The 72,089-nt window shown below is 41.1% G+C and overlaps 3 protein-coding genes and 1 long non-coding RNA gene across 9 annotated transcripts in view; 3 read left to right on the plus strand and 1 right to left on the minus strand.

The window, feature by feature from the left end:
- The window catches only part of LOC121862477, a 69,232-nt gene extending 59,071 nt beyond the window's left edge, over nucleotides 1–10,161 (plus strand). The window contains exons 3-10 of one of the 2 annotated variants that reach the window (XM_042360779.1): nucleotides 164–357; nucleotides 838–1,063; nucleotides 1,498–1,646; nucleotides 3,414–4,590; nucleotides 5,468–7,062; nucleotides 8,390–8,723; nucleotides 9,421–9,656; nucleotides 9,819–10,161. In XM_042360779.1, coding sequence (XP_042216713.1) covers nucleotides 164–357; nucleotides 838–1,063; nucleotides 1,498–1,646; nucleotides 3,414–4,590; nucleotides 5,468–7,062; nucleotides 8,390–8,723; nucleotides 9,421–9,656; nucleotides 9,819–9,987 — 4,080 coding nt within the window. In that variant the 3' untranslated portion in view covers nucleotides 9,988–10,161. The remainder of the gene's footprint in view (nucleotides 1–163; nucleotides 358–837; nucleotides 1,064–1,497; nucleotides 1,647–3,413; nucleotides 4,591–5,467; nucleotides 7,063–8,389; nucleotides 8,724–9,420; nucleotides 9,657–9,818) is intronic. The other variant, XM_042360780.1, reaches the window with a different exon arrangement.
- Nucleotides 10,162–15,319: 5,158 nt separating this feature from the next.
- LOC121862478 lies at nucleotides 15,320–18,790 on the plus strand. Of its 5 annotated transcripts, none has more exons than XR_006088244.1 (4): nucleotides 15,320–15,529; nucleotides 17,599–17,673; nucleotides 17,742–17,790; nucleotides 18,033–18,063. It is a non-coding gene; the product is annotated as an uncharacterized LOC121862478 (long non-coding RNA). The 5 variants fall into 5 exon arrangements; XR_006088242.1 differs by lacking the exon at nucleotides 18,033–18,063 and adding an exon at nucleotides 17,937–17,965; XR_006088243.1 differs by lacking the exons at nucleotides 17,742–17,790; nucleotides 18,033–18,063 and adding an exon at nucleotides 18,728–18,790.
- Nucleotides 18,791–30,874: 12,084 nt separating this feature from the next.
- On the minus strand, nucleotides 30,875–38,198 carry LOC121862479. The gene is made up of 3 exons (XM_042360782.1): nucleotides 38,046–38,198; nucleotides 35,859–36,023; nucleotides 30,875–35,360 (listed from the first exon to the last, which is right to left on the minus strand). The coding sequence occupies exons 2-3, from the start codon at nucleotides 35,985–35,987 to the stop codon at nucleotides 32,943–32,945; spliced, it is 2,547 nt and encodes an 848-aa protein (XP_042216716.1). The 5' UTR covers nucleotides 35,988–36,023; nucleotides 38,046–38,198; the 3' UTR covers nucleotides 30,875–32,942.
- Nucleotides 38,199–38,497: 299 nt separating this feature from the next.
- LOC121862679 (GTPase-activating protein and VPS9 domain-containing protein 1-like) lies at nucleotides 38,498–58,338 on the plus strand. The gene is given in 27 exon segments (XM_042361001.1): nucleotides 38,498–38,649; nucleotides 39,335–39,451; nucleotides 42,489–42,679; nucleotides 42,871–43,053; nucleotides 43,446–43,500; nucleotides 43,503–43,559; nucleotides 43,828–44,039; nucleotides 44,317–44,551; nucleotides 44,932–45,021; nucleotides 45,201–45,261; nucleotides 47,192–47,449; nucleotides 47,830–48,032; nucleotides 48,408–48,466; nucleotides 48,468–48,572; nucleotides 48,574–49,203; nucleotides 49,612–49,871; nucleotides 50,399–50,573; nucleotides 50,927–50,977; nucleotides 51,276–51,292; nucleotides 54,122–54,356; nucleotides 54,738–54,946; nucleotides 55,246–55,360; nucleotides 55,834–55,866; nucleotides 55,868–55,904; nucleotides 56,621–56,818; nucleotides 57,363–57,520; nucleotides 58,033–58,338. Coding segments are annotated over 25 exon segments (3,915 nt in total). The 5' UTR covers nucleotides 38,498–38,649; nucleotides 39,335–39,346; the 3' UTR covers nucleotides 57,504–57,520; nucleotides 58,033–58,338.
- Nucleotides 58,339–72,089: the final 13,751 nt, after the last annotated feature.

The following is a 72,089-nucleotide window of genomic DNA, read 5'->3' on the forward strand; positions in this document are numbered from 1 at the left end:
TTTATAGTTATTTATATCACCCAGAACATTATACAGTAATTTATAGTTATTTATATCACCCAGAACATTATACAGTAATTTATAGTTATTTATATCACCCAGAACATTATACAGTAATTTATATCGTTATTTACGCCACCCTAAAGGTTATTCTTACTTCCAGTGCATGCAAGCCGGGGCCCTGGTGCGGCAGTTGCGGGTAATGTGGGGGGTCGGTGTGAGTGTCAGCCTGGAGGTGTTAGTCGCACCAGAGTGCCACCATGGAGCAGCACTTGCCACCACGCTCGACACCACCACCGCCCCCTCCCAGAACCTGCGCCTCATTGAACAGTGGAACTTCACCATCTATGACCGCAGGTGACGTAATGTGAGGTTACGTTCGAGCCTTGGAACATTGAACATTTGAGGTACAAGTAACTTAAACTTATTCGACGCCTGGAGGGGAATGAGGAGAATGTAACACCTGGTAATGTTGAATGAGATACAGCTGGGATTGCTGTACAGATGCCGCAGCTACTTCACTCCTGAGCATTTGCATCAAGTATATAAGGGATTCATTGGTCCTAACTTTGAGTACTGCTCTCATATATGGGGCAGCTCTTCAACTGTTAGATAGGGTGGAATCAAAGGCTTATTAACTCTCCTCCTTTAGTTGATAATCTATCTTCTCTTCACCACAATGTTGCTTCACTCTCCCTCATTTACAGGTACTTTAATGGTCACACTATAATAACCCGTTATAGTACAGGTAAACCCCGGGTAAACTTCAGGTAAACCCCAGGTAAACTTCAGGTCATTTACAGGTAAACTCTCTCTCACGCAGTACCATTTTTCCAGGCTCCCAGACGCAGCAGCTACTGGTTGGTCCCTGATGGCAGCTGTGCGTTCCTTCCTCCACTTCTCGCAGCTGTCCGCCTGGCTGAGCGTCTCCAGGGGGCGGCGGCCACCCAACGTACTCTGCCGCCTCACGGTCACGTCGCCCGTCTTCTGTTCCAAGTTCACCGAGGAAGCGGAGGAGCATGTGTTTCCCATCGCTTATATGGGGCAGGAGACTTCTATTAAGGTGAGCTGTTGACTGGTTTATTTCCTATTTTTTCTACTTTTTTATATATTTTTTTTTATATTTTTCCTATTTTTGTCCTATTTTCTATTTTGTTCTATTTTTCTCCTCCTCTCTATCTTAATAGAACTAGTTAGTCTTATTTATTGTTAGTCTATTAATTAAAGTTCCTATTACAACATAAGTCTCATCCAAGTTTATTGTGTTTTTTAAGTTTTGTATCACGTTTTTTGTCATAATTTTACTGTGGAAGATTTTAGCATTGGTGTTTGTTTGGGAGGGGGGTTACCATACTATACTGTCATTACCTTTACTTGAGTAGCACTTAGGAAGACACTTAAGATCTGAGGGTATTATTACAAGACACTCGAGATCATTCTACACCTACCGTACTTAACATCTGGACAATAACATCGGTAAAAATCTTTTCATCGCAGGTGGCCGTACGTTCACTCCCTCGCAGCGACAAGGTACCAGTGGTGGTGTGTCCCGAGCCCCACGATGAGGAGGAGGTGGAGGTGGTCGACGAGTCACCGGCAGACAGCTGTACTTCTGGGTACTCTTCGAACAAGACCGACATGACCAGGTGATTTGATTTTGCTGTCGTTAATGTTTAAAATTTATTATATGGTGATTATCTAAAGTGTAATTATTTGTCTCTAATGAACAATAATTTGATTTGCTTGGGTCTATAATTTATTCTATGGTGATTATAATAGTCTAATATTGTTCCTATAATGACCAGATGATTTGATTTTACTGTCCATAGGTCTAAAATTTATTATATGGTGATTATCTAAGGTCTAATGATTTATCTCTAATGAACAGTAATCTACAGTAAATGGAAATAATTATTCTCTAATGAGCGGTTAATGATAGAATTTTCTTATAATTACCCAATATCCACCAATGTTTACACTAGCCATCAACTCTATAGGGCTAAACTCAGACAGATTCTCGAACATTATATACCCTTTCTACGCTAACCTGTCCCATAAGCCACGCCCCTCATCTATACCTATCACCTGATTGGTTCCCTTGAGTGTCTCCCCACACCCTCCCCCGACTGAGTGTATTTATATCGATCTTTTATAATAAATATTTAACATCTTCTCTCAAGTGTTAATGTCTTGAAATAATTAAAATTTTTGCTATTCTAGTTATTTAACATTATTTTAGCTAACAACAGGTCTACTGGCCAATGGTAAACACTGTTCGAACTTTTCTATGAACCAATCAGAAGGGGGGGGGGGCGTGGTTTATGGACCAGGTTACCGTGGAAATACCATAGTAACTTAACTAAGGTAATTTAAGGTTGAACGACGCGGCATTAGTTTGTTTGAATTGTCTACGAACCAATCAGCTATTAATATAGAAGTAGGGGGCGTGGCTTATGGGCCAGACTACCGTGGAAATACCGTAGTAGCTGTTTGTAATGACCACAGGGAAATTAATATCATGATTACAACAGTTAACACTTAGGGTTGAGAGGTCGTTAGGAGTCTTGTAGTCACAAAATAGTCGGCCAGGTTGATTTAGGGTTCCAGGACTATTTTTAGGGTTCCAGGACTATTTATAGGGTTCCAGAATTATTTTTAGGGTTCCAGGACTATTTTTAGGGTTCCAGGAATATTTTTAGGGTTCCAGGAATATTTTTAGGGTTCCAGGATTATTTTTAGGGCTCCAGGTTGACTATTTTAGGGTTCCAGGAATATTTCAGAGCTCCAGGTCCTGTGGTGATGTTAACTTTGCAATTAATAAGTTAACTTTATATTTAATACTAGTAATTAATATGTAGATCAAACTAGACAATTAATTAAGGTCTGGTAATATTATTGGCATCACAGGATTAGTCGTCTATTTAATTAAGGTCTTTAATGATTAGTTAATGAAATATATCTGGAAAATAATCAACGGTTTTAAAGAGTTTTGGCAAGATGATGAAATATATTTAGTGTGATACATAAGGTTGTTAGTTTTTATACAGAGTTAAGATAGTCTCTAAAGCACAGGGGATGGTAATGATTGGAATGCTGTATGTATTAAATAGCAGAGATAATAAGCTATTTTAGATGCTATTAGTAGGGATCTTTAGTGCCCTCTGATGTACTATTGCAGTATATAAATTACAGCTCATTTTTTCACTTTGGGTTGAGGAATGAGGGTTATTTTACATGGGATATATTAAAGTCTTGATAATTTCCTGTTTGGGGAGATTTTTGATCGATGGATAAATTTCCCGTGTTTACTTTACAGATGCGATGATTATTTATGGATATGTTAAACTCTTGAATATTTTCCTGTTTGGGGAGATTTTTGATCGGTGGATAAATATTCCGTGTTTAATTTACAGATGCGACGACGACTTGAGGAGAAGCGTGATGAAGGCGAGACTGGCAGAGAACACCCGCATCAGTCGCAGCGAATCCCCGGACACCCAACTCGGGGAATCCCTCTTGGATCCGCCAAACTCCCTCACCCGTTTCCCCCGTCGCTACCAGTCGCCGTCGCGGTCTGGCTCCCCGTCTCTGGAAACTCCCGAACACCTCATATGCCGACACAGACCCCCGGCCCCGCAGAACGCCAGGCCCCCCGACATTGGCATGGTTTTGGGACCGACTCCGCCCTCCCATCCGTTCTCTTGGACCCAGGCGAGGTATCCGATGACTCCGGTTGTCCATCAGGCCTCTGCGGATTCGCTCTGCCCGCCCGACGCCGAAGCATTACATCATCACCACCAACAACATCACCAACATCACCACCAACAGCAGCTTCACCACCAACATCAACATCCCTACAGGTTCGACTACTCGGGTCCCTCCTATCAACAGTATCAACGGCCGCAGCTCGTCTATAATCGTCCGCATATGTGCTGGCCGCAGGTCGAGCCGGCGATGCAGCACAATCCGCAGCACGTCGCCCCACATCCCTTACGGAACCATCTCTCGGCCAGCCCCCGCAGCTACGACAAACCTCGGGGCCAGGTGTCCCCGAGAGGCGGGAAATACCAGCATTATCCCGAGTACCAGATGCCAGAACAACAGGAATATCCTCTACCCACAGGAGAGTACCCAGACCCTTCACCAACCAGACCTGTGGGGGAGTACCAGAAGACCGATCCGTATACGAGGCTGATGTCGACGAGGGGACAGTACCCGGACGTTAGAGCGGCGAAGACCAGGGATTATACCCCGTGCCGAGACCAGGGGCTCAAACGTCGAGGAGAGTGCTCTAGCGAATGGGAATGCCAGACCGACCATCAACACGGCAAGAGGGAATACTTCAAACAGTTCTCGTCCGAAAGCGAACCCTGTAGCTCTAGAGTAGCAGGCGGGAGCACAAGGGTCAAACAGAGCCTCGACAAGCCTGGCGGGCCGACGAAAGAAGCTCGACAAGACCTTCCCGAGATAATGGACGATCAACTCAGACCCAGTTGTTCGCACACGGGGAAGCATTTATGTTCCAGTATAGAGGACCTGACTGAAGTAGGCAGGAAAGAGGAACTCAGACCAACACAGCCTCATCCTAAAGTGAGTTTATTGTAGTACAGTATTTATAATAAGTCTTCAGGGTCCACACTCCTGTAGTGAATATCTCCACAATACTCTTTCCACGGTAACCTGGCCCCATTAAACCACGCCCCCTGCTTCTATACTAATAGCTGATTGGTTCATAGATAATTCAAACAGTGTTCACCATTGGCCAGTAGACCTGTTGTTAGCTAAAATAATGTTCAATATCTGGACTATCAAAATGTAAATTATTTCAAGACATTAACACTTGAGAGACGATGTTAGAAAATGTTAGATATTTATCATAAAAGATCAATATAAATACACTCAGCCCGGGGGGGGGGACACTCGGGGGAACCAATCGGGTATTAGCTATAGACGAGGGGCGGGGTAAGACACTCGGGGGAACCAATCAGGTATTAGCTATAGACGAGGGGCATGGCTTATTGGACAGGTAAGTGTAGAAAGGGTACAGTGTAATTCCCCCACTTGATGTTACTGAAGCACATAAATCAATCAATAGAGATCTTACAATATAGATTTTATTAACTTTTAAAACTTAGTAATAATGTCTTGTGTAACTCTATTAATGGCTTCTCAACAAGTAGTTAAGTGTCATATAACTATTAATGGCTTCTGAACAAGTAGTTAAGTGTCATATAACTATTGATGGCTTCTGAACAAGTAGTTAAGTGTCATATAACTATTGATGGCTTCTCAACAAGTAGTTAAGTGTCATATAACTATTGATGGCTTCTGAACAAGTAGTTAAGTGTCATATAACTATTGATGGCTTCTCAACAAGTAGTTAAGTGTCATATAACTATTAATGGCTTCTGAACAAGTAGTTAAGTCATTCAAATATTAATTAATTTATGATTTTGTTTTCTTTAAGGAACTAAAACAAGAATTGAAAAACAGAGGAGACGTCGTCAGCCCGGGCCACTTGTTCCGCAACAAGTTCAACTTTGAGCTGACACCCAGGGAGACCATGGAGATACTCAGCGTTCTACGGCAGCCGACTCCCGTCCCGCCTCTACGGATCGACCGGCACAGGAACAAATCCGCCACGGAATCTCCTGGAGGCTCGTGCGAGTCCAAGACCCTGTCGCGCTATCGGGGCGGAGGCGGCGACGTCGGCAGTAAATCTTGGGACGAGGAGGAAATGAGTGTGAATTTTTTCGAGTCCAGAGAAAAGAAAATTGAAGGGAGGTGTTGGGAGGAAGGGAAGGTCGAGACTCTACGGTGGAAGGAACGGGAGGGTAAGAACGGATGCAGAACGGACGGGAGCGGCGAGAAGACCAGAGAAGTGTCCTGGAATGACTGGAGAGGAAAATCCGGGCCAGGAAACTCCTCCGTCGAGCGTCGAGGACGGGACGGCGAGAAGTGCCATAGGGAGAACTGGGGGAGAGCAACGAAGAGCGGCGTCCGGGAGTTCAACCCAACTCCGGAGAACCTGTTTCTGGAGGCCATAGCTCGGACCGGGGAGAAACATTGTGATATTTCTAGTTGTAAGACATTAGTCGATAGTAGGGAGTCGTATCGGACCAGAGTGTGCACAGATAACAAGACCGGTGAGAAGGTGAACTGCGATGTTAAAGATTTGTGTGGGGGGAAAAGTGCGAGGTCATTTATATCCCAGAGTCAGTCGAGGTGTATTGAGGCGAAGAAGGTCACCCATAAGACTAATTCTTTTACCGCCAACAGCGAACCGACCCGGCCGGTTACCTCGCAGCCGCAGAAACAGACGTCGCAGACTTTGGTCAAGAGCCCGTTCGGTGCGGTTTTATCGAGCATTAAGAGAGAATACGGCCGGGTCTTGGAAGACGAACTCGACCGAGATTCGGCGAAATTAAAACCGTCGAAGGAAAAGGACGCCGTCAAGAGGGCATTGAATTTCGACGACAAGAGATCCGTCGATTCGTTCGCCGAAAAGACCTCGGAGGAGAAAAACACATCCAACGGCAAACTTTTCGGCGGCGAAAAGTTCCACCAGTTGGAACCGGTCGCCCAGACGGTCAACAGAGACGCTAGAGGCGTACGGGACGCTCGTGAAGGTTTTCTAAAGAGTACAAGTTTACTCAAACACCTGATGACTAAAACACACCAACCACCTCGGGGCGCCTCTCAGGACAACGATGGAATGGACTGGAATGAACTGGTGAAGAAAGAAGAAGAGGAACAAGAAGAAGAAGAAGAAGAAGAGGAGGAAGAAGAAGATGATGATAAGATTGAAACACAGGAGATGGAGGTACAGGAAGGAGAAATGGAACTCGTGGACAATGAAGTAGAGAAGATCTGCAACGGTAAGGGGGTCCTGATACCGTCTGCTAGCGAGAAGGCCCAGTTCAGGAGGTCTTTGGACTCTGCGACTAATATGGTCTTTCACAGCAAGACCGGGCTGCCTCTTACGTCCTCTCCAGCGCCTCTTAGGAAGGGGAAGAGGTTCGATTACGACTCAAGTCTCAACACCATCGCTGCGATCAAGAGGTGAGTTACGGAAAAGGGGGTTTGTTTTTGTTTAGCGCTGGTTGGTTGATGTCCTTGTTTCACTGGGTTGGGAGTGGCTCTTAGGATCTTAAATGCAATGTAATGTTAGGTGAGGTTAGGTTAAGTTTCCAGAGAGTATCAATGGTAAAGCTCTCAGACAAGCTTTCAGGAGAGTATCAATGGTAAAGCTCACAGACAAGCTTTCAGGAGAGGCTATCAATTGTAATGCTCACAGATAAGCTTTCCAGAGAGTCTATCAATGGTAAAGCTCAGTGAGTGTGTGAGGTCAGTCATTATTGGAATTAATTACAATATATTAGGTATGAAAGTAGAAGTCATATATATATAACATCATTTAATAGAGATTGGCATTAATAATAGCGTAACAAAGTAATCTAGTCTTATCATCAAGGTATAGATTGGATGTTTTGTTCTTAAGTTAACCTAAAGAAGAATTGGAAGACATGATTAATAAAGGTTATGTCTGGTTCTTGATGATAATACAATGTCCTTTGTGGTGTATTTGTATTAATTGATATTATTATAAGATACAGTCAGCCAAAATACATCTTAAACTTCTGGGAATGTTGGATGTGAGAATGAGTAGAATGTAACACCTGGTAATGATGAATGAGGTGAATGTAGACTTGTTATGTGGGAATAGTTTAATTTTGTTCATATTTGGAGTTGTCAGGAATATATTGGTAGACACAACATAACTTCTGGGAATGTTGGATGTAAGAATGAGTAAAATGTAACACCTGATAATGATGAATGAGGTGAATAATGGAGGCTTGTCATCTAGGAATGGTTTCAGATTCAACGTTCATTTTCCAGATTGTTCTTATAGCCTTTGAGAAGTATTTGGTGAGGGTTTACTCGAGTTGGTTTGTTTATCACCTCCATTATCCCTTGGACCGTACGAAGGTTTACAAGGTCGTTCAGTGTTTAGTTAAAGCCACTTTTCAATTGATGTAACTTAGTATAATCCGAGTCTTTTTTAATTATTTCTTTTCAATTGTCACAACTTAATCTGACACTATTTCTTTTAATTATTCATTTAGACATTTTAGTACTGTATATAGTCATTTATCAATAGACCTTTAAAATAAGGAAATATTTCCTATACAGTATTTATTTTATCTCCTAATGTATGATTCCGACAAACTTAGTAACTATAAACTAAATTAATTCTATTTTTAATTTACATGTTAGTGACCAAATAAAAAGCTGGATATTGTATTATTGTTCCCACATCATCCAGCCTGTGGGTGAGTGCGACTGTTCTGTAACTGACTGACCCTTTACCCCCCAAAAAAATGTTTAGATCGACTTCGTTCCACTGCAGCGCGTTGTACACCTGTGATAATGGGGAGGAACACACCTACACCATCGAGGCTCACGACGTCAGCATGGCCACCACCAAGTCCACGATGATGCAGCTCTCGACGTCGGCCCCGGCCACCGTCACCTGTTCGAACCTACTCGGCAGCTTCGAGGAGTGCGTGTTGAACGGACGACTGGAGCCCGTGTCGACCGTCCAGGGGTTCACGGCCGAGATAGCAGCTTCGGGAGCCTTCTGTCCAGGGCGCACCACCAAGCCGGTCACGGTCTTCTTCTACACCCTCTGTGATAATGACCAGATCTCATCCCCGTATATGGTAAATATATACTTGTGTTACTCTGGTCTTTCTTAGTGTTGGGTGTAGTGTTACGGTGTTGGGTGTAGTGTTACGGTGTTGGGTGTAGTGTTACGGTGTTGGGTACAGTGTTACGGTGTTGGGTGTAGTGTTACGGTGTTGGGTACAGTGTTACAGTGTTGTGTACAGTAAGTTAAAGGTAATTTGTTCATAATTTATTTTAATTCGGTTTTAAATGTTGGTCTTGGTATAATGTCTCGTTTGGCTAAATTAAAAACAAATGCCTCACATTTTTTTCCTTAAATTTTTTTTTTTATATGTATTTATTCATTCTTATAATTATAGTTTGTATATAATTTACTTTACTGTTTAAGAATGTATACTGTACTATACTGTAATGTACTGTACTGTAATGCACTGTACTCTACTATACTGTAATGTACTATACTATACTGTATATGCTGCTTAACCTTAAGTAATCATGTACTATACTGTAATAAACTGTACTGTAATACACTATACTGTACCATACACAAATTCATCTGAAATATTATAGATAATTTTTTTTTAACGAATAGATTTTTAAGAGTTTTAAGAACGTACCTAAAATGTTCCTATATGTCGACAGATGACTAAAAAAAATACCTCAAAATTAGTCGACATGAAAAAAAATATGACTTTCAATATGTTCACTTCACTTAGCCATTTTCTTTCATAGGGTCATATTAACTTGGGCAAGAAGGGTTACCATGTGCCAAATAGAGGAACGGTCCAGGTGACGTTATTCAACCCTCACGGTACTGTAGTGAAGATGTTTGTGGTGATGTACGATCTGTCCGATATGCCGCCCAACTCGCGTACATTTGTCCGTCAACGAACGCTCAACATGCCCGTGGGAGCCAGCGATTCCGATCCTAATGCTCATCAATGGCTTCGTTACCTCATCCATCTCAGGTGTGTGTGTGTGATTTTCTTGTTTATTCGTAATTTTTTTAGCTTTTTTTATCACTACTGTATATATAGAATTTCCATAAACAGTTTCAGTAATTAAGGTAATGAATGATACAGGTACCATCTACAGGTAAATCTCGTTAACACTCGGTTTGTTCTTCACAGGTTCGTCAGTTCTAAGTCCAGTAAAATCTACCTCCATACTGATGTCAGAATGTTAATCTTCCGTAAGAGTGACGCTGATGCGGCCACCCTGCACAAGACCAGCGTACCTTATGAGCTGCGTTCGTTCACACACGGCCCCACCAATCCTAAATTCTCGCCCAGGAAGTAAAAGAAAAGATGAAGTTTTCGTGTTAATGACTGCAGATCGCACTATGAGGATCCTGATTAGTAGTAAGTAAATACTGTGGTGTACTATACTGTGGTGTACTGTACTGAGCTGTACTGTATTGTACTGTACTGTACTGTATTGTACTGTACTAAGCTGTACTGTACTGTACTATACTGAGCTGTATTGTACTGACCTGTATTGTATTGTACTGTATTGTACTGTACTGCACTGTATTGTATTGTACTGTACTATAATGTACTGTACTATACTATACTGTACTGTACTTTACTGTATTGTATTATACTGAAATTGTGATTATTTGTGTTTGGTTGATGAAAATAAAGATATTGGATATTTATTAAACCATTGTAGAAAAATATAAAAGAAACAAAAATTGATGTATTTCTAAAATTATATTCTTAACTAGAGACAAACCTACACACACACTACACATTTATTGAAGAAACTACCATGTAACCATATCACAAATTATTCTTTTTTCTTTTCTAACAAGGACTTGAACAGGGGAGGGGGGGGGGGTTCTTATAAAAACAAATTTAATTACTAATATAACTTTCAAAATAATTAATGTTTGTTTTATATAGAAAAGTAACATTAACTTTTTTTTTTGAGATTATAAATACTTCCAGCCAGGATTATAGGTTATATCCCGAGAAATTGCACGAAGTATATCAGATGTTGTATGTATATAAGCATGAATGTATGTACAGTCGGGGTTAAAAAATTTGCTCTCCGCTGTGAGAAGGAATCACGGGAATGAATCTCCGAACTGACTTGACCTTAGCCGTTATGTGTCATTTGGAGTCGATGCTGTATGTATGTATGTATGTATGCATGTATGTATGTATGCATGTATGTATGTCTCTGTGCGTGTGTCTCGGAAGTCTCATCAACTAGTGTCATTGCCCTGAACTTCAGAACGACCGTAGATTTTTGGTAACAAGAATAATAAATAACTTAATTAGGGGTATGTGAAGCATTAATGGTATGTGAAGCATTAATGGTATGTGAAGCACTAATGGGTATGTGAAGCATTAATGGTATGTGAAGCACTAATGGGTATGTGAAGCATTAATGGTATGTGAAGAATTAAGGGTATGTGAAGCAATATGATGAGAGGACACACTAGGTTTGGTAACTATTTTAATAAGTGTCTGGTTCTGTTGTGTTTGGTCTGGTTTATGTGATATAGTTGTGTTGATATTAATGAGTGAAATGTTAGAAGCTGATCTCACTATTGTTATAGATCCTTTTATTTCCTTATTTCTTTCTTTCCTTTTTCTTTCTTTCCTTCCTTCTTTCCTTCTTATATATTCATTCCTTCCTTCCTTCCTTATATTTGAGTTGCATGATAAACTTATGGTTCTGTTAATATATATTGAAGAATCTAGGAAGTGTTTTATTTATTTTATTGACAAAATTCTTGTACTAAAAAAAAATATTTACATTGTTAAAGCTTAAAAAAAAAATATTTATCCTCTTCAAGCTTTAAGATATGTTTGTTTTTTGGGCTTCAGATGTACAGTCGGGGTCAAAAGTCACAAACACTCGACGGTATTTACCATGTAAGTACCCGAAGATCTTGGGTATTAAGGAGGGTTTTATCCCAGTTTGTGGTTCAGACATAATATGTGATGACCAGTAGTGTTATTAGTATATCCCAATCATATAACTCACAAGTAGATGACAGATATTGTTAAGTGTTGTTCAAGACTTCTGACCACGACTGTATGTAAGTTTATTTTGGTCGATTTTTGGAATAGTTCGGATAGCAATATATCACAGGTCTTGTTATTTAGTGCATCATTGTATCGGGGACTTAAAAAAGTTACCCCAAAATTGTCAACTTGTGAGTGTGTGTATGTGTGTAAATTTCTCCCTCACCCCCCTCAAAAAAAAACAAAAACTTGCCTAGAGTCTTTTGGGAAAAATATTGTTACTTGAGACAAAGTTAGTACGTAATGTTACGTCGGCGAGCTTCTTGGATATTCCTTGTACCAAACTGTGATATCTTTAGGGAGGTACCGCAAGTAGGCGTTCACGTTGATAGAGGCTGGTTGACCAATGGCGTCCAGATCGGATTTTTGTTTTGAAAGGAAGTCCAGAGTCGTTCTCTACCCAATACTGTATAGGGTTTAGGTTAGGTCATCCATCTGTTAATAGGGTTTATTAGTCATCCAACTGTTACCCAATACAAGGTTTATTCATCATCCATCTGTCAAAGGATGACTAATAAGCCCTATACTGTATTAGGTAGAGAAAGAGTCATCCATCTGTTACCCAATACAGTAGAAGTCCATAAAGCCGGACTGCTTGGGGATTGGGTCGGTCCGGATTTTCGGATTTTCCGGATTCTCAGGCAGTACTTTTAAAATTCAAATTTAAGGAGGAATAAAGAAGAGATGAACAGGTACATTTTGATAGTTTATTCATTGGCAAATATAGCATGGTTCATTTATCAAAATGAGCAGTTTTAAAGAAAAAGCTGTGAATTCTAGAATTTTATTCTTTGCCTTTTTTCTATAATAAATTGTAGACTTAATAATGTCGTATGTTTCCATAAGAACAGTATTGTTCACACCACGTTCTATTTTCTTAATTATTTCAAGTTTGTCACTCAATTTCAACGTGTTGTTCTTTCTCTTCACACAACCAAGTTTATCTACTTTAGGAGCCATTATTATGGGCTTGTACAGTACTCTGTAAATGGAAAGAGTAGGACTCAAAATTACATACTGTACATTGTCAGAGTTTGACTGCTCGTTTTAAAGTGGCGACCGCGTGGTCGCTGTGACGCTCACGCATACTCATATACACACAAAAGCCCGCTAAAAAAAAAAAAAAAAGTTTGAGTTTTCGAAAAGTCTGGATTCTCGGGTGGTCCAGATTTCTGGCATCCGGATTTTTGGACTTTTACTGTACAAGGTTTATTCGTCATCCATCTGTCAAAGGATGACTCTTAAACCCTATACTGTACTGTATTAGGTTGAGAAAGAGTCTGGTCTTCCTGACAAAACCAGAATCTAATTTGGACGCCATTGGTCGATTCACCACTATGAATGGGGCCGCCTCATTATATATATATATATAACGTATAACTAGAAGGTACCTCATGAGCTTGGTGCAGCGTTGGGAATATCTAATTGGAAGTTTTGCTGTACAGTATTCAGTAATGTGCCTATAATTGTATATTTTTGGATGTTAACTCTCTTCTTTTTTTTTTTGGAAATATTAAACAATATATTGAATGACTTACGCTGCTGCTCATGTAAAAAAAAAAAAAATATTCATATCTCTCAAGACCGGCTTAGAAAACTTCCTCTCTGTAGTGATCAGAATCACTTCCCTTCCTAACTTGAGATTTTAACAACTATAGAAGAAAACTTTTCTTATTTACAAAAGAAGAAGAAATAATTATTAAAAGTTAAGTAATATATATTTTACAAGTCCATCATCTTCTTCTGGGATATATTTAATAATTTCAGAAATATTTGAACTTGTTGAAAAAAAATGTTAAAGAATACAGAAAATAATCTATAACTGGTGGCCTTCATGGAACCTCCCTCCCCCCCCCCTCCTGTCTCCTCTCGATGTAAGCAGTTCCGTAATGTGGCAACTGCAGAGGAAACAACTCTGGCAGAATAATGACTTGGGGGGAACTTTCACTGTATACTGTACTGGACAATGTCAACTGTCAGCAGCTATAACTCTTATCTCAAGATATTTTATTATTTGTTTTTATTCGCATTTGTGTCGTCGTCATGATCGTAGACTCTTTAAAGACGTTTCGTTGTCATTTTTAGATTTGCTTCAAGTATTTAGGATTTTATTAGACAATTGATGTGGGTATAGTATTAAAATGCTCTCTAGTGGGATTCAATTGCCCTCTGGTGGGATTCAAATGCTCTCTAGTGGAAGAAGAACTACTTTTATCATCTATACAAGATTGATTAAATTATTCTTGGGTAATTAGGGTCATCGGTAGTTACTGTTGGCCTTGGAATATCTCTCCTCTTACTGGTGATTGAGGTCAACTAACTGTTCTCTTTTATTGCCAATTTCTTCCCCGATAATTGACTTTTTAAACGTCGTTCTTCTGTAAATTTTGCGTCTTTGTCCTCGACTTTTTTCTGGTTATTATTTACATCTATCTGGGAGGAGTTTTATGGTGACAGTTAGGGTCTGTTATTGACACAGTGTGAGGGTCTGTTATTGACACAGTGAGGGTCTGTTATTGACACAGTGTGAGGGTCTGTTATTGACACAGTGTGAGGGTCTGTTACTGACAGTGTGAGGGAAGTCTGTTATTGGACATGTGTGAGGGTCTGTTATTGACACAGTGTGAGGGTCTATATTGACAATAGAGTGAGGGTTCCTGTTACTGACACACTGTGAGGGTCTGTTATTGACACAGAGTGATGTGGTCTGTTATTGACACAGAGTGAGGGTCTGTTAGCTGACACAGTGTGAGGGTTCAATACACACTGGGTAGGGTCTGTTATTGACACAGTGTGAGGGTCTGTTATTATTGGACACAGTGTGAGGGTCTGTTACTGGATACAGTGTGAGGGTCTGTTATTGACACACACAGTGAGGGTCTTCATATTGGACACAGTGTGAGGGTCTGAGCACACACACAGTGTGAGGGTCTGTTACTGACACAGCGTGAGGGGTCTGCTGGCCACACACAGTGTGAGTGGTCTGCGGTTGGACACAGTGTGAGGGTCTGTTATTGACACAGGAGGGTCTGTTATTGACACACAGTGTGAGGGTCTGTTACTGACACACTGTGAGGTCTGTTATTGACACAGAGTGAGGGTCTGTTATTGACACAGAGTGAGGGTCTGTTATTGACACAGTGAGGGTTCAGTTATTGACACAGTGTGAGGGTCTGTTATTGACATAAGAGTGAGGGGTCTGTTATTGGACACACACAGTGAGGGTCTGTTACCGTGGACACAGTGTGTGAGGGTCTGTTGTTACTGACAAGACTGTGTAGGGTCTGTTATTGACACAGAGTGAGGGTCTGTTATTGACACAGTGTGAGGGTCTGCTATTGACACAGTGTGAGGGTTCGTTATTGACACAGTGTGAGGGTCTGTTACTGACACAGTGTGAGGGTCTGTTATTGACACAGTGTGAGGGTCTTGCTACTGACACAGGAAAGTCTGTTACTGACACAGTGTGAGGGTCTGTTATTGACACAGTAGTCTGTTACTGACAAGCAGTGAGGGTCTGTTATTGGCCACAGTGTGAGGGTCTGTTAGGCTGACACAGTGTGAGGGTCTGTTAAATACACACAGTGTGAGGGTCTGTTGGCTGACACAGTGTGAGGGTCTGTTACTGACACAGAGTGAGGGTCTGTTATTGGACACAGAGTGAGGGTCTGTTATTGACACAGTGTGAGGGTCTGTTATTGACACAGTGTGAGGGTCTGTTATTGACACAGTGTGAGGGTCTGTTACTGACACTGTGAGGTCTGTTATTGACACAGAGTGAGGGTCTGTTATTGACACAGTGTGTGGAGGGTCTGTTATTGACACAGTGTGAGGGTCTGGGAGCTATTGACATAAGTGTGAGGGGTCTGTTATTATTTACACAGTGTGAGGGTCTGTTGACACAGAGTGAGGGTCTGTTATTTTCACAGTGTGTGAGGGTCTGTTACTGACACAGTGTGAGGGTCTGGAGCTGGACACACACTGTGAGGGTCTGTTATTGACACAGAGTGAGGGCTCCTGAGCATACACAGTGTGAGGGTCTGTTATTGACATGAGTGTGAGGGGTCTGTTACTGTGACACAGTGAGGGTTCATACGACACACTGTGAGGGTCTGTTATTGACACAGAGTGAGGGTCTGTTGGGGTTGACACAGAGTGAGGGTCTGTTATTGACACATGTGAGGGTCTGTTGCTGACACAGTGTGAGGGTCTGTTGGCCGACACAGTGTGAGGGTCTGTTACTGACACAGTGTGAGGGTCTGTTAATAGACAGCTGCGTGAGGGTCTGTTATTGACACAGAGTGAGGGTCTGTTATTGACACACAGAGGGAGGGTCTGTTATTACCACAGAGTGAGGGTCTGTTGGCTGACACAGAGAGGGTCTGTTATTGACACAGTGTGAGGGTCTGTTACTGACACAGAGTGAGTGGCCTGTTATTGACACAGTGTGAGTCCTGTTATTACACACAGACACAGTGTGAGGGTCTGTTACTGGATACAGTGAGGTCTGTTATTGACACAGAGTGAGGGTCTGCCAGTTGACACACAGAGTGAGGGTCTGTTATTGACACAGAGTGAGGGTCTGTTATTGACACAGTGTGAGGGTCTGTTATTGACAAAGGCAGAGGGTCTGTTACTGACACAGGAGGGGTCTGTTATTGGGACACAGAGTGAGGGTTCACATGACACACAGAGTGAGGGTCTGTTATTGACACAGAGTGAGGGTCTGAGTATTGACACAGTGTGAGGGTCTGTTACTGACACACTCGTGAGGGTCTGCTTTGGCTGACACAGAGTGAGGGTCTGTTATTGACATACAGTGTGAGGGCTCATATTGACATAAGTGAGGGAAGTCTGTTATTGGATTTCACACTGTGAGGGTCTGTTACCGACACAGAGTGAGGGTTCGTTATTGACACAGTGTGAGGTCTGGGGTTATTGACACAGTGTGAGGGTTCGTTACTGACACACCAACAGAGGGTCTGTTAGCTGACACAGAGTGAGGGCTCACACATTACAGTGGTCTGTTGGCTGATTAGCCAGTGAGGGTTCACACTGACACAGTGTGAGGGTTCATATTGACACAGAGTGAGGGTCTGTTATTGACACAGTGTGAGGGTCTGTTATTGACACAGTGTGAGGGTCTGTTAATATTTTCACAGTGTGAGGGTCTGTTACTGACACACTGTGAGGGTCTGTTATTGACACAGTGTGAGGGTCTGTTATTGACACAGTGTGAGGGTCTGTTACTGACACAGTGTGAGGGTCTGTTGGCTGACACAGAGTGAGGGTCTGTTATTGACACAGAGTGAGGGTCTGTTATTGACACACAGTGTGAGGGTCTGTGAGTGTTAATATACAGAGTGAGGGTCTGTTATTGACACATTACAGTGAGGGCTACACATAGGGAGGGCTTGCATATATAGAGGAGGGCATACATAGAGGTTTGGCATATAGAGTGAGGGCCTATGGAGTATAGGGCCTATGCATATACAGGGAGGGCTTCATGGGCTATATAGGGAGGGCTCTGCATATACAGAGTGAGGGTCTGTTGGCTGACACAGAGGAGGGTCTGCACATTTATTGCGTGAGGGTCTGTTATTGACACAGAGTGAGTGGTCTGTTATTGACACAGAGTGAGGGTCTGTTATTGCTGACACAGGTGAGTGGTCTGTTATTGACACAGTGAGGGTCTGTTATTGACACAGTGTGAGGGTCTGTTAATGACACAGTGTGAGGGTCTGTTATTGACACAGTGAGGGTCTGTTACTGACACAGTGTGAGGGTCTGTTATTGACACAGAGGAGGGTCTGTTATTGACACAGAGGAGGTTCATTGACAGTGTGAAGGGGGGGTTCATATTGACACAGAGGAGGGTCTGTTACTGACACAGTGTGAGGGTCTGTTATTGACACAGAGTGAGGGTCTGTTATTGACACAGTGTGAGGTCTGTTAATGACACAGTGAGGGTCTGGTTGACACAGTGTGAGGGTTCATTATTGGACACAGTGTGAGGGTCTGTTATTGACACAGAGTGAGGGTCTGTTATTGGACACAGTGTGAGGTGGTCTGTTATTGACACATGAAAGAGGGTCTGTTATTGGACACAGTGTGAGGTCTATATTGACACAGGAGTGAGGGTCTGTTACTGACACAGTGTGAGGGTCTACATGACACAGTGTGAGGGTCTGTTTACTGACACACTGTGAGGGTCTGTTATTGACACAGTGTGAGGGAATTGTTGGCTGACACAGGAGTGAGGGCTGTTATTGACACAGTGTGAGGGTCTGTTATTGACAGTGTGAGGGTCTGTTATTGACACAGAGTGAGGGTCTGTTATTGAGCCACAGAGTGAGGGTCTGTTATTGACACAGGAGTGAGGGTCTGTTATTGACACACAGTGTGAGGGTCTGTTATTTTTCGGGACACAGTGCAAGAGGTGGTTCGTTACTGACACACTGTGAGGGTCTGTTATTGACACAGAGTGAGGGTCTGTTACTGGACATTGGTGTGAGGGTCTGTTATTGGACACAGGTGAGGGTCTGTTACTGACACAGAGGGTCTGTTACTGACACAGTGTGAGGGTCTGTTATTGACACAGAGTGAGGGGTCTGTTATTGGGACACAGGAGAGGGTCTGTTACTGACACAGTGTGAGTGGTCTGTTATTGGATTGACAGAGTGAGGGTCTGTTATTGACACAGAGTGAGGGTCTGTTATTGAGCCACAGAGTGAGGTCTGTTATTGGACATTAAGTGTGAGGGTCTGTTACTGACACACTGTGAGGGTCTGTTACTGGACACAGTGTGGAGGGTTCATATTGACACAGTGTGAGGGTCTGTTACTGACACACACCCTGTGAGGTCTGCTATTGATTACAGTGTGAGGTCTGTTATTGACACAGTGTGAGGGTCTGCTACAGGTGGTCTGTTATTGACACAGAGTGAGGGTCTGTTACTGATTACAGAAAGTGTGAGGGTCTGCTATTGGACACAGTGTGAGGGTCTGTTACTGACACACTGTGAGGGTCTGTTATTGACACAGAGTGAGGGTCTGTTATTGGACACAGTGAGGGTCTGTTATTGACACAGAGTGAGGGTCTGTTATTGACAGTGTGAGGGTCTCACTGACACACCGAGGGTCTGTTATTGACACACATGTTATCGACATATGGAAGACTACTACAGTACTACTACTACTACTACTTTGCTATCACTCAGAAACAGTATCACAAACAGCTTGTCAAGTACTGTAGTAAAATAATCGCAGAGTAAAATATCAAGTCATTAGTAAAGAAATACAGAAATATTAGTTAATTTTGTTATAAAATTTAAAAGCATGGAAGATTTTCACTCCTCAAAGATCATTATTATGTGTTTATTATGATTTACGTTAAATATTCCGATGTTTGGAGATGTTTTCTTTGACAAAATTATCATAAAAGTTTAGAAAAATGGTGTTTGGAGGAAGGAAGTTTATGTACAGAACTTTATCAAATAATTGGGGTATTTTTTTTTTTTTTGTTAGGAAGGATAGTTATCACAGTTATCAGCTTGTTATCTCCTATATAACCTAGATGATAACTATGGCTTCATTGTATCTTTATAGTCTTATTCTTTTATTTAATAACAACTTCATTCTTCCTTCATTCCTCACCACTGATATTACTCAGTGCTGAAATATTGCTACAGCTGGAATATTACTACTCACAGTGCTGGGATATTACTCGCAGTGCTGAAATATTGCTACTCACAGTGCTGGGATATTACTCACAGCGCTGCAATATTACTCGGCATAACCAGTTAGCGGATGTCTTAAAGTAAATAGGGTTTCTAAAGTCCTCGGTACCAGGAGTAGAGAGAGATGAGAGCTTATTTGTTTATTAGCCAAAGTGTTTGTTTGGCAAAAGATCCGATACATCACACTGTTTTGATTTGTGGGGAAAAGGCTTCGTGAGTTGGATTGTGGTTGTTTGTGGCAGAATCTTATCCCAGTAGTTTGGTTAGGTTGTTTTGTGTTACTGGGAGTTGTTTAGTAGATTTCTTTTGAAGTTTTATAAATACTTTGGGTATAAAAAGGCCAACTGGGTTTTTTAAAAGGCCAACCAGATTTAGAAAAAAGCCAATGGGTTTTTTAAAAGGCCAATCATATTTTTATAAAGGCCAATCAGGTCTTAAAAAGGCCAACCGGCACAAACTGACACCAGCTTCACTCTCCGCTGACTAACAGTTCACATGTCATTACTACGAAGGTGTAAAGCCCTCCCCCTCCCCCCCCCCCAGTCACTATTTCCTCCCGAATGTGAGGCTTAATTAAATAACCAAGACTAATGGATACGTTCAGAAAATGTTTTTATTTCATTTTATTGGACTAAACAATAAAAAAACCTGATATATATTTTTTAAATTAAACATCATCTTAGTTTAAATATATTGGAATAAAAAAAAAAGGATATTTCTGTAAAAAACAATGTTGCTTTATTCTAAATAGTTATATTAGGTTCATAGACATTTTCTGAAGGTAAGCCATTTGTCGACTACTGCCGTGGATAATGGCCGGTCGGCTACTTCACAAAATAAAAGGCCAAACAGAGGAATAACAAAAACATCAGGTAATAAAGAATTAAACAAAATCTTCCTCTTTGTCTTTCGTTTTTTCTCAGCTTTAAAACTTTATAACTGTAAATAATTGTACAAAGTCAATGTTGAATATGATATAGAGTATATTATTATTATTATTAAGGCCCCATAGTCTCATCAGTAAATTATTTAACCATATCATATCCCAGATTATTATTGTGATAAAAAAAAACACGATTGATGTTTTTTTATAACGTAATTTATTCCCCCCAAAAATTTTGACGATTTTTTTTCTGTAAATTAAGTATTAAATCTGATGAGTCTTTGATAATGTCTCCTAGGGGAAAAAATGTCTTTCGATATAGTTAATAGATGATTATTATTATTATTATTATTCACATGTTCAGACTGACTGACTGACTGACTGACTCATAGACTGAAAGAGTTTTTTAACAAGAGCTGGAGGGAAACAACAAAAAAGAAAGATGTTTGATAGGTTTTTATTACAAAGACTTCTAAAAAATAATAGTTACTAAAAAGTCTACATCTATTTATATTATGGATTCATCCCAACTCTGTATGTATCTCAGAATAAAAATGTAGCTCACTATATTTTTGGATCCTTTATGTACGAAAGAAAATGTAACCTATTTGACACCTATGATTTGTTTTAACCTATTTGAGGTCCATGAATTATTTTACTTATTTAGCACCTATGAATTGGTTTACCTATTTGAGATCTATGAATTAATTGCCTATTTAAGACCTATGAATTGGTTTACCTATGCAGTATAACATCTATGAAGTAGTTTACCTATTTAACACCTATGAATTGGTTTACCTATGCAGCTTCATTCCTCAGAGCTTCCATAGGTTATTGTAGCGAGTAAAGAAAGTAGGCCTCTTCCATGACACCGTTACTTTTACCTATAGACGAGGAAAGTCTTTAATTTTTTTACATGTTTACATTTCTCAGTCTTTACATTTCACTACTATGTAAAAAAAAAATCTGTATACAGTTACTAAAGTGTAAAAAAATATAACTTATTCAATATAAACTTTTACCCATAAATGATGTACGTAGTAATTTGGTCATAATATATAGTACTGTACAATTACTACTGCTACTACTACTACTATTACTACACCTAATTCTGTTTATAATGCACAAAAAAATACATTAATTAGTCGCTGTTGTAAATTATGTAGGATTTATATTAAGATTTCATAAAATTTCAAATGAATTTTTAATATGTAAATTGTAGGCCGTAAACAATACACTGAGGCCATAAACAATACACTGAGGCCATAAACAATACATTGTAGGCCGTAAACAATACACTGAGGCCATAAACAATACACTGAGGCCATAAATAACACACTGAGGCCATAAACGATACATTGTAGGCCGTAAACAATACTGAGGCCACAAACGATACATTGTAGGCCGTAAACAATACACTGAAGCCGTAAACAATACATTGTAGGCTGTAACCAATACACTGGGGCTGTAAACAATGCACTAAGGTCATAATAATACATTGTAGGCCGTAAACAATACACTGAGGCCATAAACACTTATATAACGAGATGTCACATACGGTAGAAAAATATAAAATCCACAAACTTCAAGGCCAAGCTGCCATCACCATCTGTCTGTCTTGCCAATAAACACACTACTGTACTAAAAATTAATTGCCGTATTTTTTTTTGTGTGTATATAAAACTCTCTTTCAGGGGAGATAAAACGAGTCCAGATTTACTACGTTGATTTTTTTTTACAAACACATAAATTTGTCTTTATATGTTATTGTAACTTACAAATTGGTGTTAAAATTTTTACAAGAGAGAGAAGAAAGATAATTTTGAACACAATAGAAAATACTGACCATATATTATACTTGAATTACATTTATGGTATATAAAGAAAGAACTATTGCTGGTCTTTCATCATTATATAAGTTTACCGAGATAAATTACAAACTGGACTTAAATGAAACCTAATCACGAACACCCAAAAAAATAATGTATGATTTTTTTATTGTAAAGATAAGAATTTACAAAACCACCTCCTGTTCAGTATCAAATAACTCTTGTTGCTATTTTTATACTAATATATATAATAATAATATATATTTTCCTATTATAGACATACTGGTATATTATCTTTTAAAACAATATACTGATCAACAGACCAAAGAATAAAAGGCAAGAGAGGAAATGCAATCAGAAACTAGATGGTACTGTACATAACTCCACTGGTGTTTTAACTATGCAAATAATAATTCTGACAGTCTTGCAATACCATGATACTACACCTAAAGGTCATAGAAGGTCAAAGGTTAATGGCCATTTGTGTGTCTTTTTTTTTAAACTGTCACCTCCAGAATATATTAATATGCCATTCTGATGCCTTTTCTCAACTGTCTATAATAAAATAATAAATCTACTAAACATTTACACTGTCATTTTAATCCAACCAAATTTTTTACTGTAAATCACAAAGCTAAACCAGGGAGACTGCCGCTTAAGTCGCACTCACATATTTAAAATCCCAACAACTGCACACAAAAAAAAAGAAAAAAGTTTATCAATCTTGACGTATTTTACTTTTTTTATATCGAGAAGTAAAATCAGAATTAAAAACAATGCCAAAGTTGACTGAAATAGTAATTCAATTCTTAAAAAAAAATAATGAACAGACTAAAATTGAAAACACAGTAAAGCCAGGGAACAAAAATGAAAGCTTTTAATGGTATAATGTTAGTATTATAATATCCTTCTTTCCTTCCTTCTGCCTAATAATAATAATGGTGGCTACTTAAACAAATCTCAGGTCAATATTGTAATAATCCACCATTAATCAGAAAAACAATAATAATAATGATGATAATAATAATAACAAAATAAAGAACACATCATTACATCAACATAAGGTCAACTTAACAATTGCTACTTAAATATAAATGGTTGAAGCTGAATTTAAAACACCCTACAATACTACCCCGATTTACGCAGTCAATTGAACCCATGGGGTACCGCGAAAAGTGAAAACCGGGTAAAGTGAACAACAGAACATGTGGGATTAATTCCAATAGAGACTGGCCCGACCCTGAAACTCCACTTTTTCAGACACAATACCTACGTTGTAGTAAAAATTACATCTTAATTTTATGATGGTATGCACACACAATTAATAATTAAGAGAAATATCAATAATATTTTTTTTTAACACTTACATTAGTAGAAAAGATGGCTGGGCACACGGGGATGGGGGGTTCGTTCCGAGGCAGAGGGCAGATTATTGGCCCTCACCTGTATCACTTGTATCACTGTCCACCACATAGGCTTACAGGGCCTCTTTGTCAAACCCCTCAAAGTCCATATCCTCACTATCACTAACTTGGGCCGGCTGTGGTGGGTGGCGGGTGAAGAACTCGGTAATGTTTTGATGACTGGGCGACCTTGTGCGCACCCTGCCCGCGCCGCTCTCCGCGTTTATGAGTAGGTGCACCGAGTAAAGTGAAAGTCCGGTTCTGGCGAGGTACCATGTAAATGCGAAACCGCATAAAGCGGGGTTTATATATATATATATATATATATATATATATATATATATATATATATATATATATATATATATATACACACGCTGATAACCACAAGGAAAGAAGAAAACACGAAGTTCCCAAGCGCTTTTGTGTAATTCACATCTTCGGGTGAGTACAGACTAAGGAGAAGTACAAAACAAGGTGTATATATATGCAGAGGAGGGTGAGATCAAGTCCACAATGGTCAGGTATTAGGTAATGACTCTACTAATCTTCAAAAAGCACCGCAGCAGTCAGGTCAGAGGGTAAGCTGACCCATACAAGTACAAATTGTTCAACAGGTAAGCTAACTAACTTAATTAGGCTATCTACCTGTAGTTGATGATATTAATCCTCGGGTGGACTAAAGACAGAAATTGAAATATAGACAGGAATTGATCAACTATAGACAAAAATTTATCAATTATAGACAGGAATTGATCAACTATAATCTGTTTCATCAACACAAGACAATACCTGTTGGGGCACATCAAACACGAAACTGAGAAACATTAAAAAAATAAATAAATCCTCTTAATCCGGACAAATAACCTGGGTGGAGGGCGAATCCAATCAAATTAATATTAGGTGGATTTCCATATAAAGCAGTTTCTGAAAAGGGGGGGGGGGGGTATTTAATCCAGAAAAAGCCTGTGGATTAGCCAAGATGGATAAGCTAAGAATAATCCGGCTTTAATATCAAGCACACACGAACACCAGCGAGTCACCACTAGAGACATGCTTTGTATTTACATGTCAGTCATGTTACTACAGACCTGAGACCATGTGTGTGTGGATATCTCAACACCTGTGGATGATTTGTGACTTTGTGGGCTAGGTAATTATCATGATATCCAAAGGTAATACAACTTCATAAGGAAGTCGGAAGAGGGACAGAAAGGTGTGTTTAGCTTGAAGAACAAGTTTAGCAGGTCGACAAGATCAAGAACAAGTTTAGCAGGTCGACAAGATCAAGAACAAGTTTAGCAGGTCGACAAGATCAAGAACAAGTTTAGCAGGTCGACAAGATCAAGAACAAGTTTAGCAGGTCGACAAGATCAAGAACAAGTTTAGCAGGTCGACAAGATCAAGAACAAGTTTAGCTGTTCTACAAGATAAACGTGTGACTGTCTGCCTGGAGGAGAAGTTTTGATGGAGAACAGAAATTTACTTTCATCATCATCATCAACTTTGTGGTACAGTAAATACTTTTTATCCAGTTTGAAAAATAATTATACATATTATACCGTAGATTAGTGATTCATAAATATTTATTAATTTTTTACCACCACCTGGGTTTATCCGGATTTATTTCACGTTACTCCGGACTCAATCTGGATTACGAGATATTAGTCCGGATTAATTGGGTTTTTTACTGTATTTAAACCTAATGTATCTAACAAATGCTATTATTATTATCTATAGTATATAAAGTTACTATATCAAATTGTATATTATAATCATTATTGATATTTTATGCCATTGTTTTGATCATCTGATACCAAGAGCAGTTTTTTCACCTCAGTATATCAGCTTATGATTTTAATTTCTTAGCTAGTCATGAGGTTTTTGGGGACAATGTGTCCAGTGGTCCATACAAGTACAGTCCCCAGCATGTAACCAATACAATACCCCTCTCCTTCCCTCCCTCTCTCCTCTCTTCCCCTTCCCTCTCCTAACCCTACTAGATGTATCCAAACTTTATATATCTGACCCTAAATGACCCCAAATCCAGAAATCCTGACCACTTGACATAAATATTTCTCAAGCCTGATATATATATTACTATAGAGCATAATACAATACTGTGCTGTATATCAAGTGTATTTCTCATCAGTGAGTGACTCTACCTAGATCAGTTTATAAAATATCCTCTTTAAAGATTCACTGATGTAGTTAATAATCAATGGATAAATTAAATATGTGGATGGTGTGGATGATGTGGGTGTAAATCAGGGTGATGATTGGTGATTTTACCAAGAGAAATCATCAAACAAAATCGAAAATCTAAATTATAAATCAAATGGACGATATTAAATACATTATTAAACCTGTAAAAACGTCTGTATACAAAATTGTGATCAAAACAAAACTTACATGACTAAGTAGGAACAGTTCCCACTTAAGTAACACAGATACGGGGGAGACTTAAGGCAAGTAGCTACGGGATTAAGGAACTTTTAGTAGGAACAGTTCCCACTTAAGTAACACAGATATGGGGAGACTTAAGGCAAGTAGCTACGGAATTAAGGAACTTTTAGTAGGATGCCACTCAAGTAACACAGGTACGGAGGAGACTTTAGGCAAGTAGCTGCGGGATTAAGGAACTTTTAATGTTACCGATGAGAGAGTTGAACAGAGACGCATAATTAGGGCCGTAGAGAGACAACCTAACCTAACTTAACCAATGTATAGTACTGTAGAGTCCCCTTCAGTAGTGTGTTTACAGGAGCTCGCCAGGTTATATGTACAGACCCCTTCACTAGTACTACACTACAACACAACACACTACACTATACTGTGCGCCCTCAGCAACATAGAGCATTGGGTGTCCACATAGTGTTTTTTTGCATGTCTGTAGGTATGTGTACCCAAAAACAGCAGTCAGTCTATTGATATGTATGTATGTATGTATGTATGAAATCAACGAAATTAAAGCCATTTATCTTAAAATTATCTAAATTCTTCATCTTTCTGCCAATATGTATGTAGAATAAAGTTACTATTCATGCTAAGTAAAGGAGAGAAAGATAGACAGACAACAGACAGACAGAGACACACACCACAAGCAAACATAAAAAGTAAATACAGTATAATAGATTAACTCAAGTGTCTACTGCAGTGCTCTAGTTGATCCAATCTCCAAGGAAAATCTTACTGAAAACATTGTATATAGAAGTTGCCACCTACCTACGCCACCTACCTACGCCACCTACCTATGCCACCTGCCTATGCCACCTGCCTTTGCCACCTACCTATGCCACCTACCTATGCCACCTGCCTTTGCCACCTACCTCTCTTCAAACAAGTTACAAATTTTCACTTTTCTGTTAGTATTTAATATGTCCCTGAGAATTTGTTATTTATTTTTCTAGAGATCCAAATATTATTCGATGTACAGTAAATTCTTGTCATTCGCAGGGTTTAGGTTCCCAGGAATGGCGTCAAAAGGCAAAAAACGTGAATAGAAAGTTATACTACCTTAGTGAACTACTGTATACCTATACCAAACAACTGACCAGCCAGGGCAGCAGCAGGACTCACCCACCTCTTTTAACTTATCTAATAATACAACTTTCTTTGTCAGGGTCATCACTGACTTGTGCCTTTTACATTTCACTCCACTAGCATCACTAGCACTGACAACAGTCTTTTAGGAGCCAGTTTCACACAGAAACACTAAAGTTTTGAGAATACAACACCAGATGCTGTGTGGGGGTGACTCATTGTACTGTGGTAAAAGGCTCACAAGCTAGCCACCATCTGTTTACTGCAAAGGGTCTACTGTATTGTGAAATATGGGGTTTTACTTTACTTACTCGCTGATAAAAGATTAAAAACCAACCTTGCCGACTTTTCAAGACTACAATAAGCATCAGTAGAGCAGTTTCCATCTTGCTCTTACACTCAAACCAATATAAACACATTAGTCAACAGAACGAGGTGTAAATTACATAAACTAATCGAGTAGACTTTTCACAAATACAATACCCATCATTTGAGAGAGCGTGGATACCATCAAGTGGCAGCCAAGACAAAGAACTCCTCTTGTCTTTACACACACAAGATTCTAAGTTCTTTTTCCCTTATGGCTAATTATGAGGGAACAACAATTCATGCAAATAAAGGCTATATAAAGCAACTGAAAGATACATTGTGTTATAGTTGTATCCATAAAGGCTATATGAAGCAAGTGACTGTTTGTTGCTTCCATGTACAAGTATATATGAACAAATAAAAGCTATGTGAAGCAATTGATTGATTGTTGCTTCCATGTACAAGTATATATGTTTTTTTTTTTATATATACTGTACTGTACTGTATATATATACTTACATATACAGTCCAGTATATATAAAAACAAACCTTCTATACAGTAATCATAAACAGAGATATAACAATCACTTCACATTTTATTCACCAATTAAATGTTGACCAAAGAACACATTAATTATCTCAGCACAGTCTATAATCATCTGAGCACAGTCTATAATCACAGTATAATTATATGATGCACCATTATAGCTTTTGATTATAGCTTTTGATTATTATAGCTTCACTTTGTTTTGTTTGGCTATGTAAGTTCATCATAAGTTATAGTGTCTTGGTATATCTGCGCCCTGGTATAGTGGACCCAGTGTAGTGGCCATGGTATAGTGGCCCTGGTATAATGGTCCTGGTTTAGTGGCCCTGGTATAGTGGCCATAGTATAGTGTCCTTGGTATAGTTGTACTGCGCATATCATTGTCATTCCTAAAAAAACCCATTAATTCATATTACGCTACATAACATTCAAAGCCACCGTGCTTGTAGAATCTCAGAGAACGGGAAACATTGATAAAGGATAACTCAATGTTACTGAATCATGTGTTGTATTGTACCCAGGTACGGTTATATAATATTAATTGTATGTATTCATAGCATTAAGGAGAACTCAAGGTATCTATAAGATGATTGGGGAAGTCCAGTTGAGCCGGACTAGTGTACTGTAGGACTAAGTGTGGATTGTGGTTTGAAGGTCATACTATTTACGTCTGTGAACGTGTAGCGAACATAACTTCCGCAGATATCATATGAAAATACATGAGAACAATGGTCTGGAAAAAGGATAAATGTATCAGAACTATGAGAGGTGTTGGAAGTGACCCAGAAACTATACTTGAAAGGAAATATCTTGTATGCATCGGTGTGAACTTAATACACCTCGTATCCTCGGGTGACGTATACCCACGACATGTACAGTGATCAGAGAACCTTATGTCTGTGTTCAAGTAGTGCAATGTGTGAGGGGAGGATCCCTAATTACAATTTTAAGTGAAGTGGATACCCACGCTCTGAACATACGGCTTTTGCTTCAGGGCAGCGTCCCTTGTACCCGGCCTACAGGTGTGAGTTGTTCATATAGCCCACTTAATTTCCCCAAGAACTGTCAAGTCCGAACCGTATTCTAGTATGTAAATTAGGATTAAAATATGGATTTATAAGACACCAGGTCACGATAAACGGGAAAATGGAGATGTGAGAACCATAAGAAATCAAAGTAAAAATTAAAGATTGGAAACTGTAGGCCTACGCGGTTAGGAGCGGCGGGGCACTGCCCTCAGTATCCTGCGTTCTCCCATCACCTCAGGTCAGTGTCCTCTATCGGGCTACATCCCGCCCTAAAAAAGGCTTATATAGCAGTTACTACAGTTTAAAACCTTGCTTGATGCATAAAGTGAAATAAGGATGTGTTGGGGTGGGTGATAACGGCCCATCAGGCATTATTTCTGAGTATCCTGCGTTCTCCCATCACCTCGGGTCCCACGCGGTCGGAGCACCTTGCTGGGCGTCGGCCATTATCCCTGTGACCGTCCCACCATGTGAGATGATGACTACCAGCTATGCTATTCCACTGTGAACCTGTGGATTCCCAGCATACCACCCCAAATGAGTAGGAATAAATAAGGAAATGTTGAGAAACTCTGTGGTCGTCACTTGGAGCGACCTATAATACCAGGCGTAGACACAGTACTGGTATGTCTCTGGGTGTAGCCCTCGTCTCTGCCCACTGAGGACGGTGTGTGACCGAGGTGCCTGATATGTGTACCTAGAAATTACAAGGAGTCCCATACTTGCAGGTGTGGAGTGTAACAGGTGGGGTGAGCTGGTGCTACAGGGAGGTAAGATGGTGTTACTATATATGATGACCTAATGTGCTATATTCCATACAGGTGGAGCAGTCTGACATGTTGAGTGTGCTTGTAAGAAGGGTAACCAAAACCATCGTTGTTCTTCTGAGGAAGGCCAACTCATTTGTATTTTACCTGAATGCAGTATGTTTTATAAGGAATAATTTAGTTAAGACATGTTGTGGTTTCACCCTTCTTTTCCCTTATCGAGCTGGTCAATGAAAAACCTAACCCAATGCCTAATCCATTCTGCCTGCTACCTAATGATCTACTGCCCAGAGGGGGTCTGGTGGCAGCAACCCTTAGAAATTAAGAATAGAGTTAAGTTATCCCCTTAGACTTAGTGACCCCAGAATACTAATGAATAAAAAAATGGTATTATCTTTTCGGTAATCTTAGGGTGGCTTTGGTTATGTTAGGTTATGTTAGATTACGTTATGTTAGGTTAGGTCAGGTCAGATCCCAAACGCCTCAAAAAACACCGGAAAAACATATTATTTCAACACTTCCAAATAGGTTGACAACCGAAATGACAATTTTACCCATTACAGTACGGTCCCAATTCGGTGGAGTATAACTAGCACAGTCCCAATTAGACCTGGAACATAAAGAACACCATCCCAATTACAGTAGCTGGGATGCAATGAGCACAGTCCCTATTATGTCAAACTTGTTAAATACCCTCCCAATTACACCAGACAAAGCGAACGATCCTTAACTACCGCATAAGTTGTTCAGCCCACATCCTATCAATATCATGCAATTAATATCTATAAGTGACAGAACTCGTTAGCTGGAGGTGGTAGACGAGTGTAACAATGTCAATAACGATCAATTAAAGGTCACTCGACAATGACCCTCGTTGTATTAAAGGGGTCAAAGGTCATCTGGTAGTATTTAATGTATTAATCTAAGCATAGTCCCTCCTTGCCATAAAGATACATCAGTTAGTTTAGTCGTTCATCCTAATACATCTAAATTGAGCTTAAATTCACAACCAAATTATATCATCTCTTAAAAAAAATTGTGCCGTCATTTTAGTCAATATATTTTTTTTATAAGGCAATGAATAGAATTAAAATGGCTGTCTAGATTTTATTTTTTAATCAAAGACAGTTTTATAAATCATGTACAGTACAAAAAAGGGCAATGAACACAATTAAAATGGCTGCCTAGATTATATTGTCAAGCCAAGACAGTTTTAAAAAAATATGTACAAACAAAGTTACATTTATATATACGGTATATATATAGAAATAAAACTAAAAATATTGTATAAAAACGTCAAGAGTCTATTCCGTGGGACGTCTCAACTAGGATAATTGAAAACATTCCTGTGTGGTATTCTCCCTTAGTACACAGCCCCCCCTATTCTCCCTCTGTACACACGCTCCCTAAAATATCTTGACGAGTTTGTGCTACGAGGCGAAAACGACAGTAAATGAAGAATGAATTTGATGTTCCTTCCGACACACCGAGAGTCGAGGCGCTTGTTTTGGAATTCGTCTCACCTTTCCATAGAGATATTTCCCGGAGCGAGTGTGATATATTAGAGACCTATTTCAAGTACTTAAGCATAATGGGAGCACAAATAATACAAAAACAAACCTATTAGCCTTAATTATGCTCTGGCAATAGGTATAACACCACCAGGTTGACCAATTAGACTCCATATATAAGACTCCAAGAGATCCAACAACAAATAAGGCTTCATTATACTTTGTCAATAAGTATAACACCACCAATAAGACTCCATATAATGCAAGAGGTTAAAAAACATACAGTATTGTTCCATTATACTCTCCCAGTTAGACAAATTAGACTCCATTTATAAGATTCCAAGAGGTCAAAAAAAACTATGAGGTATAATTATACTCTGTCAACCGGTATAATTATCACCATAAGAGTAGACTCCAGTTACAAGACTCTATACAATAATAGGTCATCAATTACTCTTGAACAAATGTATTAACTACTACTGACCTATAATCACCTTCCAACTACCTATAACAACGTCCTATAATAAACAATTATAGACTTGATATATATAACTGATAGGACAACTAACTCTTAACAGGTCATTACAGGATCTTTTTATCTCGTGTTAAGGGTCGTTAAGGGTCATTATCAGTACCACTACCTATAACAACGTCCTATAATAAACAATTATAGACTTGATATATATAACTGATAGGACAAATCACTCTTAACAGGTCATTATAGGATCTTTTTATCTTGTGTTAAGGGTCGTATTGAAGACGTTAAGGGTCGCAATGCAGTCGTTAAGGGTCATGAGGTCGTTAAGGATCGTAATGGCGTTAAGGGCCTTAACATCGTTAAGGGTCATAATGTCGTTAAGGGTCGTGATGAATCAGGGAAGATATACAGACATATTAAATCCAGGTAAATGATCTCTATACATCCAAGTAAATACTTGTGAATAAATAAACAGTAAATCAAGTTAATAAAATAATGGCTGTCATTATCAGTCATCATTATCATCTTCACATCATTATTTCATTATCATCATCATATTACCTTTATCATTATTACCATCATCACATCACCATCATTATCATCGTCAATACCAAAGTACTGTAACCCTGTTTTTTCTTCTTATCATTCTGGGTAAAACAATTCAATCACGGTAATTTAGGGAAAAACTTCAATCACGGTAATTTAGGGAAAAAACTTCAATCACGGTAATTTAGGGAAAAAACTTCAATCACGGTAATTTAGGGGAAAACTTCAATCACAATAATATCAGGGGGGTAAACTTCTCCCCCCCCCCAATAAAAGATATGATATATTAGTATAATCATGAATATTTTTATTGGTGGAAAAAATTATTCATATTTTTTTCATTTTTTTTCCTGGCTTCCATTCCTCCTCCCCGTACCAACACCCACAGTCAGTATAGCTTGTGACGTACACTACACCATATACAGTATACATATATATACATAGCTACCACATTGGATGAACTTACTCTTTATTTCGTGTATTTGATTTATTCATTGTGCGAAAAAAAAACCCCCAAAGGAATCAATTAAGTCGATCGGGAGATATATATATATATTTTTTTTTTAGTTTTTAGATCAACTTATTTTTTTATAATTTTCCAAAAATATTCAATTTCTCATATTTTTAAAATCACTCACATAACTACACAGAGTTTTGATACCGTTCTGGAGGGGGGGGCGGAGGGGGGGGCGGAGGCGGCAGCATCATCATCGTCGTTGAGCCTCTGCAGACGATCGTTAACCGAATCGCAGTCTATTTCGGACGTTGCTAGGGGCGACCTGAAGAGCACCTGCGAATCCGCGACGCTCGAACACGTCGGGTCGCTAGACAGGCTACGAGAACTCCCCAAGGGCCTATGTTCCACGATGTTTACGGTCTTCTTGGCTCTCAGACTCTTGGACGTTTTGAGCCCCGAGTTGGACGAGCCTCCGGGAGCGTCCGCCAGGCCTTCCCTCAGGTCGCCCTTCGAGGATATTATTCTTCTCTTCACGGATTCCAGGTTGTTGTTGAGCCTCCGTCCGGTTATGTGGGACTTAACGCTGGAGAAAGCCGTGGAGGTGTTCATCACCGACGAGGTGTTGTTGTTGTTGTTGTTGGACGTCGGGGAGAGCGGGGCTAGGCCGATGGTCTCCGAGTCGTCCGACGGATGGATCACGATGAAGTTGCGCTTGATGGTGCCGTCGATCACCATGCTACGGACGCCGACCCTCTTCCCGGCGGATTCGAACTGGCCGTCGAGTAGTTTATCCCCAACGACGACTGGGTTAACGACGCCCGGGTCTCCGCCGCCGTCGTCGATCTTTACGGAGGACAATCTGTTACCTCTCGCTCTCTTTGGGGTCAATGACGAAGCACTTTTACTCTTTTCCTTCTTGAGGGAAAAGGAAAAAAACCTCGACGTTTCTCCGGACTTGGACGAGGGGGAAGCGGACCTCGTCCCATCGGGGTCGTTCTCTCGAGACTCCTCGTCCGTAGAGAGCGCCGCCGACGACTGCCGCAGTTTGTTCTTGTCCCTGCCGCCCCGGGGTACTCTGGGGGATCTCCTGGGGCTCCTCTTGGGGGGAGTAGGACTCCTTATAGGGAGACCCAGCAGGACGCTGTGGTTCTCGATCTCTAAATACTTACTGAGGTCTTCTACGCTCTCTCCCCTCAGGTGCTGTAGGCTCTCCGTACGCGACCATCTCCCCAACTGTGGCGGAGAAGACTCCCCGAGACTCTTACCTCTGCGTTTTGGCGGCGTAGGCGTAGATATCACCGCCGGCGACGACGGTGTTGGTGTTCTACCGCCGTGGTTCACCTGAGGTAATTCCTGACTCCATTCTAAGGACGGTTGGTATATGATCTTGGTCCTCACCAGCGTGGGGGAGCTGGCGTCGATGAACGTCACGTCTTCGCCGTCGTAGTTCAGGATATCAGTAGTGACGGTCTTTCGTGCACCCGAATCGTTTAAACCTTCGCCGGCCGCATCGACGGCGCGGGAATCGTCGATGGGTTCGACTATTTTCAACTCGACGAGATCGAATCCGTCGGAGGCTCTCTCTTCGTCGACGTGCGGACGACCCGACTTAATCTGCCCGTCGCTCGTTGGTTTGTTTACGCTCGATGACTGTTCGATATAAGCTCTCAAAACAGCCTCGTGATCTAACCCAAGACTATTTGGAGTTTGACTTATCAAGCGAGATTCATTTGCTTGGGAGTCGTCGTTTACCCCAGACGCAGCGTTGTGTTGACCCCCGGTGATAAGAGAGCTGTTGTTGTCGTGGCAGGATGTGGGATTTTCACCGTTATGCTCGGATTTCGGGGATAATACACTCTTCCCTCGCACCTCTTTGTTGTGTCTGTGGTGGTGACCTAACCCTCCAAGCTCTTGCGGGGTTCGCTGGTGACCTGACCTTCCAGGCTCTGACGTTCTCTGATCCGAGTCTTCTGGGGTTCTCTCTTCCTCCTCCTCCTCTTCTTCAGGAGGGTCTTGGTCGAGCCTCTGTATAGGTAGATCATAATGGCTGAAACTCTTCCTGTTGTCATGTTCTCTCGTCTGTATCGCGATGGAACTCGCGTCGTTTTGCCCGGCAGGCGTGGAGTCGGATCTGACGTCACTTTCTCCATTTTTGGTAACTTCCCGTTCGTGATTATGTTTTCCATTTTCATTCGATTTATTGCTTTTATCGTCTATTAAATCATCGGGACTTTTATGCTTCCCATTTTCATTCGGTTTCTTGTTTTTGTCGTCTCTTAAATCACCGGGACTTTCTATCTCTCCAGTGGATTCATTCCCCTCGGCTATGTCCCTAAACTTGTGCGAACTCAAGTCGTCAGCAGTGTCGTTGGAGTCCTCGTCTGAGTCCCTCGTCTTCGCATCCACCAAAGTGTAATCGCTCACAGACGACCGACCCCTCAAGGAAGGCACCTGTTCCACCACGGTTGACAGTTCCCCGTTCGAACTGCGCGACTTGCGTACGACTATGGGGGTGTTACCGTACTGGCTGACGGACGACGATCTGCGCGTACCGAATGTGAGGTAATTCCTGACGTCGTTGTCCTCCACAGATTGCTGGAAATGTAAATAACTTGGTGTTGAAATCTTTCAGATAATTATCATTCCCAGAGCCGGAATTTTAAAAAAAATTCCGGCTCTGGGAATGATAATTATCCGAGGGGCAGATTATCCAAAGAATTATGAGAAAATTTTCCCGATATCCGGAGAATTCCGGGGATGGGGGAGTTCTTTTTTCCCCGGGTTTCAGAGATGGAAATCGGGATTTTTTCCCCGAATTTCCCGACAAAAATCATCTTGAAAACTTTGTGTCAAATATTAATGAAACACCAAATCATTTACTGTACATATTGAACCATTCTTAGGTACATATTCTTGAACCATTCTTAGCTACGAGTTTAAATACAATAAGAACAAAATACAGTAAACTACAGTTAAATAATACAAATACAATACTGTATTTTTGTTATTACTGTATTATCTTTACTAATCTAACACTAACGTAACACTACCATGCCCTCATATCATAAGAGGATAACTACCATGTCCACATACCTTGAAGAGGACATACGCTGTGTCCTTGTACCGTAGCCTGATGCCCGCAGGATCCTCGGGATACGTGCAGCTGCGGGATTCTTCTAAGAGGTCCTTTATCCGGTCTTCAGCTGAGACGCCGTCCACCATGGTTGTTATTGTTCACCTGCGTCATACTGATGTACACTGGGGGGGGGTGGAGAGGGGTTAGGTTAGGGGGGTAAATGAAGTATGTGGTCATTAATACAGAGCTGCATTTATAAAGGAACGATGATGTCGGTATACAACCCTGCTTCATCCCCCTCCTCTCCCTCACCCCCTTCCCCTCTCCTCACCCCCTCCCTCACCCCCTCCCCTCTCCTCACATTACAGTATACACCTACTTACAGTATGTATACAAATAAATCACTGTATGTATGATCCATGTATATACTGATAAATACACAAGGAAATAATAAAATACATAGATCCCAGGTGCTTTTGTGTGTATGTTTAGTAATCTGGGGTCGACAATCTTCAAGTAGATCAACAAATGCAGGAAGGAACACACACACACACACACACACACACACACACACACACACACACTGTTTCGCTATCAAAAACAAGATTACCGACCCAGCCAGACCCTTCCTCACGACACGTACCGACAACCAGCTGATAAAAAATGGTGATGTCGTTTTGGTCATCAAGCGAATTTTTTGGATTTTTAGTTACCGACGTTCGAGAGAGGTTTAAGTTAGGTTGGGTTAGGTTAGGTTAGTGTTTAGGGTTAGATTAGGTTAGGGTAGTGTTACGTTAGTATTGGGTTGGGTCTGGTTAGGTTAGTTTGGATACCTAAATAACAATACTGGAATGACTGAAACTAAACTTGTTTCCTTGTTAAGTTAGATTGGTCAGGTAACTTGGGTTGGTTGCCGTGATATTTGAAATCATTTTTACATTAAATTTCCTCGAAGGAAGTCCTTTTGCCGTTAACAGGTAGTTCACTAAGGTAGTATATAGGTATACAGTAGTTCACTAAGGTAGTATATAGGTATACAGTAGTTCACTAAGGTAGTATATAGGTATACAGTAGTTCACTAAGGTAGTATATAGGTATACAGTAGTTCACTAAGGTAGTATATAGGTATACAGTAGTTCACTAAGGTAGTATATAGGTATACAGTAGTTCACTAAGGTAGTATATAGGTATACAGTAGTTCACTAAGGTAGTATATAGGTATACAGTAGTTCACTAAGGTAGTATATAGGTATACAGTAGTTCACTAAGGTAGTATATAGGTATACAGTAGTTCACTAAGGTAGTATATAGGTATACAGTAGTTCACTAAGGTAGTATATAGGTATACAGTAGTTCACTAAGGTAGTATATAGGTATACAGTAGTTCACTAAGGTAGTATATAGGTATACAGTAGTTCACTAAGGTAGTATATAGGTATACAGTAGTTCACTAAGGTAGTACATAGGTTTACTGTACACCATTAACAACAAGAGAAAAAATCGACAAACTCTACATAAACTACGATTAAAAGTCATCCATCTTCACTATTCATCATTTTATACATATGAGTAAGAAAAATCACAGAATAATACATATTAATATGCATGTATACTATGGGGTAATAGAACAGGTAAGGGAGTAATTAAGGAAGGTAAGGGACTAATTAATGAGACAGGTAAGGGACTAATTAATGACAGGTAAGGGACTAATTAAGGAAGGTAAGGGAGTAATTAAGGAAGGTAAGGGAGTAATTAAGGAAGGTAAGGGACTAATTAATGAGAAAGGTAAGGGACTAATTAAGGAAGGTAAGGGACTAATTAATGAGACAGGTAAGGGACTAATTATGGGCAAACAGACAGGTAAACTGGCCCCCCCAAAAAACTCATTAAGGTGCAATTAGTGCCATGGGTGAATACTCTTACCTGTAATAAGTGACAGAAAGTGAGGAAAGTGAGAGAGAAGTGAGGAAAGTGAGAGAGAAGAAGTGAGGAAAGTGAGAGAGAAGTGAGGAAAGTGAGAGAGAAGTGAGGAAAGTGAGAGAGAAGTGAGGAAAGTGAGAGAGAAGAAGTGAGGAAAGTGAGAGAGAAGTGAGGAAAGTGAGAGAGAAGAAGTGAGGAAAGTGAGAGAAAGGAGGTCCAGATTGTATACATTAATTGAGAGAAGTGAGGAAAGTGAGAGAACATAGAGAAGTGAGATAACTTACACTGAGTAATATTAATCTAAGGCTTCTCTCTCAACAGGTGGTAGAAGACTGTGGTAGAAGACTGTGGTAGCTTCCGGAAGTTACATTTCCTGCCGATCATTTGATGTGACTGTGATCCTTTCCTTACCCCCCCAGCAAGTAAACAATAAATACCATAAACATCATCACCACAAACAATCCTATCTTCTTAAATCCTCTTTAATAAGATCAAAACTTCCTTATAAAACTATTTAATTCTTTATATTGATGCTTTTTTTTTCATATTGTCATAGAGAGAAAGAGGATCATGATCGTAAACACATATAGTTCCTGTAAATAAACACCATAAGTATAACCACCACAAGAGAATCCAATCCTCTTATAACAACAATAACAAACTTAAATCCTCTATATACCACAATTATAAAGAATCTGATTTTATTTATCGATATTATTTTTTTCTAGATCGTAATAGAAGTAGAGAGGTTCATGATCGTAAACAAATATGGTCTCAGTGTCAGTGGTGGGAGGTTAATGGTAACACCCTTGGGTCATCTGCTCTTGGCTCTCTAACCACCATCACATATAGTTAACCTCTACTTCACGAGCTTAATATAGTGTCAAGGTAAAGTAATGTCTCTAGTGTACGAGGCTGTTAATGGTGAGGTGTGATGGTGGGTGTATGGTGGGATGTAAAACTCCTCTATTTAACGGACTATGGGCAGGAAGTTCCGTTATATAGAGGTGTCATTAGTGTATAAAACTCCTCTATTTAACGGATTATGGGCAGGAAGTTCGTTATATAGAGGTGTCATTAGTGTATAAAACATCTCTATTTAACGGACTGTATAGAGAAAAAGTTCCGTTATATAGAGGTGTCATTAGTGTATAAAACATCTCTATTTAACGGACTGTATAGAGAGGGAATCGTTATATAGAGGTGTTTGTTAGTTGTGAAACCTCTATTTAACGAACCCTCGATATAATGGACTTTTATCTCTATATAGTTCATTAAATAGAGGTCTCACTACCTTAACCTAACACTACCTTAACCTAACACTACCTTAACCTAACACTACCTTAACCTAACACTACCTTAACCTAACACTACCTTAACCTAACACTACCTTAACCTAACACTACCTTAACCTAACACTACCTTAACCTAACACTACCTTAACCTAACACTACCTTAACCTAACACTACCTTAACCTAACACTACCTTAACCTAACACTACCTTAACCTAACACTACCTTAACCTAACACTACCTTAACCTAACCCTAACCTAACCTAACCTTTCTGCACAGGGTTGGAGCAGTATGGGTAGTCTACAGGCTGACATAGGCGAGTTGGCTCATCATTTGAAGCAAGAGCGATTATTTCTGGAAGCGGAGAAGCACCAAATACAACTACTCAACGAGAGAGTACGTACTATTGTTTATGTACTATTGTTTACGTACTATTGTTTACATACTATTGTTTGCGTACTATTGTTTCTGCATTCATTGTTTACATATACTATTGTTTACGTACTATTGTTTACGTACTCATTTTAAGTATTCCTTTGACAATTTTCTTGGTGAAATTTTAGTTTGGGTCTATGTATGGTTAGGTTAGGCTAGGCTAGGCTAGGCTAGATATCCAAACAATGTCTCCGATGGTTAGGTTAGAATAGATTGAGGTTAGGTTAGGTTAGGCTAGATATCCAAACAATGTCTTTCCGATGGTTAGGTTAGAATAGATTGAGGTTAGGTTAGGCTAGGCTAGGCTAGATATCCAAACAATGTCTTTCCGATGGTTAGGTTAGAATAGATTGAGGTTAAGCTCATTTCCCTAACTAACTCCTACACTTCATTACAGGTCAGTAAAACTATCGAACGACCTTACCATGTGTCTTGTGTTAGGTTAGGGTTAGACTGGTAGAATTACATACTCCGGTTGGCCGAGGTGACCAAAATATCATAAGGGCGACAAGATTTTACTATTTTGTTGGTCTGGGACAGGCGAGTGGGTAAGACAAACTCAATGTGCATAAGAGCTTCATATAGAGAATAACACTATTAATGGTAGTTATGTTAATTGTATCACCCAAGAGGAAGGGAATAAAATATATTCACTCAATGATATAATGTAGTGTGATAAATCTGGACAAATGAGTTGGTACAATGCCACCTAGAACACCAGGCCGGTTCAGGGATTGTATGACGCCACACACCACCGCCAGTCATGTCGCTGTGTATGAAGACCGCGCATTGTAATGAATAAACTGAGTCTAGTTATGTAGATATGCAATTGTGTGAAATTCATTTCTACTCATAATATATAAAAGCAATGACAGCAAAATTTAATACCTATGAATGTATAATAGGCAAGAATTAAACAATCGATGAGAACTGCCTTTTTCAACAATCACACCATTTATTATCAAAAACAATTTCCAAGCACATATATTCGATTATCACCCGATACAAGCGAGATATCGAAAATAATAACTGCATTGCAGGGAGATTTGACAACCAATTCACACACATTCAAAATCTAATAATGGTGACTATTGTATTATAGAACAAGTGAATTATATAGATATAAAATATTAGAAATTTGGTCAAGGTTAAAGCTTTCACATTTTTATTTTTTTCTTAACATTATCGTTATTTCTTTTGCATAAATTATATATTATTATTATCCAATTGGGAAGCACTGGTGGAGACTACACCCAGGTTTCAGTCTAAGTGATGCTGCATCCGTCCAAGAAATGTGTTTGTTCTGATGAATTCATGCTATGGCTGAAACTTGGAAGCAGAAGCTACGTAGTTGGCATTGGTACAGATGGGCCCAGCGTTATGACTGAGTGTAGAAATGGTTTAATGTAGCTCGGTGAGAAAGAGATCTAGAGAAACAGGGATTTGGAAGGCATCCATTGTACTGCACATAAATTGAACTGGCTTACAAAAAGGATGATGCAGTAAATGATGTTCACTAGCCACAAAGGTTGACTTACTGCTGCTAGACATATACTGTTTGAAAAAGGGGATTCTCTTAACAGGAGCATGTTGAGAAAACTTGCTCATGACCATATGCCAGGTATCATTTATGGTTCCAACTGCGTGTGGGTGGTACAAGGTGGCTCTGGCATATGCTGCAGGCATTGGAGTATCTACTGAAGGTTACCAGGCTATTTTACTCCACATGCAGCAGATGCAGAACCCTGATGATCCCATGTACACAAGGATTCATCCAGAAAACTAGAACTACCTGCTCCTTGTGTTGACGGTCAGTACCTTCACCTCTACTGGGGTCCTCTCAAGAGCTGTTTGGTCAAACAAATATTTCTGCTATTGTGGATGAAATTCAGACTGCAGTTGATGTACTTAACAAATGACTGACTTGGCCAGGACCCAGCCACAAAGGATTATGGAAGGTAACACGATCATGTTCAGGAAAGCAGTGGTAGGAGCAACACTTCCAGGACTGCATGGCTTGACCAATACTTTGACATCACCGATTTCAAGTCTAAACAAAAGATTTATTTACATGGCCAAAATAGAGGTGCCAAAATTCACGGATTCTGAATTTCAAATTGTGGCTTGCAGAGTACAGTGGGAATGAAGACTTCGAGGGGCTAGCGCCCGTGCTAGCGTTGGCCCAGGCTCTTGAGAAACACTGATGGAGGCAGAGGTGAATCTACTTTGGTAGAGGATGAATGGACTGTGTTCAAAAGTTACATTAAAGAGGAAGACATCACTTGTTTCAAGACTCTTGGCAACAAATCAACCAGTCATACGGAGAAAAGGTATGCCTCATTTCTCCATCTGGATTTGACCTACCGTTCTCAGTCCAGCTAGTTAGGCCCGTGCTGAGCGTGGTTTTAACTCCAGGTCAAACACATTAAGACAGATTGGCAGTGGGTCTCACTGATGATGACCACCTGTGGATCACATGGTGGATTTCCGGTTACCAGTGTGTTGGCAACTTCAATCGGACAAAGCCATTTGCCGGAATTCTAACAACTGTGGCCTGCTGTGTGGATGGCTACACTTTCACACTGCCCGGCTGCAGCACGGTGGAAGATCTGGGCGACAACAATAAAGGTTGAGCGAGGGCGTATGCGGAAATGCTTGTTCATCTGTGACAAATCATTGTTCCATGCAATTAATTTAGTTATTCCAGTGTTGGTTTATGATTTAACATGGTTTCTGTTAGTAAATAAATGCATCACACAGTAAATAGAACAATATATAAGCCGGTGGTGCCAATGTTTAATGTTTCTGGACAAATTGTTTAAGGGCTAGTCAAAATTTATAAGGACTAGTAAATTTTCAAATCTACTACAGTACTAGTCCTGCTGGCGACTATGATAAAATGGTGAATTTTACCCTGTTAGATTAGGATAGATTAAGTTAGGTTAGGTTAGATTAGATGAAGCCCATTCCCCTAACTAACCTCTACACATCGTTACAGGTCGGTAAAACTATCGAACGAGCTTACCATGCATCGTGGGTCAGGGGAGAACAGCAAAGGAACTACGATGACCTGGTACTGCGACCACACACCTCACCCCCTGCTTGCTGCCAGAGAACCAACCTGCTGAACCAACTCAAGTTCATCGATGGCTATAAAGTTTTGGGATTTAATGTAAGTTCAGTAATGAGGTTTGTTTTAAGTTCTCAGATGTTCCTTAGCTCTCAGAGGTTCCTTTTGAAGTTACTACAGATACATACTGTAATTATACATAACCTACATATCCATCATAATGTATATATGTATAACCCCTATAGTACATACCCCACTAACCCACCATAATGTATCAAAATATCTATGTATCTATGTATAACCCCTATAGGAATTCTCACGGGGACCTGTTATCAAGTCTGCGTGAAAACCCCCGACTCGTAGCCAGGTGTCTGGTGGTGGGGGAGAACCAGAGTCAAGAGGTGATGCAAGTTACAGCCAGGACAGTCTTCTCATCTATCTACGCCAATTGCCTCCTGCCTAATGATGAGACCTACGTGCTTAATCTGTTGAAGTAAGTAGAGTGTGTGTAGAGTGTGTTGAAGTAAGTGTGTGTGTGGAGTGTGTTGAAGTGTGTAAAGTATGTCATCTACTTCATCGTGTTATGAGAGACTGCTAGTGGCAGTTTTATCAATGTGTGGCCATGATGTGGGCTTTTATTCCATTGTGGCCATGAGAGAGAGATTTTTTATCAATGTGTGGCCACAGTCCAGAGGGGCGGCAAGACGCTCGATGGGAACCAATCAGCTCAGAGTAAAGAAGAGGGGCGGTGCTTATGGGCCATAGGTGGGGGAGGTAAGATGTAAGATGCTCGGGGGAACCAATCAGCTCGTAGTATAGAAGAGTGGGCGGGCTACAGGCCACATAGTCCAATCACGATCCCTTACGCCGTTTATATCACCCCAGACACATGATGGAACTCCAGTTGGCACGTCAGAGACCCCAAGGGGTGCCCTGCCACGCTCCGCGCCGCTCAGTCAGGTTTACCGAGCCTACGTCGATACTCTACCCCAGGCCAAGGTAGGTGGAGAACGTGTCTTATTTTTGGGGGCGTTTTTCACTGCGTAGATTTTATTTTTTTTCCCGTGGTGATAGATAATTTTGTATGTACTGGTGTAACAACCTTCTTTCCTCACACAGCCAAACATAATTACCTTCATCTCCCCCTTAATTACCTTCATGTCCCCCTAATACCTTCATCCCCCATAATTACCTTCATCCCCCATAATTACCTTCATCTCCCCCTTAATTACCTTCATCTCCCTTATTACCTTCATCTCCCCAACAGGTGTTCCTAACGGCCGCTCTGCACCAGCCAATCGTACAGCTGCTGATGGAAGACGAACTGTTCCTGGACATCGACCCATCCAAGGCCGCCGTCCGCTTCCCGGCCGAGGAACGACTCAGGAGGTTCGGCAAGGAAGGCACCCCTGAGTACAATGCGGCCCTGGCCAAGTACCGGGCCTGGACCATAGCCAAGCTGGTCAAGATTGCCGACAGGTAGGTGGGGGAGAGGTTATTGTTTTGAGGGACGGTCGGTAGGAAGAATCTCAGGGATTTGTGTGTGGTGATGTGGTGTATGGTGGGATATGGTGGATGGTGTGGTGGATGGTGTGGTATAAGGTGTGGTTTATTGGAGAGTGTATTAGTCCTATACAGAATCATAATTAAAAAAATTAACGCCCCTAAAAATTAATTCCCATTCTCTTTATAAATCAATTAACCTTAAGATACTGACTATTTTCCCTCATTTTTTCCCCCACCTTTTTTCCCTCAGGTTCATGGAAAGCATAAAGGAGGCTATGAATTGTTTCCCGCCCCAGTTGTCTTGGCTGGTCAGGATCCTCTACGACGTGTTGCTAACGGCCAAACGAGCTGACACCAGAGAGGTCAGCGCCATCTGTGTCGACCTAGTGTTTGCCTTCTTCCTCTGTCCGGCTCTGGTCACACCCGAGCCACACGGGATCTGTGACGCGCCCATTTCTCACATTTCCCGATTTAATCTCATACAGGTGGGTGGTGTTTTTTTTTTTGGTGGGTGGAGTTTTTTATTTTTATTTTTGTTGATTGGTTTGTTTTGGTTTAGTCTAGGTGTGTGTGTGTGTGTGTGTGTGTGTGTGATTGTGTGTATGTATGTATCTATGTATATGTGTGTATGTATGTACCTACCTAATAGAAAATAACCAACCATGAAATACACCCAGATAAAGATGTCTCAGCTCAATGTCTCAGTTCGATGTCTCAGCTCAATGTCTCAGCTCGATGTCTCAGCTCAATGTCTCAGCTCGATGTCTCAGCTCAATGCTAAAGACTGTCATCCTTATCCTCTACCACTCTTCCACCTCCTCCCACTCTCTCTCTCTCTCTCTCTCTCTCTCTCTCCCTCCCTCAGGTGGCCCAGATTCTACAGGTCCTAGCCATGAGCAGATGGGAAAGTCCAGATGTCCGACTGACTGATCTGTACTCACACTTCGACAAGGAGGTAAGTAGACTCCTAGTTATGGGGGCTAGTAGTTATGGGGATGCTAGTAGTAAGTAGACTCCTAGTTATGGGGGCTAGTAGTTATGGGGGCTAGTAGTTATGAGGATGCTAGTAGTAAGTAGACACCTAGTTATGAGATTATTTCCAGCCTAGAGATTATTTCCAGGCTTTATTTCCAGGTTATATCGGGCGTTGTTGATGGGATCCTGAAGGGGCGGGTCAGAGGCTCCACCACCCGGAGTGACCTGCCTTAACAGCCCTCTGAGTAGCCTCGTTCGCTCGTCCTGCCTCATTCCCGAACCTCGTTTACACACGCTGTGCCTTCCTCTACTCTGTAAGTATGGAGGGGGTTATGAGATAATTACAGTATCTCTCTCTCTCTCTCTCTCTCTCTCTCTCTCTACTCAGCTCTGAACTAGAAGACTATTTAATCTCTTCATTTCATTAACTACCTCGTTAATGTTTCCAGATAACGAGCAAATTGCCCTAACCCTATTTAAACTCCTCAACACACTAACGACCTCCTCAATACACTAACTACCTCCTCAACACACTAACTACCTCCTCAACACACTAACTACCTTCTCAACACACTAACTACCTCCTCAACGCACTAACTACCTCCTCAACACACTAACTACCTCCTCAACACACTAACTACCTCCTCAACACACTAACTACCTCCTCAATGCACTAACTACCTCATTAATGATTCCAGATAATGAACGAATTACCTGAAGACGACGAGATGCGGAAGGAACTAGAGGTATCTGTCGGTCGCCTCAAACCGTCTCACTTCTCTCCAGCACAGTCGAGCAGCCCAGCCATCTCCACCCCTACCACCACCAAGAAGAATTTGTTGGAGAGAGTCAAAAGTAATAGGTAAGGTTGTGGTTTGGTTGTGGTAAGGTTGTGGTTTGGTTGTATTTTGGTTATGGTTTGGTTGTGGTATGGTTGTGGTATGGTTGTATTTTGGTTGTGGTTTGGTTGTGTTGTGGTTTGGTTGTATTAATGTTGTATTTGGTTGTATTTTGGTTGTGGTAATCTCTGAAAATTGGCTCCAAAAGTCATCCTGTGTCCTATATGTGAAGTTGTGGTCTCCAGTAGGTTAAAGTCTACCTAACCCAACCTAACTTGACCTAACCTAACCCAACCTAACTCGACCTAACCTAACCCAACCTAACTCGACCTAACCTAACCCAACCTAACTCCAACCTAACCTAACCCAACCTAACTTGACCTAACCTAACCCAACCTAACTCCAAATAAAGAATATGTTATTACTTAAACACATTATTATTATTATTATTATTAATTATAAAAAACTTATTGTAAATATAAAAGGTCAATGTATAACTACTGTAATGATGACCTGAGATGGTTAACGACCATACATCAGACACCCAGTTCATCAGAGGTAACTACGTAGTAACCATTTGTCAACTATTACAATCTGTTAATGTCATAACTACAACAATTATTTTTAAATATACAAATACCTGAAACAACTGATGATGTTTTACTGATAACTTTACCATTTACACCTAACTTTCTTTTACAATTTACATATAACTTTCATTTACCATTTACATCTCTTAACATCACTGGCAACATTGAAGCCAAGGTAGAGTCGTCTCGGAACCACCAGCCTGACTACTGGGCCAAGCTGTCAGGTGTTATGGTTGTTTTCAAATCGTAGTTCCGGGCAGATATAATGTAACTTTCTTCATTTATTTTACTGATATACATACATACACCATCATACATACACCATCATACCTACACCATCATACCTACACCATCATACATACACCATCATACCTACACCATCATACATACATATTGTGAAAAAACGTAAAATAAATAATTGTCCTAATGGTAAATACATAAAAATAATGTTATGGAAATCCTTCATCAGTCCGTCGTCTGGCCCAAAATTGTAAAGGTAGTTTGTGGAACGATCAGAACTACTTGTTAGGCCTGTATACCAAACCTAAACTACTCTTAACCCTCAATAGTCTCTGAACAAGCATAACTACACCTTGACCTCCCCAAACAAACCTAAACTACTCTTAACCACCAATAGTCTCTGGAACAAGCATAACTACACCTTGACCCTCCCCAAACAAACCTAAACTACTCTTAACCACATCCCAAACTACCCTCCCAGAATCAAGAGCAACAGCACCAAGACCCAGAACGAGGGTAGCGGCGATTCAGATTCCTAGGTCGTTACATGAGTCCTCAACGACCCAACAACCACAGCAACTACTTCAAGGACAACAGAGCAGTATGGATGAAGGTGACGTCATGCCTTCCCCTATAGACTACGACACGGTGCTGGTCATCTCACTCAACACCTCTAGTCCCCCAGAGTGCCCAGGACTCATGTCAGAAGATAAGGTGCTCTCAACTCTACAGGTGATTTGTTTGGGGGTTTGAATGTTTACGTTTTTTAAGGTTTTTATTTATTTATTTTGTTTTAGGTTTTTTTTAAGTTTTTTTATCTTTTAATTTATTTTTTATTGTTTTTAGTTTTGTTTAATTTTTTCGTGTTTTTCAGGTTTTTAATTTTTTTTTAGGTTTTGTTTTGAATTTGTAGTTTTTTATTTGTTTATTATTTTTTGCTTATTTTTATTACCATGATAAATTTTAGACCATTTTTCATTACCAGGATATAGTATTATTTCTTAACTATGTCTACTACCATGATATTATTTCCTAACAATGGGTTAGGTTAGGTAACAAACCATCAACAAACGAAACATAACATCTCTATCGTAACCGACCTCCTTCCTCCCACCCCAGGCCAGCAAGTCAACCTCACGCGTCAGGATGAACGTAGAAGACGAGGGGGACGGAGGGGGGAGGAAGCCACCATCGAGAAGAGGACGAGGTTTTCCCTATCCCACGACGAGGGGTCGATAGGTAACACCTCTGACAACCTGGAGGCCATTAGTGAGGCAGCCAGTAATCACAGTGTTGCCTCTAGTCTTGACGATGTGGAACAGGTGTGTGTGCGCTTCATACATACAGTCCTCAACACACACAATATAGTCCCAACACAAATACACATACATACACACATACATACACACATACATACACACATACATATCCTGTAGCTGTCTTAAATTTATTGATCTTGTTGCATAAGACTTGGTTAGGTTAAGTTAGGTTAGGTAGTTTTGCAATCAGGTCAGGTCAAGTCAGGTAGTCTTACAATCATGTTATCAATAATGTCTATAAACTCTTCACCTTTTTACTTAGGTCAGGTTAGGTTATGTCATGTCATCTATAATGCCTGTTAACTGTCTCTTATTACTCTAGGTCACGTCAGGTCAGGTCATCAATAACGTCCATAAACTCTTCTCTTGTTTACTCAGGAAGATCAGCCGGACAACTTATCGGACATGGTATCGGCCAATGTGTCGGGCAGAGGGACTCAACGTCTCCGGCCGGGACACTCCGTCATCCCAGGTGACCGAGGGGGAAGAGGCCGGCCTGAGGAGTGGGGAGGAGAACCAGCCAGCCCCTCCCAACGTCCCGGTCACCGCCCCTGCCGCCCGCAGACATAGAGGAGAAGTTTGGACGTTTCGAGATCAAGCCGCTGATCGGCGGAGACGAGACCGTGATTCTGGTCTCCGACACCTGGAGCACCGACGTGTTGGCCAGCGACTCGGAGACGATCGAGGCGGCCGACAGGGCCGACCGCGGAGACCAGTTCCACGATCAACTCCTCAACCGGCATCTGGCGGAGCTAGACCGGATGCAGGGAGACTACCTGAGCGGAGACGCAGCCGGAGAGACTTTCGAGACGGCCTCCGAGGCCTGGAGTACGGACGTGCTGGCCTCGGACTCGGAGAGGATGACGGAATTCGACACGGACGACGCCCAGAGCGTGGCCAGGTCGGACGACACCGGCCGATCCGAGGTGGAAGTCGAACTCGGCCCGGGGAGCGACCTGCTCAGACCCGACCCCACACAACAGGAGGATAACGTCACCCCGGCACACGGATCTCGTTCTCCGGTCGACGGGGCCATGGGGGGCAGCGGGGGCATACTGAAACCCATGCCTGTTATGCCCTCGCTGTCAGACACCGGCAACAACACACTGAGCGGCATACTGAAGCCCATACCAGTGGTGCAGAATAGAGGCGGCAGACCGGCGACCCCCCCAGGGTAGAGTTCCAGCCCATACACCCGGCGGGAGACTTACCAGTGCCTCGTCGTCCAGGAGAGAGAGAACTCCCGGGACGAGCAGGAAATCGCCTCGGCCACCCAGTCTCTCGGCCGACTCAGCCTCAATCTCTCGACCCTCCCCAACAACGGCATAGTGCCGGGCGATCGACACCTGTTACTGAACACTTTCATCGGGGACGGCAACAGAGGGCCGACCGGGGCTCCCCTGATGGACCTGGGGACGGGTAACGACGGGGCCACATAGTCGTTCACCCTCAACATAAACTGCTTCCAGCGACCGCGGTTCGGGCGAGGACGGCAGTTTACACCTGAGCACGACCAGCTTGGCGTCGTCCAGCAGTTCGGGGTCGGACGTGGTGGGAGGCTCGGAAGGCGTTCTGCCTCCAGCGGTTCGGGTCCAACGGCGGATCTGGTCGACGCCCTGGAGCCCCCCGCTATAAGCATGGCCTCGACCGGGGCTATACCAAAGAGCATCAGCTTCGACAAGACGGCCGAGAGGGGCGACCGCGATGCCATCGACGGAGACGCCAAACACAAACGCGGATTTTTCAAGAATTTTAAACTCCCCGGGTTCAAGGGCCGACGTAAACCAGGGAGCAGGTCGGATGACTCCACTGCCTACATCCGCGCCGCCTCAACACCCAGGACCTGAACATAAGACGAGCGCTGTCGGAGGAAAACCGTCCTCCGACCATCGAGGAGACCAGCGACGACATACTGGCCAAATACCGCAACAAGAAGCCAGAAATAGACCCTCAGAGACCGATGGTATGGAGTCTGGTCAACACAACCTGTGAGTAAACCAGTAAGGTGTTATTTATCTCAGGGTAGCATTATAGATACAGTTATTTATATACAGAGGGACCCCGGGTTAGGTTAGGTTCCTGTTATTTGTACAGGGAACACAAGTTATGTACAGTACTTACAGAACAATGTTTAAAATACCACTACTATATCATAGCCTAAGACCTTATATAAATAACTTAATTTATGAACAAATACAATAAGTCATCAGGTAATTTTTTATATTTTATTCAGGAGATGTATAGATACATACATACATATATACATACATACATACATACATACATACATACATACATAGGTAAAGAGACAGACACACACACCAACCAATCACAATCTTTGGCCCTAAACCACCTCAATCCTCCCACAGACGTGAACGAGCCACCAAAAACCGAGGAGGATGAACGACTGTACATCGACCCGGCCAGCATCGAGACGAAGCACGCCTTTGCTGACGCCAAGAGAAAATTGCGTCTGGTCTTGAGTATTGCTGACTTCTCTATGTCGCCTTACCTGCCAGAGTTCGGCCAGCCTACGGGGAATGAGTACGTAGAATGGGCTAGATTGTGATGATGGGTCTAGATAGTTTGAGTTTGTGGGGCTGTTATGGGTCTATAATGGCTTAAATTAACTAATATATCTGGATAGTTTTATTATTAATATTATTACCACCACTACTATCATCACCACCACCACAACCACCACTACTATCATCACCACTACTACTACCACCACAACCACCATTACTATCATCACCACTACTACTACCACCACAACCACCACCACCATCGTCTAATAGCACCATCACCACCACCACCACCACCATCGTCTAATAGCACCATCACCACCACCACCACCACCATCGTCTAATAGCACCATCACCACCATTCACCCACAGCAACAACAGCCTGGATAACAACGCGTTGACCTGGTTACGTGCCAATGGGTCGTAGTTACCAACCTCCACGATCGTTTCTGGTCGCAGCTCCACGAGACGCTACTGCGGTACAGCTGTTTGACCTACAGGTAATTAGCGTCATGGTGATTTGAGGTGATTGTTTTACAGGTGATTTTAGAGTACTGGGGGTTGAGTATTTTGCCTTGGCGGCTACTTTATTTTACTCATCCTGTGGCCCAGTGGCATGAGGATTACGAAGAGTGCAATTTACAAGCGGATCTGTAAATTAACTTCATTGTTGGGATGTTATGCTTTTGAGATGTTGCACAGTGTTCATTGTTTGTTTTAGTTCTGCTCTTACTGCAGGTACATATTCTAAATGTTGTGAGTACAGGTGTGTGAGGAAGACGTATGTCTGGCCTCACGCATTTACTCACATTGCCTGAAAGTATTCGGCACATTGTTTGGTTCTATGAGAACGATATAGTGCCCACTGAGGTCTACAGAAAAGTGGATGCAATCGCCATATGTAGAAGCTATCTTGCCATTAGGTTGAAGTGTTGTGCCATTCACACACACCATGTTTTGTGAGACCTGTCTAAAGGTTCTATCTTCACACGGTGCGAAAGGGACGTAGTGTTCAAGTGTCAACGGCCGCATGTCTGGCCACACACTTACACATTAATCTTGTTTGCATCTTGAAGACATACTGCCAGAAATTACTTACCTCTAACGCTTAATCTAGACCACAACATCCTTAATCTAGTGATCTTGTTACTTGCGCTATATACATATTTCTTGATACATCTTGTCATGTGACCTGGATCAACTGGTTATGACACATGTGTCTGCTCGTCAGAGATTCTGTGGTTCTTCCTGAACTACAGTTTTAAGGGTTCTTTTGACGAATTGAAGTGTATTCAACGGTGGGGTGAGCGTAACCTGTCTATGTTTTATACGGGCCTGCTGTGAGGGGATCCACAACCAGTTTGACCTTGACGCGGTCGGCAAGGTGCAGCATATTTGTGTCTGCTTCCGGGGAACCAAAAGCAACAGGTTGAGGGGTTAATATCAAGGGCAAATGATGAGATTGATCCCAGTGATGAGACTGTATCGTAACAGTGGTTTCAATAGATTTAACCGCTGTGAGTATGGCAACTCATTCAGTTTTGTAGAGTGGATGCCAGTTGTTAATTCTAACTGTTTTCTTCGGTGAATATACCGTCAGTTGAAATCATAACAACTCCCTTGCCCCAGCCTCCACGGTAGAAGTGTTAAGAACCCATCAGTGTAGATGATGCGCTTTGTGATAATATCATCAGTCTGTAGAGTCATGTATGTGTTCAAAGGCTCTCCTTTGGCAGGTGTGACGGAGATAAATGCTGCAATATAGTAATTTTTAGGTGGTCACGTTGTTATTGTGTGATATCAAAGGAACATCTGTTTCCAGGGTGGCAGGAAGTGTTGTGTCTCCTTTTGTACCTGGGTGGTCTAGTCCAAACATCTTTAATAATGTAGCTATGGTTTGGATCTCTTTAAGCTCACCAGTCCCATGGTTCATACATTCTAACAATTTTAGAGAACAATGTATCAGGATCCTGCGCGAAGCCTCAGGGCTATCTCCCTTGAGTTGACAATTCTATCTTTTAACACTATGGGTATGCTAGTTCCTCATATTAAGTATACTTTGGTGATCATGGGACATCCTAGGATAATTCTGAGGCTTTGTTTTGCATTTCTCCGACTTATTGCGCCTTTCCACCACGAAAGGACCAGGGCTGGTGCATAGTAATCTCTCAGATCTTACCATAACGCCTAGGTACATTGTTTTTAGCAATTCTAATATTACCTTTTCATAGTGCGGACTCATACCCTTCTGTGAGGTCTCAGTCTGTCAATTACATTGCTTGGTTAGCTGTTTGTAGCATGGCAGGTAGAGGGTACAAGGACAAACACCAAGATATTTAAAAGAACATAGTCAATAATGTTGTTACCTATCTTGAGCAGGCGGGGCACGGCGTTTGATTCCAACCCCGTTTTGTTGAACACCTTAGTTTTTCTCATTGGAGGCCAACAGACCAAAGGTTCTCACAGGCTGCATATACATGGTCCGAGGTGGTTTGCATTTCACGATGGTTTGTTATGTGAAATATCCTCTTCAGCATGGCTGATTGAGATATTGCTGGGGTTGTTTGGTATTATTTAATAATGCATTCACGGAAATCTGTGTTAAACAAGTGGGGCTAAGTACTCACCTTGAGGGTACAAGTTGCCAAATCTTTAACTTCTTTTACGCCTGAAACAGTGCAGCAACCCTTCACCATTGGTTGGTATACTTATCCAGTGTAACAGCCTACATCTATATCCATCATGACCTGATTCCATTGCAACATAATTGCCTATTGGCAATATCAAGTATGCAACTTTCAGGTCAGAAATGTGAATTGTATCTGTGCCTTTCATCTACATGCAGTTAGGAAAGTGGTGATGCAATTATATACACCTTTACCGCTTGGGTGAAGCCATTTTATGTTGAGAACATGTGTTCTCTGATTCTATAAGTCTGCCAGAGCCATCCTCAAGGTTTTGCACAGGCAGCTGGTTATTTGATATGGGACGAAAAGGCATCCGAGGCTATCTGGTTTCGGTATTAGTACAACAATGCACCTTTTGGTCCATGATGTCAGGGTAGTTGTTTCCTCAAACATGACTCATATTGTACAATATAACTTAATGGATTGCCCGACTTCCTTTTGTCACTGTAGTGGTCTAACAATGTTGCAAACATTCCGTCCTCTCCAGGGGCAATGAACTTCCCTGGTGAGGCGATCAAGACTCACTCGGTATGAACCTCCACTCATCGTGCTGTTGCCCAGCATAAGTTAATAAATTACTTCTCTCTGCAGACTTGGCATCAAGGTCCCTGAGTCCTAACTGTAACCATGTCTTTCCTAGGCACGCAGGCCCACTTTGTTATAGCTCATTCTGAAAACTTTTGCAGAGGGGTTTGGATGGAGACATTGTCTCCTGTTTTTACCTCTGATTATGTATGTGCCAGAAACTGCTGAGGGATGTGTGTTGGTTCGGGCTATGACATATATGCATTTTGTCTGGGTTCGTTTTACCGTTTCCTGGCAGCCTTGAGGCGACAATACAATTGTAACAGCTTTGAGGGTATTCCTAGTGGGTGGTGAGAATACTATGGAGGTCAGAGTACTAGGGAGGTCAGAGTACTAGGGGGGAGGTCAGAGTACAAAGGAGAGAGGTTTAATATTACCTCCTTACCTCAATTCTCCCCTCCCATTTCACCTCAGGGTAGAGAACACCTTGTAAGGAGCCTGGTGGACGACTACCGCAGCAGGTCACCCTATGTAGCCTACCTGGTCCGTAGCAGGCAGGGACTACTGACCACTATTGCTCACCTGGAGAAGTAAGTGGAACCTTTTATAAGTGGAACCTTTAATTAGTGAAACCTCTATTTAATGGGGTGTTTGGAGAGAGGGTCCATTAGATGTGGAACCTTTACTTAATGAACTATATTGTCCATTATATCAAGTACCAGCAGTTTTCCCACACCACCACACTTTAAACATCTCATTTAACCAAGAAACGAAATTATCCTCCCACCCCTCCTCACACACCACATACCAACACACTCTAAAGCACATCCTCATTCCACACCCCACCATACCAACACACTCTAAAATACCTCATTCCACACCCCACCATACCAACACACTCTAAATAACCCTTCCTACCCCATACCAACATACTGTACTTTATAAGAAAAAACACCACCTTACCCCCCCAGGCTGTTGTCGAGAATTAACGCAGATGGGGCCGTGGTAATGTCGTCCATCGTTGGGGTGGCCAGAATGTTCCTCGAGCGTAGGGAACATAGTCTCAGCCGGTTCACCCACGACTTCACCGTACTGACTGTTCCCGATGAGAAAGTTCAGCTGATCGAGAACTTCTTGTCCCAACTGTACTCTGAGTTGGAACGAGACCCGATGTGGATTAGTGAGTTTTGTGTGTGTGGGTGGGAGGGTGTGTAGTGTATGTGTGTGTGTGTGTGTGTGTGTGTGTGTGTGTGTTAAGTTTTTAGTTATAATGAAGGGTCATAACTTTTGCCTGAAATCAGTTTAGGTTAGGTTAGTTTAGGATAGGTTAAGGTTTGAGACTATATATGGGTTAGGTTAATGTTAGATTAGGCTAAGGTTAGGTTAGGTTTAATACTGTACATAGATTCTTATTCACTTACCTTATTTATTACGATCGTTATGTATTACCTGATCATTATGTATTACACCCTCCCACAGGCAGCACCAACGAGCAGTTGCACGCAGCACAGTTGGCCCTGGAACGAGTGGTTATGTCACATATCTACATCCATGCCTTGTACCCCAACGGTGACGGAGATGTGTCCAGAGACCAGTGAGTAGTGTGTGTGTGTGTGTGTGTGTGCGTGGTGTGTGTGTGCGTGCATGCGGCAGCGTTTGTTTTACCCTCATGCTGTTGTACAGGATTCGAATTCAAACATGGATTTAAAATAAGTTCCTGATCATTTTATATTTACAGCTGTACAATATTAATAATGTTCCTTACTAGATTAAATTATAATGTAACAGCTGATGTACACACACCACAAACTACTTAACCTAACCATAACCTAACCTAACCATTACCCCAGAACACGATCCACAAATTGACTAACATCCAGAGGCAAATGGCGTAGAGAAACTCACCATAGTTTCACCCTGCCCGGGGAAATATAACCTGGGGTCCACTCACTTGCCAGGTGAACATGCTGACCATTACACACACACACAGGTCTACACCTCCCCACCCCCCAAAGTTTACGACAGCCCCAGTACCGAAGTGTTGACTAATCGTTAATTATTTTCCAGGGTTTTGCACGAGCATATGAAGAAACTGGCCGCGCATCACCCCAACTCACAAGGATCTACGGATTCCAAAGGTCAGTCGAGGAGCAACTACTTTATATGTGTGTGGGTAAACGATCAAGTGCCTCGGGTTTAGAGTGTGATATTCCTTGAGTTTTGTCTCACTCGAGTATAATGTAAGAGTCAGTATAAGTGCCTCAGGTTTAGAGTGTATTATTCCTCGAGTTTTATCTTGCTCGAGTGTTTTGTCTCACTCGAGTGTAATGTAAGAGTCAATTCAGAGGAAACTTTACTATTTGTGTGGGTAAGTGATTTTACCTCAAGTGACTCGGTTAAGTGACTTGTACAGGAGGTTCTCTGACTTACAATTGCCTGACGTACGAATGCTTGACCTACTAACGTCTGACTTACAGAACGCCCGACTTATGAACGAGGATAAACTTAAAATTTCCAGTATTTTATTTACCTGGTGATTTATATACCTGATGACTTATTGTATTTGTTCATAAATTAAATTATTTATATAAGGTCTTAGGCTATGATATAGTAGTGGTATTTTAAACATTGTTCTGTAAGTACAGTACATAACTTGTGTTCCCTGTACAAATAACAGGAACCTAACCTAACCTGGGGACTCTCACTACTATATCAAGCATTACATTACCTAACACTAACACTAACACTAACACTAAACTAACACTAACACTAACACTAACACTAAACTAACACTAACACTAACACTAACCATAAGCTAAAAGTAACCCTAAACTAATTACGTTTTCATCAACAGCTGTACCAGTATGAGTGTCCGTGGCCCAGTGCTCAGGCAGAGATAGTGTGCATCAGCGCCTACAAGACACCAGGTGACAAACTACAGTGTGTGGTCCGAGCCTCCCAGACCATAATGAACCTGTTGTCTCTAGCACACGATCAATCAGTCCCGGCAGCTGACGACTTTATGCCCGTTCTTGTTTACGTGCTCATTAAGGTTAGTGTTTGGTTTGGTTAGGTTAAATTGTCTCTCGTTCTTATATCAACAGTTTTATTTTATATGTCTACTGTACAGTGTGGGTCAAAAGGTCACCCTCCTAAGAAATGACCTCGTGTCGACCCCAAACGAGGTGAAACACTACGCTGGCTGTCGGGGTAAATCGAGTTCAGACGATCATTCCCCTAAATTTACCCCAGGGAGTAAACTTTTCTCCCCTACTCTACAATATTCCCTATTTTTTCCCCTATTTTGTTCCATATTTTGCCATATTTTTTTCCTATTTTCCCATATTTTCCCCCTTGACATAATGGGTGATAATCTCCGACTTGTTCCAACAGACCAATTAATTGTTATTCATTGTGTTCGTGTATTGTGTAGTGGGGATATTTTAATGGTGTCATGAGTAACCCTAGACATAATGGGTGATAATAATAGGTGATAATGGGTGATAATAATAGGTGATAATAGGTAATAATGGGTGATAATAACAGGTGATAATGGGTGATAATAATAGGTGATAATGTCCGACTTGTTCCACCAGGCCAATCCACCGGCTCTGCTGTCCACAGTCCAGTACGTCAACCTGTTCTTCGAGAAGCGGCTCAGTGGTGAAGACCAGTACTGGTGGACACAGTTCTGTGCAGCTATTGAGTTTATCAAGACTATGGATTATATGCTGTGATGACCCCGGTAAGCAAGGTTTGGAACAGTGTAATGGTGTGGTTTGGGAGGCTGTACGCATTGTTTGGAAGGCTGTAAGCATATATGGTTTGGGAGGGTGTACGTATGGTTTTGGACTATGTATGCAATGTACACTCGGGGGAACCAATCAGCTGTTAGGTATAGATGAGGGGGTGTGGCTTATAGCCCAGCTTAGCGTAGAAAGGGCATAATGGATGAAATAATTACAATGAAATATAATTTTTTGGACCTTATTAAAAAATTTCCCTTCAATTACTAACCATCTCTCACCTCCATTATACCATAACTCAGATCTTAAAAGTCAATAATAATAACAAATCTGGAGTCTTATACCAAGGGGACCACTGATTTCCATTTCATCTCACCTTAATATATACGGACCATCCCCGACTCATGACGCGTTCCTGGACCCATAGTTTAGGTTAGGTTAAAGCCCTTACAAAACAACAATAATATACTCATATATAACAATGTAAATAAAGTGATGTTAATTACAGTTATCTTTGCAGCGAATGTGTCAGGATCCTGTTCGTGAGTGCGGGCGATGGTAGGTCGGACGGTCGTAACTCGGGGACTGCCTGTAATGTAAATATTAAAATAAGACGTTTGATTTATCGACAACAACAACCATCTGTGATTTATTATTGTGGTTCCTTTAAAATTTATGGTGTGTACAGTGGAACCTATTATGTTAATGGTAGTACCTCAATCTAATGGTCTTAACTTATGTAAACAGTAGGTAAGACAACTTTCTGTGTTTACTTTATGGGAAACAATATAGAACTGTGGATGATAAATATTGGTACTATATGAAGGCTGTCACTAGTTACATGTAAAGACCGTGGATGATAAATATTGGTACTATATGAAGGCTGTCACTAGTTACATGTAAAGACCGTGGATGATAAATATTGGTACTATATGAAGGCTGTCACTAGTTACATGTAAAGACCGGATGATAAATATTATTGGTACTATATGAATAAGTTGCTGTCACTAGTTACATGTGGAAGACCGTGGATGATAAATATTGGTACTATGAAGGCTGTCAATTAGTTATGATGTAAATATCTGGCGGATGATAAATATTGGTACTTATGAAGAAGCTGTCATCAGTTACATGTAAAGACCGCGGATGATAACACAGTACTATATGAAGGCTGTCACTAGTTACATGTAAAGACCGATGATAAATATTGGTACTATATGAGGGCTGTCACTAGTTACATGTAAGACTGTGGATGATAAATATTGGTACTATATGAGGCTGTCACTAGTTACATGTAAAGACTGCGGGATGATAAATATTACACTATATGAGGGCTGTCACTAGTTACATGTAAAGACCGTGGGATGATAAATATTGGTACTATATGAAGGCTGTCACTAGTTACATGTAAAGACCGTGGATGATAAATATTGGTACTATATGAAGGCTGTCACTAGTTACATGTAAAGACCATGAATGATAAATATTGGTACTATATGAAGGCTGTCACTAGTTACATGTAAAGACCATGAATGATAAATATTGGTACTATATGAAGGCTGTCACTAGTTACATGTAAAGACCATGAATGATAAATATTGGTACTATATGAAGGCTGTCACTGGTTACATGTAAAGACTGTGGATATGATAAATATTGGTACTATATGAGGGCTGTCACTAGTTACATGTAAAGTGGATGATAAATATTGGTACTATATGAAGGCTGTCACTAGTTACATGTAAGACCGTGGATGATAAATATTGGTACTATATGAGGCTGTCACTAGTTACATGCCGTGGATGATACTATTGGTACTATATGAAGGCTGTCACTAGTTACATGTAAAGACCGTGGATGATAAATATTGGTACTATATGAGGGCTGTCACTAGTTACATGTAAAGACTGTGGATGATAAATATTGGTACTATATGAAGGCTGTACTAGTTACATGTAAAGACCATGAATGATAAATATTGGTACATATATGAGGCTGTCACTAGTTACATGTAAAGACTGTGGATGATAAATATTGGTACTATATGAAGGCTGTCACTAGTTACATGTAAAGACCATGAATGACATAAATATTGGTACTATATGAAGGCTGTCACTAGTTACATGTAAAGACTGTGGATGATAAATATTGGTACTATATGAGGGCTGTCACTAGTTACATGTAAAGACCGTGGATGATAAATATTGGTACTATATGAAGGCTGTCACTAGTTACATGTAAAGACCGTGGATGATAAATATTGGTACTATATGAGGGCTGTCACTAGTTACATGTAAAGACCATGGATGATAAATATTGGTACTATATGAAGGCTGTCACTAGTTACATGTAAAGACTGTGGATGATAAATATTGGTACTATATGAGGGCTGTCACTAGTTACATGTAAAGACCATGGATGATAAATATTGGTACTATATGAAGGCTGTCACTAGTTACATGTAAAGACCGTGGATGATAAATATTGGTACTATATGAAGGCTGTCACTAGTTACATGAAAGACTGTGGATGATAAATATTGGCTATATGAGGCTGTCACTAGTTACATGTAAAGACCGTGGATGATAAATATTGGTACTATATGAAGCTGTCACCTAGTTACATGTAAAAGACCATGGATGATAAATGGTACTATATGAAGGCTGTCACTAGTTACATGTAGACCATGGATGATGAAATGTGGTACTATATGGGGGCTGTCACTAGTTACATGTAAAGACTGGCGGATGATAAATATTGGTATATATGAGGCTGTCACCTAGTTACATGTAGACCGTGGATGATAAATATTGGTACTATATAGAGAACATCACTAGTTGTAGAACCGTGGATGATAAATATTGGTACTATATGAGGGCTGTCACTAGTTACATGTAAAGACCGTGGATGATAAATATTGGTACTATATGAAGGCTGTCACTAGTTACATGTAAAGACTGTGGATGATAAATATTGGTACTATATGAGGGCTGTCACTAGTTACATGTAAAGACCGTGGATGATAAATATTGGTACTATATGAAGGCTGTCACTAGTTACATGTAAAGACCGTGGATGATAAATATTGGTACTATATGAGGGGTCACTAGTTACATGTAAAGACTGTGGATGATAAATATTGGTACTATATGAAGGCTGTCACTAGTTACATGTAAAGACTGTGGATGATAAATATTGGTACTATATGAGGGCTGTCACTAGTTACATGTAAAGACTGTGGATGATAAATATTGGTACTATATGAAGGCTGTCACTAGTTACATGTAAAGACTGTGGATGATAAATATTGGTACTATATGAAGGCTGTCAGTAGTTACATGTAAAGACCGTGGATGATAAATATTGGTACTATATGAAGGCTGTCACTAGTTACATGTAAAGACCGTGGATGATAAATATTGGTACTATATGAGGGCTGTCACTAGTTACATGTAAAGACCGTGGATGATAAATATTGGTACTATATGAGGGCTGTCAGTAGTCACATGTAAAACATCTCATGAATGATAAATATTGGTAATTATATGAAGGCTGTCACTAGTTACATGTAAAGACCGTGGATGATAAATATTGGTACTATATGAAGGCTGTCACTTTACGTAAAGACATGAATGATAAATATTGGTAATCATGAAGGCTGTCACTAGTCGCACATAAAATTTTGGGGGAGCATATCGACCCCCGCCTGCACAGATAGTTGTTTTAGCTACTGTACGTTCTATTAGATAAAGGTTTCGCTGTATACAGTACTTTACTACTAATGTACTAATTATAATAATGTATACTGTATATAATGTATTCCTGATTAGTATTTTTGCTGCAGAATTAAATGCATGTGTACTTCATTTCAGAGAGAGGATTTTACATTAATTTGTTAGACTATTTACCTTAGTGAGATGATCTGTAGGCCTACTGACTGTGTATACATGTGTGTGTGTATGTGTCTGCCTATGTATGTGTGGATGTGTGTGCATGCGTAAAACATATCCGGCTGTGTTTAGTCTCCGAGAACAAGTGGGCGGGTGATGAGCGTAATTTCAATAATGTACTGGATAGAATTTTTTTTTTGTCCTAAGGTGGCTTTTAAATCTCAAAGTTTGCTTATTGAAAAATATATATATATACAGTATTGTCATTTATAGTACATATATACAGTACATATATATATAGTACTGTAGCTATACTGAATAGTGTAATGTAAAAGGATATCGCAGTGTTAAGGTCGCGTGATTGCACTCTCATGTTACTGACCATTGCCAGGTGATGAGCCCTATTTAAAGCCTTCTCCTCACCGCTCACAAGAATAATAATAAAGTCTTTCAAAAGCCACGTCGGTAGTAAATAATAATCTTGGCATCTCATCCCTGCAACAGAAGTAAGATACATGTATTATAATTATCAATATGTGTCTTCATGCATTGGAATAATCCTCTAATAAGGTATGAGTTAATTTGTTCTTTAATAATTTAAAGTTTATTTGACGATATAATTAAAATTAAATTAATATATGTTTTTTTGTTTTTTTTAACCTCTCCTCTTGATAATTGTTTAAATAATGTGGAGTTTTTTTTTAGTCATTTCAGATGTTACAATGGAAACTTTTATACAGGAACTAAAGATATTGAAGTTTAATCCAATGGTACAAATGTTCATGAGGTGACAAAGGTGTATGATGAGAGGGGTTGGAACAAAGGATGAGAGGGGTTGGAACAAGGGTGTAATGAGAGGGGTTGGAACAAAGGGGTGTAATGAGAGGGGTTGAAACAAAGGTGTATAATGAGGGGTTGGAACAAAGGTGTATAATGAGAGGGGTTGGAACAAAGGTGTATAATGAGAGGGGTTGGAACAAAGGTGTCAAAGTGGCTATAAGAGTGAGCAGAATAGAGTAGACAAGGAATTGTTTCAGATTTTTTGTTTGTTTTTCAGATTGAGTCGTTTTTAAAGCATTCTAGAAGTTTGTAGTGAGTGTATTATAAATATTAATACTGGCTGGCTGGCTGGTGTTTATAATCCCTTTATAGAGACCCTTGATGTTTACAGAGTCCATTGAGGAAGTAACACGGTCCAAATCATCAATATGTACTCCACGTACTCATAACTGTACTCTTCATTATGTAGATTGTGTAGCAGTTCCTCTCTCAAGGTAATTGCATCTTAGAGTACAGTAATGTGTAGGAAGTGGTGGAGTACATATTGATGATTTGGACTGTTACTTCCTCAATGGACTCTGTAAACATCAATGGTCTCTAACACAAACATCAAGGGCCTCTAACACAAACATCAAGGGTCTCTAACACAAACATCAAGGGCCTCTAACACAAACATCAAGGGCCTCTAACACAAACATCAAGGGTCTCTAACACAAACATCAAGGGCCTCTAACACAAACATCAAGGGTCTCTAACACAAACATCAAGGGCCTCTAACACAAACATCAAGGGCCTCTAACACAAACATCAAGGGTCTCTAACACAAACATCAAGGGTCTCTAACACAAACATCAAGGGTCTCTAACACAAACATCAAGGGTCCTCCTCCTTACCTGGAGTTGATTTCCATTACAACATAATTAGAGTCTAACTACCACACCTGTAAGACGTAATTAGGGTAACTACTCAATGATTATAAGCAAGGATCCTGTAAGACGTAATTGGGTTAACTACTCAATAAACAAGACACCCGGAAATGGAGTAAAATTTGTAAATAAAAGAAATATATTTGCTGAATTAGATCACCTGAAGATTACCGCCCCCCCCCCGCCCAAAGCGTATTAAACCTGGTGGTTAAACCTACTAACGTTACCTGGGGTTGGGTTAGGTTAAGTTAAGTTAGTTTAGGTTAGGTTTAAATTAGGTTTAGTTCGGTTAAATTAGATTAAATTAGGTTTGGTTAGATTAGGTTAGGTTAGGTTCCACTAAGAAAAAATTAGATTGAGAATGACTCGAAAACGCAGCCAAGTGATTCACATATTTGAACTACGGTACAGCTGTCGGGTCAATGGTCGTTAATAAACACTCATCTCAACCATGAATTAAGAGAATACTTACCTGGTTCTTTATTAACTATGGTGCAAATGTGGTTATGGTGGTGTTAAGACGTTATGGTGGTGTTAAGACGTTATGGTGGTGTTAAGACGTTATGGTGGTGTTAAGACGTTATGGTGGTGTTAAGACGTTATGATGGTGTTAAGACGTTATGGTGGTGTTAAGATGTTATGGTGGTGTTAAGACGTTATGGTGGTGTTAAGATGTTATGGTGGTGTTAAGACGTTATGGTGGTGTTAAGATGTTATGGTGGTGTTAAGATGTTATGGTGGTGTTAAGATGTTATGGTGGTGTTAAGATGTTATGGTGGTGTTAAGACGTTATGGTGGTGTTAAGACGTTATGGTGGTGTTAAGACGTTATGGTGGTGTTAAGACGTTATGGTGGTGTTAAGACGTTATGGTGGTGTTAAGATGTTATGGTGGTGTTAAGACGTTATGGTGGTGTTAAGATGTTATGGTGGTGTTAAGACGTTATGGTGGTGTTAAGATGTTATGGTGGTGTTAAGATGTTATGGTGGTGTTAAGATGTTATGGTGGTGTTAAGATGTTATGGTGGTGTTAAGACGTTATGGTGGTGTTAAGACGTTATGGTGGTGTTAAGACGTTATGGTGGTGTTAAGACGTCTACCATATCACCTTAACGACTTAGGAACAGATTATAAAAGCGAAAGTTATTAACAGATAAATTATTTAAGTAAACTTTTTATATTATTGATTTGTTTTAATTTACTAAAAAAAACTTTGTGTGTGTGTGTGTGTGTGTGTGTGTGTATGTGTGTAATAATAATAATAATAATAATATTCACCCCAATAAACATATCTCCAGCACAGGCACTTAACAGCGCCTGGCGATGATAATCTTCTCCAAGTAACTCAAACGCCAGACGAACAGTGTGTGATAGGAACATGGGAATTGGTCATCGCCAGGTAAATCATTTTCGTCCACCTGTTGGGAATATTTTCGTCCGGAAGGAATGAGTGATTTTGTGTTTAATATATTAGACGAGTGAAAATATTAGAGTTTATTAGACAAATCCAGAAGAGTTAAATATTACCATACTTGTATCACCTGTAATTAAGACGACAGGTGGCAGCAGCAACCCTAATCAGTTAGATAAAGCAGAGATTAATGCCGTTATCAGTGTATTAACCAGGTTACAGACTTTACTTCCCGTAATGTAACAAAAATTTTAATTATATGCCAAGGTTGACCAACACATGTAGATTAAAGCAACAATTTCATCATTTAGATTTCATACTTGGGATCGTTAACTGCCAATGGTGTTTCTGAAGCATTTTTTTTTATTTTAACAATACGACACTAAAGTACACATGAGAAATGATTTAATAGGTGTTTAACTATAACCAGTTGAGAAGGAACTAATGAAAGTGTAGCTGAAATTCTGCTATGACTCGCAAATGGCACAGCACTACCGCCACACACTACCACCACATACACACCTAGAGCCACACACTACCACCACCACCACACCCTAGAACCACACACTACCGCTACCACACCCTAGAGCCACACACTACCACCGCTACCACAACCTAGAGCCACACACTACCACCGCTACCACACCCTAGAGCCACACACTACCACCGCTACCACACCCTAGAGCCACACACTACCACCGCTACCACACCCTAGAGCCACACACTACCACCGCTACCACACCCTAGAGCCACACACCACCTCTCAGCATGTGATAATCGCCTTCTGTTGACGGAACCGTATTGACCACTTTACATCATGGACGAAGGTGACCGCTAAGTTATAAATAAAACTATGAGACATGTGGAATTGCTTGTTAGAAAAATTACCACCTGTAAAGACGAGAGAGAGAGAGAGAAAAAAAAAATCAACGGAAGAAAGTTGTGATGTGAGTCCCCGTGTGTTTGGCCTGTGGCTATCGGCGCGAGTTTCACCTCACCTCGGCTGCTTCTCAAGACTTTACCAAACCACCTTAAGAGGCTTCTATGATGTTTAATAATCGATATTATCGCTTCAAACTTCATTAACTATTCACTTTAATCATCATCTAGACATATAGATAATTAAAAGTATCTATAGTATATAAAAGAACGATAAAAAACGGATAAACTTAAGAAATTAGTATTCGGTAACTGCGTCTCACCTGAGTTACCTCCATCGAAGAATTTCATTCAGTGCTCCGTCCAGACGTTATGAGGGAGGCTGTGTTCCTTCTACCCCCTCCACTAGGAAATACTTTAATGTGTTAGTCGTGTTATGGAAGAAAGGAATCGTTAACTTATCACGGTGTTAGTGTTGTTTCCTTGTCGCAGAGATGATTGTCGACTGTTTAGTGGTAGTGTGTGAGTGAGTGATCGTATGTGTTAAGAAGCTTCCCTACAGAGTAATGGTGTGTCTTGAATCATCTGAAAAACACAAATAACTAAGAATTCCTCCTCTTGATTCTCCTTGGATATATTACAATCTTTAATAACGCCTCGATAACCACACTAACAGATAACCCAATCACTATGGAGTGTAAGATTGGATGATAAAATATTCTAGTTATATTTAAAAGTCCCAAGTGAAAAAAGTTTGTTTGTTATGGCGTAAAAACACAAGAAAAAACTATAGGAAGAAAGTACTTTATTACTGGATTACGTGAGAGTGAAGACAGCAGTTCACCAGCCATCAGGAGACGAGAGTAACAACTAATGTTACCTGACGCGTTATCACTGACGTCACCTCCTCTGATAACAGGTAAGGTGATATTATTTACCATAAATCGTATATTAATAACCTAATTTAATCGAGGAACTATACCCAACGATTGAATAGGTTGTTTAATGACTAGTTTAGTTAAATTGGGTGATTTGATGGCGATTTTCGTGCAATATTATAACTTAACGTAACCCCCTAACGTAACAAAACCTAATCTAACCTAACCTGGGAATTTATTGACACTACTAACCTAACCTAAGCTAACTTAACCTAACCAGGCCTGGAGCGTCTGTGTGGTTAGGTTAGGTTAGGTCTCACTATTAACATATTGGCGGCCCAGGAAATGCATCCAATTTCTGACCAAGGTAAAATTCTCTCTCTCTCTCTCTCTCTCTCTCTCTCTCTCTCTCTCTCTCTCTCTCTGTCTGTCTGTCTGTCTCTCTCTCTCTCTCTCTCTCTCTCTCTCTCTCTCTCTCTCTCTCTCTAGTTGACCTAAATATAACTATAAATTTCATTGATAATAAAACCGTAAAAAAGAAAATAATATATTAAAAAATCCCTAACAATCCCAGATTGGATTTTAATAGTAATAAATAAATAGGTTATAGTAAATAGTACTTATAATAGACGGAATAGTACATTTCAAAAGTATGTTAATAGCGATGAAAAAAAATTATATGAAAGTCCAATAGCAGAAGAATGATGAAGGTAAGACTAATGATATACAAGGTGGAACAGTAATTAAGAAACAATTTAATATGAGATAAATAACAGTTTAATTATCCAAGGCTGGAGGTAGTTATAATAATAATGGTAGTTAAGGAACAATGCACACCTGTAAACAATGGTCTGATGGCAGGTGGTGAATGGAGAGGTGCATAAGGTTGATTCCATTGGACGCCTCATCTGCCATTGTGAATAAATAGTTGTTGAGGGTACTGTTGGTGTTGAGGGTACTGTTGGTGTTGAGGGTACTGTTGGTGTTGAGGGTACTGTTGGTGTTGTGGGTACTGTTGGTGTTGAGGGTACTGTTGGTGTTGTGGGTACTGTTGTTGTTGTGGATACTGTTGGTGTTGGGGTACTGTTGGTGTTGTGGGTACTGTTGGTGTTGAGGGTACTGTTGGTGTTGAGGGTACTGTTGTTGTTGTGGGTACTGTTGTTGTTGTGGGTACTGTTGGTGTTGAGGTGCTGTTGGTGTTGGGGTACTGTTGGTGTTGAGGGTACTGTTGTTGTTGAGGGGTACTGTTGGTGTTGTGGGTACTGTTGGTGTTGGGGGTACTGTTGGTGTTGAGGGTACTGTTGGTGTTGAGGGTACTGTTGTTGTTGAGGGTACTGTTGGTGTTGAGGTACTGTTGTTGTTGAGGGTACTGTTGGTGTTAGGGTACTGTTGGTGTTGGGGTACTGCTGTTGTTGAGTACTGTTGTTGTTGAGGGTACTGTTGTTGTTGAGGGTACTGTTGTTGTTGAGGTACTGTTGTTGTAGGGGTACTGTTGGTGTTGAGGATACTGTTGGTGTTGAGGGTACTGTTGTTGTTGAGGGTACTGTTGTTGTTGAGGGTACTGTTGTTGTTGAGGATACTGTTGTTGTTGTGGATACTGTTGTTGTTGAGGGTACTGTTGTTGTTGAGGGTACTGTTGGGTGTTGAGGGTACTGTTGTTGTTGAGGATACTGTTGGTGTTGAGGGTACTGTTGTTGTTGAGGGATACTGTTGTTGTTGGGGTACTGTTGTTGTTGAGGGTGCTGTTGGTGTTGAGGTTACTGTTGTTGTTGAGTGCTGTTGTTGTTGAGGGTACTGTTGGTGTTGGGGTACTGTTGTTGTTGGTGCTGTTGTTGTTGAGATGCTGTTGTTGTTGAGGATACTGTTGTTGTTGAGGTTACTGTTGTTGGGATACTGTTGTTGTTGTGGATACTGTTGTTGTTGAGGATACTGTTGTTGTTGATGCTGTTGTTGTTGGGGTACTGTTGGTGTTGAGGGTACTGTTGTTGTTGGGGTACTGTTGTTGTTGAAGTTGCTGTTGTTGTTGAGGATACTGTTGTTGAGGGTGCTGTTGTTGTTGGGGTACTGTTGTTGTTGAGGATACTGTTGTTGAGGATACTGTTGGTGTTGAGGATTACTGTTGTTGTTGGGGTACTGTTGTTGTTGAGGGTACTGTTGGTGTTGAGGTTGCTGTTGTTGTTGAGGATGCTGGTGTTGAAGGTACTGTTGTTGTTGAGGGTACTGTTGTTGTTGAGGTACTGTTGTTGTTGAGGTACTGTTGGTGTTGAGGGTACTGTTGTTGTTGAGGTACTGTTGTTGTTGAGGGTACTGTTGTTGAAGTTACTGTTGTTGTTGAGGATACTGTTGTTGTTGGGGATACTGTTGGTGTTGAGGGTACTGTTGTTGTTGAGGGTACTGTTGTTGTGGGTACTGTTGGTGTTGGGGTACTGTTGTTGTTGTTGGGGTACTGTTGTTGTTGAGGTACTGTTGTTGTTGGGGCTGTTGTTGTTGAGGGTACTGTTGTTGTTGAGGTGTACTGTTGTTGTTGAGGTACTGTTGTTGTTGAGGTTACTGTTGTTGTTGAGGGTACTGTTGTTGTTGAGGTTACTGTTGTTGTTGAGGGTACTGTTGTTGGTAGTGCTGTTGTTGTTGAGGGTACTGTTGTTGTTGGGATACTGTTGTTGTTGTGGAGTACTGTTGTTGTTGAGGGTACTGTTGTTGGTGTTGAGGTACTGTTGTTGTTGGGGAATGCTGTTGTTGTTGGGGGTACTGTTGTTGTTGGGGTACTGTTGTTGTTGGGGTACTGTTGGTGTTGAGGTTGCTGTTGTTGTTGGGATACTGTTGTTGTTGAGGGTACTGTTGGTGTTGGGGTACTGTTGTTGTTGAGTGCTGTTGTTGTTGAGGGTACTGTTGTTGTTGTGGGTACTGTTGGTGTTGAGGGTACTGTTGTTGTTGAGGGTACTGTTGTTGTTGGGGTACTGTTGTTGTTGGGGGTACTGTTGTTGTTGGGGTACTGTTGTTGTTGAGGTGCTGTTGTTGTTGAGGGCTGTTGTTGTTGAGGGTACTGTTGTTGTTGAGGTGCTGTTGTTGTTGAGGGTACTGTTGTTGTTGGGGGTACTGTTGTTGTTGAGGGTACTGTTGTTGTTGAGGGTACTGTTGTTGTTGAGGACTGTTGTTGAGGTTACTGTTGTTGTTGGGGATACTGTTGTTGTTGAGGATACTGTTGTTGTTGGGGATACTGTTGTTGTTGAGGGTACTGTTGTTGTTGAGGGTACTGTTGTTGTTGAGGATACTGTTGTTGTTGAGGATACTGTTGTTGTTGAGGGTACTGTTGTTGTTGAGGTACTGTTGTTGTTGAGGGTACTGTTGTTGTTGGGGTACTGTTGTTGAGGGTACTGTTGTTGTTGAGGTTACTGTTGTTGTTGAGGTACTGTTGTTGTTGAGGGTACTGTTGTTGTTGAGGATACTGTTGTTGTTGAGGTTGCTGTTGTTGTTGTGGGTTGCTGTTGTTGTTGAGGGTACTGTTGTTGTTGTGGGTACTGTTGTTGTTGAGGGTACTGTTGTTGTTGAGGGATACTGTTGTTGTTGAGGGGCACTGTTGGTGTTGAGGATACTGTTGTTGTTGAGGGTACTGTTGTTGTTGAGGGTACTGTTGTTGTTGAGGATACTGTTGTTGTTGTTGAGGGTACTGTTGTTTGGGGTACTGTTGGTGTTGGTGCTGTTGTTGTTGGGGTACTGTTGGTGTTGGGGTACTGTTGTTGTTGAGGGTACTGTTGTTGTTGAGGATACTGTTGTTGTTGAGGGTACTGTTGTTGTTGTGGGTACTGTTGTTGTTGAGGATACTGTTGTTGTTGAGGATACTGTTGGTGTTGAGGGTACTGTTGGTGTTGAGGATACTGTTGTTGTTGAGGAATTGCTGTTGGTGTTGAGGATACTGTTGTTGTTGGGGATACTGTTGGTGTTGAGGGTATTCTGTTGGTGTTGAGGATACTGTTGTTGTTGAGGTGCTGTTGTTGTTGTGGAGTACTGTTGGTGTTGGGGTGCTGTTGTTGAGGTACTGTTGTTGTTGAGGTACTGTTGGTGTTGAGGTGCTGTTGTTGTTGTGGGTACTGTTGTTGTTGTGGAATTTCTTGTTGTTGAGGTACTGTTGTTGTTGAGGGTACTGTTGTTGTTGAGGTACTGTTGTTGTTGGGGTACTGTTGTTGAGGTACTGTTGGTGTTGAGGTACTGTTGTTGTTGAGGGTACTGTTGGTGTTGAGGGTACTGTTGTTGTTGAGGTACTGTTGTTGTTGAGGGTACTGTTGGTGTTGAGGTACTGTTGGTGTTGAGGATACTGTTGGTGTTGAGGATACTGTTGGTGTTGGGGATACTGTTGTTGTTGAGGATACTGTTGTTGTTGGGGTACTGTTGTTGTTGGTACTGTTGTTGAGGGTACTGTTGTTGTTGAGGGTACTGTTGTTGTTGAGGATACTGTTGGTGTTGAGGTACTGTTGTTGTTGAGGGTACTGTTGGTGTTGAGGATACTGTTGGTGTTGAGGGTACTGTTGTTGTTGAGGATACTGTTGTTGTTGAGGGTGCTGTTGGTGTTGAGGGTACTGTTGGTGTTGGGGATACTGTTGGTGTTGAGGGTACTGTTGGTGTTGAGGGTACTGTTGTTGTTGAGGGTACTGTTGTTGTTGTGGGTACTGTTGGTGTTGAGGGTACTGTTGTTGTTGTGGGTACCTAACCTAACGTAACCTAACTCATTAACTAGGTCATTCAAGACGCTCGTTAACCTTCTTGCTGTTGATGTTATTAGAGGAGTCGGGTTCGGGAGGAGTCGGGTTCGGGAGGAGTCGGGTTCGGGAGGAGGAGTAAAGGAATTGTGGTGAAGAGTCTTATATTGTCTACTCGTGAAGCTTAGTTTACCAGCTTGAACCACCCTCCTACCCCCCCCTCAGCTGTATTGTGCCGGGAAGAACAATGGCTTTTCTTACAGCAGCAGATTACAGGAATGTCTTGAAATATTGTAATCTCTTGAATCGTCTCTTACAGCAGATTACAGTAGCGTCTTGAACTGTACTTTGACAGAAAAATTGACAGGAATGCAAAACTGTCAATCAATTCTGTTAGGTTGAGAGCAACTTTCAAATAGATGCCTGACCGTAGCGACTATTTTACCGCTTCTAGACCTCCTGTTTATGTGTGACCGCCCACACACAACCCTCTCCACCCACCCGCCCACGTCCGTTGTGTCTGTTCATCACGCCCACACGTAGAGCCGTTAGAGCCACTGTTACTAGGAAGAGGAAGAGAGGAGGAGGGAGGAGGGGCGGAGGGAGGGAGGAGGAGGAGGGAGGGAAGAGGAGGAGGAGGGGCAGGCTGGTAGCAGTAACACACAGGTCAGTAACACACACAGGTCAGTAACACGGTCAGTAACACACACAGGTCAGTAACACACACGGGTCAGTACACACAGGTCAGTAACACACACAGGTCAGTAACACACACAGGTCAATGTACACAGGTCAGTAACACACAGGTCATAACACACAGGTCGTAACACACAGGTCAGTAACACACACGGGTCAGTAACACACAGGTCAGTAACACACACAGGTCAGTAACACACACGGGTCAGTAACACACACGGGTCAGTAACACACACAGGTCAGTAACACACAGGTCAGTAACACACACAGGTCAGTAACACACACGGGTCAGTAACACACACAGGTCAGTAACACACACAGGTCAGTAACACACACAGGTCATTAACACACAAGGTTCAGTAACACACGGGTCAGTAACACACACGGGTCAGTAACACACACGGTCCGGGTCAGTAACACACACA

The sequence above is a fragment of the Homarus americanus genome, unplaced genomic scaffold (assembly GCF_018991925.1).
Source record: "Homarus americanus isolate GMGI-L3 unplaced genomic scaffold, GMGI_Hamer_2.0 scaffold31037, whole genome shotgun sequence".
Lineage (NCBI taxonomy): Eukaryota > Metazoa > Arthropoda > Malacostraca > Decapoda > Nephropidae > Homarus > Homarus americanus.

Coding starts and splice junctions, on each gene's coding strand:
- LOC121862479 (XM_042360782.1), bottom strand. CDS start 35,987: ATGGTGGACGGCGTCTCAGCTGAAGACCGGATAAAGGACCTCTTAGAA. Junction 35,361..35,858: donor CAGCGTATGTCCTCTTCAAG/GTATGTGGACAT, acceptor TTACATTTCCAG/CAATCTGTGGAGGACAACGA.